Source organism: Panicum virgatum, chromosome 2K (genome assembly GCF_016808335.1).
Source record: "Panicum virgatum strain AP13 chromosome 2K, P.virgatum_v5, whole genome shotgun sequence".
Classification (NCBI taxonomy): domain Eukaryota; kingdom Viridiplantae; phylum Streptophyta; class Magnoliopsida; order Poales; family Poaceae; genus Panicum; species Panicum virgatum.
This window is the reverse complement of record NC_053137.1, coordinates 45233021-45302308: the sequence shown is the minus strand read 5'-3', so window position 1 is coordinate 45302308 and position 69288 is coordinate 45233021. Positions and strand designations below refer to the sequence as shown.

Below are 69288 nucleotides of genomic sequence, written 5' to 3'. Positions count from 1 at the left end.
ATGATTATTATGTATTTCTGGACGAAGTGCACTCTAAAATTTCAGATTTAGAGGAAGATCCAAAGACCTATAAAGAAGCCACTAATTGTGCTCAATCAAAACTATGGGTTGAAGCAATGCGGGAAGAATAAAACTCAATGAGGAAGAATAATGTTTGGAAACTTGTTTATTTACCAAACAACCGCAAACCCATAGGTTGTAAATGGATTTTCAAAAGAAAACTTATTGCAACTGGTCAAGTAGAAAAATATAAGACTAGGCTTGTTGCTAAAGGCTTCACACAAAGAAAAGGTGTTGACTTTGTGGAAACTTTTTCTCCTATTGCAAAATTTACTTCTATTCGTATTATTAGTGCTTTGACAACTTATTATGATCTTGAACTCGATCAAATGATGTCAAAACTGTTTTTCTTAATGGCCATTTGGAGGAGGAAATTTATATGTTAAAGCCGGAAGGTTTTGGAGAAAAAGGAAAAGAAAATATAGTTTGTAAGTTAAATAGATCCATTTATGATCTTAAACAAGCTTCATGCCAATGGTATATTCTTTTTGATAATGCTATCACGTCATATGGGTTCTCAATGACGGAAAATGATCATTGCATATATACTAAAGTTATTGGGAGTAATTTTGTGTTACTGTCTTTATACGTTGATGATATTCTTATTGCTTCTAATGATAAAGTTACATTGGTGGAAGTTAAAGCTTGGTTATCTTCTAAATTTGACATGAAAGATATAGGAGAACCTTCCTATGTTTTGGGAGTGGAAATACATAGAGATCAGAATAAACAATTTTTTGGTTTGTTTCAAAAGACTTACCTTCAAAGTGTTCTAAAACGATTCTCTATGGAACACTGTAAATCTGTTAATGTACCTTTGGTAAAGGGAACTAAACTCAGTGAGGAATTATGTCCATGCACTCCTGAGGAAAAAGAAAGAATGAAAGGCATTCCTTTTTCTTCAGCTTTGGGGTGTCTTATGTATGCTATGTTATTCACACGACTTGACCTTAGCCATGCTATTGGAATTCTAAGTAGATATCAAAAGAATCCTGGGGAAGAGCACTGGAAACAAATTAAGCATGTGTTGCGTTATGTCAAAGGAACCTTGGATTATTCATTGTGTTTTAACGGTCATAATCTTCAGCTGCAGGGTTATACTGATGCTGATTGGCAAGGGGATTTGGATGACCGGAAATCTATGTCAGGTTATATATTCATTTTGGCAGGAGGTGCTATTTCTTGGTGTAGCAGGAAGCAAAATTCAGTTGCTCTTTCATCCATGGAAGCTGAATATATTGCTGCATCTGAAGCAGCAAAGGAAGGAGTATGGCTAAGGTAATTTCTTGCATTATTGAAGGTCGTGGAAAGTGCATCACAACCTGTCACTATTTTTTGTGATAATATGACAGCGATCAAGGTCTCCAAAGATCCAAAGTTTCATAGCAAAAGTAAACACATTGAGAGAAGGTACCATTATTTTCGTGATGTAATAAATAGGCTGAAAACTATTTGTTTGGTTTATTTGCCTAGTACCAGTATGGTTGCAGATCCACTGACTAAGCCATTTAGTCAGGAATTATTTTCTAAGCATGTTAGAGACACGGGACTTCAATTTGTTGATTGAAAAGTTTTAGCCAAGTGGGAGATGTTGGATTTTCTTATACGTGGCTTTCAACATTTATTTTATTTATATTATGGTTATTATCTACCTTAATGTGGAATTATTTATTGATGCGTATGATGGGGAATTATTGATGTGGAATTTAACTCGTGGAATTTATACTCGAGGTGCCGAGGATATTTGTGCTGGAACATAGTAGAGGAATTAATTGAGATCGACTCTACTGGAATATTTATTATGTATGTACATGTTTGACCCGGGTACAGCACGATGGAAAATGCTGAGTTTGTTTGCAGGATCGGCTCTGCAGGCTGTTAGCCCACATGATCAGTTTGGAATTGATCTCATATATATAATTGATCACGGCACATGACTCAGACATGTGTGCTTGGGACTATTATATTTTGGACTCGTAAAATTGGCATGTCTAATCGTGGTTGGTGACATGATTCAGGAGTCACATGGTTTTCTGAAACACAGGTGCAATATATATATATATATATATATATATATATATATATATATATATATATATATATATATATATATATATATATATATATATATATAACACCTGGAAGTGGAGTCTATAAATAGGTCTCTATTTTCCAGTCTCATTATGCATTGTGAGCGGCACCACGAAAAAAATAGAGAAATAGAGGGTAGACTGAACAGTCCACAATTTCCTACGAGGATCGGTTTAGCCTTGCTGGTGCCGGCGGCCCGGGCATGCCGGCTCGTACGGCGGTGCCAGTTGACGACTGAACTGCGTTCATGGGGACGCAACACAACCCACCGCAAGACCGAAAGGGCTCGTCGCTTCTTCCTTGCCCTGGCCCCTGGGCATATTGGTCGGCCACCCACCACTTGGTCCATGCTTGCTTCCGTTCCGAGTCGATGCCACCGGTTGATGGGGACCACAACGCAGTGTGTGATGGCTTGATGTACATGATGAAGACCTAGAAACTAGCTTGATGTTTTGCTTCTCCGGTTAATGGGGTCGGTGGAGTGTTTGATGCGTCCGTGCTTAGCCTGCTGCTTTAGTAGTCTGATCCGATGATGTCAAGCCTTGGTTTAACTCAGTAGACAGAAACCAAACACTCTGCAATTTGCCTGCTATCCTCTCCTCTTGAGTTAGTTTTTGTAAGTAAACGACATGAATGACGTCGATCCTTATTTATCTGGTTGCTCTGTCTCTTCCAGATTATAGCTCACTTTAATTTTATCCGAAGTCGAACATATCCACATTTGGTTAAGTTGTAATAAAATAATTAGCGTCTAAAAAATACTAAATAGATACACTATCACGGCATATTTCATTGTGGATTTACTGAAAGTAATTTGATACTGTAAATATTGATGCTTTTTTTCCCCAAGAAACTGATCGAGAACAAAAATGAACTATGCCAGTGTCATTACAATTTCGCACATCGTAACTCTACCGTATTTGAAGTGCGTCATTTCTTCTCGAGAAACTATGCCAGTGCCATTACAATTTCGCACTCATTCGAAACATGCTATTACGTACCCTTTCGATGACCAAAATGTCTTTATCTTCAACCTCCCACCCCTATCTCTGGCCGTGTTTGGTTAGATTTCATGGAATTTTTTTTCACCTTTGACCACTAATTTAGGGCATTAAATGAAGTCTAATTACAAAACCACCTCCACAACTCCCATGTAAACCGCGAGACGAATCTAATGAGGTCTTTGATCGCGTGATTAGAGGACAGTTACTGTAGCATCAATGTAGCAAATCATTAATTAATTACCGTCATTAGATTCGTCTCGAAAAGTTACATCCGTCCTTGAAAAAATTTTACAAATAGACTACATTTAGTACTCCATGCGGAAGTTCGTTTTTTTTTTAAATCTTGATTTGACACTTAACCAAACGCGGCCTCTTTCTCCCTAATCTCGATCGCCAGAGTGGTTGCCGAGAAGCTGCAGCCCCACTGGCGGCACGGCGCCCAGCCACTGCAGGCATCGTGCGCGCGGGGAGCAGCACCAGCGCGAGCCACGAAGGCCGGCCGGGTTTCCTGAGCGCTGGCCGCAACCACTACCCCTAACTTGTAAAACCCAATCCAACGCGGACAGGCAAGGCCAAGCACCAACCGAGCAATTGCCGCCTCCATCTCGTTCCCATCATCCGTCCTATGAGGACGACCGGCACTAGAGCCTAGGGAGCAGCACGAAGAGAGGCAGCAGCGGGGTGCGATGGAGATGGGCGGGGTGGTGATGGACGCGTGCGGCGGCACAGCGGAGCTACAGCCCAAAATCTCACACAAATAAACAATATTTGAGTTAAAAAAACACTTCTTTTTAAAAAAACCTACTGCAAAGTTTATCTCTTGAGCTCGAACTCTCTTGTCCTAAACTCCATCTTATTCTTAATTTCCCTCTTAAACCCTCGCTTCCTTAGTTCAACAAATCAGCTTCCTTTTCTCTAATCTCTTTACTCTCTCCTAAGCCCCCAAATGCACGTACGTGTGCACCTCTCTCACTCTCTATCTGTGAACAAAAAAAAAAGCCATGGCACAAGGCACAAGGCAGCACAGCACGCCACCACTCCCTTGCACGCACACTCATGCAACACAGCAGAGCAATAAATCTCTCTATTCTCTCTCATGCATGCACACTCAGAGCAAGTATCATAATCCTCTCCAAGCCAGCGGGGAGGAGCCACGTCATCGAAAAAACAGCCACGTTAGGAGAGAGAAATGGCAGCGGGCGGTAATCTTTTCGCCCGGCGTAGAGCAGCAAATCCAGGAATCTATCTCGCCGTGAAAAGCGGATTGCATTCAATGCAAATAGCCAGCGACCGGCTTTTTTTACTATACGAGCATTGATTACAGTGGGCGTTAAGTGACCTGGCAACGCTCATGCGCCGGCAGCCGGCGTTCTTAGAGCAAGTATTATGATCGCTCACAGCCGACTGAGATCCTCCGTGTCAGAGAGAGAAACGAGGAGAGAGAGCGCCGCGGGCGTCTCGCGGAGCGCCCGCTCCCGGTCGGCGGAGAGGCAAATCGCGCTTCCCATTGGCTGAAAGTGTTGCAGTGCATTGAATTCTGGCGGAACCCACCACAGTCGCACGCCACCTCACCGCAGCTCCCAGCCGGCTGCCGGCGAAATTATAGAACCTGCTCTTATAATCCTTGCTCTCACGCACAGGCACAAAGGCAGCGCCAGCTCTCTCATATTCTCTCTCTCACAATCTCTCTCTGTCGGCACTCATCTCCTCCACGCCATCTCCCTCCTCTCTTTCCTGCTCTCCTCCTCATGCAAGCACCAGAGGCCTCCTCCACTGAGCCTGCACCAGCGCCGGCGCATGGGTCCACACGTCAACGGCAGTAACTGCACGTGCAGTACGTCACTAATCTCAATCCTCCTCCTTTTCCCAACCACACGCCACCAGCTACTCCTTTCCTCTCCACCAATCAGCCAACAGCTCCCCTCCTTTCCATGGCAAGCACAACCTGCAGGAGCTCCCTCTCGGTCTCCTATTTCTTTTGCTTCGCCAAAATGTGCAACAGCCGCACCAGCTCTTCCACCGACGCTCCACCACTGCTCTAGTGGAGCAGTACGATGACGACGACCCCAAGCCCGGCGACCACGACGTCCCCCTCCATCTTCGAGCTGCCATGATGTTGCGCTGCTCGGGACGGCACTCCCTCGGAGCAGCACAACCACCAGCTAGCAGCCTCGCTAACGAAGACGGCGGCCATGAGCGCAAAGAGGACGACGCTGACACGGACGCCAACGCCAAGTCACCGACGGCCACGACGAGCAGTACCGCGAGCCGTAGCCCCGACCTCGCCGACGACCCAACCCAAGCTGACGCCGCGACCTGCCGCCCGCTGTCGCCGTTTGCCAGAGCTGCGTCCTCAACGCCGGGTACGACTACATCAAGCTGGACCGCGAGTCCCCACCGCGCCGGCCACGCCTTCACCGTCGACCCACGGTGAGCGCCGTCCCGCTCCCGACGCCCTAGTGCTGCCGACGTGAGCTACGGCCGCCAGGGGCGGAGGGCCTGTTATGGCGGACTATGGCGCTCGCCATACCTTGATTTTTTGACAAGTACCCCAGGTCTTTGACTGTTTTGTCGCCGGCAGCCATGAGAGCTCCGACTCGAACGTTCTGAGCAGAGAAAGAGGGTGCAGGGAGGAAGAAAAACAGTATTGGGCCATGTGAACCGTTATGTGTGCTGAACTGGACAGACGGATGGGCTCTTTTTTGTTTAATGGGCTGGCTCCGTCCATCAATATTCCCCCATCGAGTTCCACACGACGCTGCAACTCAACACGAGTCTCTTCGGAGGCATCCGAAAAAAAACTCAACACGAGGGATTGCCAATCGAAGAAGAAACAACAAGAAACAACGAGGCTGCGCGGGTCTCTGGGCGTCCGGCGGCGTGCAGCGGCGCCGCCACATCTGGCGAGTGTGCGATGGCAGCAAGCTGTGCTTGTTTCCGCGTCTGGCGAGGGCGCAAGCTGCCGAGAGCAGTGCAGACTTGTGCCACGAGCTCACGGCCGCGGCGGCCAGCGATTGAACCAGTGAAAACTGAAGAGGAATTATGGATCGGAATGGAAAAATGCAAGGTCTAATACGAAAGGTACATAAAGTGCAATTTGAATAATTACTTTTCAGTTTTCATTCATTTGTTTTCTTTTTTGCTTTGATGAATTGATGCTACCATTCTAAGTGAGTGGATGTTAGATCATCTCTCTATATGTTCTGTACCTCTAATTAAGCTCCATGCTTGGTCGATCATTACATTTTGAAATGTATTACATACTACTTTTAACTTGAATCTTAATCTTTTGACAATTCAACCTTGCCATACCTCGATTTTTTTTCGTCCTCCGCCACTGACGGCCGCCGATGACCCCTCCGTAGAGCTTAGGACCTCCGTCCCATGTTCTTGTGCAAGAGCCGAACGCCGTCGCCATTCGTTTCCCCGTTGCCGCCTGATGCCATCGCGGCCCGGCTACACCGGAGCTCCGTGAGCGTCACGGCGATGCCGCGGCCTCGGCTATGCCGAGTGCCCGTGCACGCATACGCTCGGCGCAACAGTGCCGGACCCTTTTTTCCTTCTTGGCCACCACTGAGCACACGCAGCCGCCGTGACCTCGGGTTGCCGAGCGCCCGCGTGCGTACGCACCGAGCACCACCCGAGCCGGGAACCAAAAGCCCTACCTCTGCGCCACTCTAACCTAGACGAGCTGCTCTGCCACGATGTCAAGACGACGACGCCGAGCTGAAACCGCTGCCGGGAACAACGATGACGTCAACGACCACGAACACGAGGAAGCCGAGCCTGTCCTTGCAGCACACTGCAGCCACAGACACACAGGTCTGCCACGACCGAGCACGGAACACACCCTGAGTCGAACCAAACATACACCCCCGTTCCATCATTGCCGACGTCGCGACGCGAGCTAGCCGTAGCTGGTCATCGCGAACGCGAACGCACGATTGACCTTGCCAAGCCTACTTGTGGTGCCACGGCCCCTCTACCCCGCGCTCTCGCCGCGGGCGGGCACGTCACGAACCGGCCATGCCGAGCACTGGGCACATGTATGCCGCCGGAGGCCGTCGCGCTTGCCACTGTCCTCGCATGCCCTGGGCACGAGCCAAGTCGCCGAGGACCAGTCGTCGGTGGACACCGCGAGCGCAAGCCAGTACAACCGTTCTTTTTCCGTAAATAATTTAAAGTTACAATTATCCAATCGTGCACGTGACACGCTTTTGTTCGGTAGAACGGACGCCGAGCCGTTCGTCGGACGAAACGTTGCCAACTCGTTGCCACGCGCCAACATCCTGCTAAAGGTGCCCATCGCGGTGCCGTTCCCTTTCGCTGAATGAGTGACAACGCGCGAACCGCCATCACGCACGTCGCGGCACTCTGGCCCCACGATGAGACCGCACATCACTGTTCGACAGCTTTCGGCGCCGCTCCGCACTGTGGCACCATGATTCTTTGCCACCCACGCCGGCTTTGCCGTCTCATCGCGTGTGTGACTACAACGCTGTCCCTCGCTACAGCGTTGTCTCTGTTCTCACACCAGTACCCCGTCACGTCGCTGTCGGCCACTGCCTCCTCTTGGTCTATAAAAGGCGCATTCGCATAGCTCCTTCATCACTCCCAACTCATTTCCAACCAACCTGGCTACCTTCCCAACCCCAGTTTACTCGCCCTATCTTTTCCACCAGAGCAAGGATTTGCTCGTCGCTCTCTCATCTTGACGAGCTCAATGTGCTCTTGGTAAGCACTACATGTTATCTGGCCCGATTCTTCTTCTCAAATTTATCTAAAATCAAGCTCTAACTGTCTTTGTTAATTTTATAAATTAAGAAGTTTAGTTTGTATTTATGGATGCTTTGGTTATTTATTTTGTGCCGCGTAATAGTCGCCGAGAGTTCGCGAACGACGACGACAAGAAGAAACCCGGAGGTTGGTGCCGTGAGATAGGAGATTCGTACCGCAAGCAAAAGCCCGGAGTACGTACCGCGAGCACGAGGACTAGTACCGCGAGCCGAAAATCGAAACGCGTACCGCGAGTTGATCTACCGGTTTGTTATGCGAAGGCAAGTCCAATCTTTTCCCTTTTGATCATATTTATACCAGTTTTTAAACACAATCCGTAGAAGCCTATTTAAAAGTGCATTCAATTGATCATATTTTACTGCTTGCTGTAGTTAAATACCCAATTGAAATGTCATACCTTGCTATTATTTAAATCCTGATTATTACTTGACAACCTAAGATTTTTCTCTAAATATGATTAGCTCTGTTTAGATGAATGCTTTGATAAATAATACTAGCATGCTTAAGATTTATTTATGCAATATTACTCATTGTTATTTATCAAATATAATTATTTACAAATGAGAAAAATGGGATGGTTGTTTTAAAAGGTGTGAGTCGAATTTATAAAGTATAATGAACATGATGATGATGATGGTGATTACCCAGAGATGGGGCGGAATAGGATCCATGTGTGGGACTGTTGGAGATTTGACTCGAGTCTATTTGGTTCGGTCTTGTAGTTATCCGCCTTGTCTCGATTAAGGACTGGTAATTGGTAGGATTCTAGTCAAGTATTACAATGCAACCATACGGCTAAATGGGTACTCGCCTTAGCTTATTAAGTCAGTCAGCCCGAGAGGATGCTACCGCTCGAGTGCTCGAGGAGCTCGTCGGTGTTGGGGTAGCTAACCCGGTCAGATGTATGGAGGCGAGGCGCTCCTACAGTCTGTCGTGTAGCATATTTTGTGTCTGGCTGATGTAATGGTTTTGTCATGTTAGCTTGCTGACACATCTAAGGAATTGTGTATATGCGCGCTAGCTACGCGCTGGCATCAAAGCGAAACATGTCATATGGGTAAAACTATTTGAATAGTCGTGCTCACGGTCAAGAGCGCTTGAACTAGACAGCCGGTTTTAGAGTTTTTAAAATCTTTTTGATAAAATGTAATTTGGGTCTGATTTTGGAAATGTCCAGCAAAAGTGTCGTGGGCTACTGCGCGGACGGAGTGTCCGGTAGCATTAAAAGTTGGACTCACTTTTTTATATATATACTCATAAATATGACTATATTACTCTCTTGCTAAAACGTCTTTACAAAAATTAACCTTGCATGGGTAAAAATCTGCTTTTCGCAAAATAAACCCCAACCACTTCCTTGGACTCTATTATGCATGAACTTTTATCCCTCTCCTAGGGCGGGGTTGGTCTTGCTGAGTACTTTGTACTCACCCTTGTCTGTGTTTACAGATCGCCAGAGAAGTCTACCTGTAGTCATCACGTCCGCACCCGACTTGTCTGTGGCGTGGGACATCACGATGCTAAGTTGCGATGCTGACTGTTTCATCAATGTTGTTTTAGCTTTAATACTAGCTATCTTCCTTTCTATTCTTTTTTTATTTTGGATTGAAATTCATAAACCACTGTCATACGAACGGTAATAATTCATTCTGCCTCCTGAAACTGTAATTGTACCACATATGGCTCCTGTCTGTGTAAGCGAGGGTCGTGACACTCGGCCTGCTCGGCGGCGGATCTAACAGCTGCTGAAGCACGGGCGGGGCAATGCGGTGGCAGGGGGGCTAGTAACACGTGGGCGGCCAAGCAAGCTAGGACGGCCGTGGACACAGCGGAGGTGGCGGTCGCGCCGTTCCTGCTCAGGCCGTGCAGCCCCGGGCATGGCGGGAAGCGATTCACTGCCGCGATTGGGAGATTCGAGAGGTGGCCGGGCCGGGCGCGGTGGAACAGCGGCGCAGCTCGCCGCGGCGGCCCGCACAGCCCGTCGTCGGGGCTTCCGTGCCACGGCGGCCACTCCGATGGGTCAAGATAGGGGTGAGAGAGTTGAAGAATAGGGCATTTTGATCCGAATATTTTTATAAATACATCGAAAGGATACGTAACGGCATGTTTCGAATATATGCGAAATTGTAATGGCACCGTCATAGTTTCTCGAGAAGTAATGTCGCGCGCTTAAAATAAGATAGAGTTACGATGGCACAGATCTAATTAACCCTTAAATTTAGAACTGTACTCCTACCTATGTGTCGATGTGCTTGCCATTGCTGACGTCATGAACTGATGATAAAAAAAAATCGTAAGCATACGTCAAATGGTCGAAGAGGGTTTGGTGGGGGTGCAAGCATGGCACTACGGAAAGGGACGCCACTACGCTAGTCCCAACTGTCGCCCATAGATCCACGCCTCAATGCCACCTGCACTGCACGCCGCCGTTGCTTATTTTTGCTCATGTCACGGCCGTTCTTCAGTACCTGCCAACGTGTCGAACACGCGCAGAACAATAATTGGTAGTACAGAAATCTAAGGTAAGGTAGGATGGGAATTGGGATAGATCGAGGGGGGTGGTGTGGATGTGAATTGTGATGAGCCGCATGGACACAGTGACACAGTGACACTACTGTGGCTGACACCACGGACGAAGTCCTGCCTGGAAGACTGATGAAAACAATGGCCGATGGGGCTGATGAACGGTATGCCAAGAAATTAGCAGCCGGCCATCCTAGCTTCTTAGACTTCGCTTGCTAGTCGATCGGTATCGTCAGGCGACCAACCACGAGCTCCAGTGTGTTCTGATAGACCTGGCAGGCTGGCACCTCTTTGCCAGTTTCGCGTCGCAGCACCCAACAACTCATGCCCTGTGTGTCTCGTTATTTGTACTTGGATGCATGGGTAAGGACGAAACTGACATCTTAACAGTGTTGAGAGTGGCCGTAAAAAAAAATTCAGCGTGTACGCTTTATGATGCGTGTGCGATCTTGGATGGGTTGAGTCGTTTCTAACCACAAATTAAAGCCAGCATCTGTCCCAGACGAAAAGGCTTGAGCCCAGCCAAGATCAGGGCACGCTTGATGCGCTCGAGACGGCGACATTCTTCTGTGACCGCATGAGTGATCGTCATAGATCGGCCATGAAATGAGCAGGCCGTCCAAAGCAAGGCCGACTCAACAACCCCCTCTCCTGGAAGATTGTTACCGGACCAAACCCACATTGCAACCCCTATAAATCCCCTACTCCCTCCCATGGAGTCGTTGCACTCACCTCACGCGCCACACTAACTAGCTAGAAGTAGGCAGCCACAGGACCAAAAGCCGGAACGCTCTCGGCGCGCCACAGACATCTATCCGGTCGTCGACGATGGCCGTCGAGGTCGTCACGTCCGAGCTGGTCCCGCCGAGCGAGCCCACGCCGCGGGGCGCGCTCTGGCTGTCCAACCTCGACCTCGCCGCCCGGAACGGCTACACCCCGACGGTCTACTTCTTCTGCCGCCCCGACGACGGCTTCTGCCGCGGCGGGGCGGGCGGCTTCTTCTCGGCCGACGCCCTGCGCGCGGCGCTGGCCGCCGCGCTGGTCCCGTTCCACCCCTTCGCCGGCCGCCTCGGCGCCGGCCCCGACGGGCGCGCCGAGATCGACTGCAACGCCGAGGGCGCGCTCTTCGTCGTCGCGCGGTCCGCGGCCGCGCTCGACGACGTCGTCGAGGGCTTCGCGCCGTCCGAGGCCATGCGCGACATGTTCGTGCCGGCGTACGCGTCCGCCGGCCCCGGGGCACCCCTGCTCCTGCTCCAGGTTAACTTCTCTCTTTTTGAGCAAAGCGGTTTCGTTTTTTTGGATGGAGTTCGTGCATACGTGCATGGCATAGTTCGAGTGAAACAGTGAAATTGTAACTAATCCGGACAATCACGTACGTGAACTGCGATTAAAAAAACAAAAGAAATGGGCACTTTTAACTGAAAACGAAACTGAAGACGACTGAGACGAAAAAGTTGGTCAAAGTTAAAAAGGAGATGGACTAGCAAACATGGTTCATACGTGTCTTCCCGACAGATCACCTTCTTCCGGTGCGGCGGCGTGGCGCTGGGCACGGCGATGCACCACTTCGTCATCGACGGCCGCAGCGCCTTCAACTTCATCCTTACGTGGGCCGCCATCGCCCGCGGGGACGCCGGCGCCGCCGTGACTCCGTCCCTCGACCGCACGCCCCTCCGGGCGCGCCCGCAGCCGACCGTCCTCTTCGACCACACCCACGAGTACGGCGGCGGCGGTCGCCGGGTGACCTCCGCCCGCGGGGCCAAGGCGGAGTACGCCAGCGCCATCCTCATCGTGAGCGGCGCGCAGGCGGCGGCGCTCCGCGCCCGCGCGGGCGCGGTGTCCACCTTCCGCGCGCTGGCGGCGCACGTGTGGCGGTGCGCGTGCGCGGCGCGCGCGCTGGCGCCCGACGCCGAGTCCCGCCTGTACACGATGGTGGATATGCGCGGCCGCCTGTCGCCGCCGCTGCCGGAGGCCTTCTTCGGCAACGCGGTGGCGCGCGCCTCGGCGTCCGCCCGCGTCGGCGACCTGCTGGGCGGCCCGCTGGGGTTCGGCGCGCGGCGGCTCCGGGCGGCGACGGGGCACGGGGACGCGTACGTGCGGTCGGTGGTGGACTACCTGGAGGCGGCGGACCCGGCGGCGCTGCCGCGCGGCGGGCTGCCCGGCACGGACCTGCGGGTGATCAGCTGGCTGGGGATGCCGTCGTACGACGCCGACTTCGGGTGGGGCGAGCCGGCGCTGCTGGCGCCGGCGCTCATGTACTACCCGGGGTTCGTGTACCTGCTCAACTGCCCGAGGAAAGAGGGCGGCGTCGCGGTGGCCGCCGCGCTGGAGCCCGACCACATGGAGCGCTTCAAGGAGCTCTTCTTCGAGGAGCTGGCCACGCTGGTGTGAGAGCTAGCGTGACACGGACACGGTTCGATTCGTTCATGTGTGTACGTGTATTGCGCATGTTACCACTTGGATTATTATAAGTTGCCACTATGCTAGTAAATGACCATCGCCTGTATATCGTGTACGTGTGCATATTGTAACGTGTACCCATGAAACCGAAGCAGATTGTTTATACGCAGTCATGCAATGTACGCACTATACGAACACGCGCGGCCCAATAAATGTTTGATTTTCCAGTGCGCACAAGGTGAGAAAAGAATCTCGCATGCATGCAGTGCTAAATAAAATCTATTTGTAAAATCTTTTTAGGGATGAGTATAACTTTTCGCGACGAATCTAATGACAGTAATTAATTGATATTTGACTACAGTGATGCTATAGTAACCATCTTTTAATCACGTGGTCAAATGTATCATTAGATTCTTCAGGATTCCTAGCGTAGGGGTTCTGGAGTTGGTTTTGTAAACTGGCTTTATTTAACACCGTAATTAGCGGTCAAAGTTTTCTAGTACTCCCTGGTACAGGGAACCAAACAGGGCAACTCAGTGCGTGCTAGCAGGCCCCTTACGATGCATGCATGCGGAATCCGGCATGGAAGAAGGTGCTCTACTCGTATTATTTGTTCTATATGTAAATTAATTTGTTCCATTCGTACGATTTGCTCCAGGTGTATATATATTTGTTCTGAGAGTTTGTACAATTTGTTCTATAATATTATGGGTTTGTTTGGAACCGTGGTATGCGGAAGCGGGTGCGTATAAGCGGAACAAGACTCTTCTCTTGTTTCTCGCGTTTTGGCCGCTCCCGGTTCATTTGCCCGCTTCTCACATTGAGCGCGGCTGTCCAACATGCGTTCATTGGCGGGATTTTTTATCGCTTTTTCCGCTGAAATGTGTCGCAGACGCTGTCCCAAACAAGGTCTATATAAGTTGTTCGACACGTCCGTGATTTTGTAAATTTTGCTGTGCGAATTTAGCCCAATAACATTTTTTGTCCCACACCCGATAGCATGCACGATCTAAGGAGAATGAACGTGCCCCACTTATGATCCATATTATTTTTTATTTGTTTTATTTTCCTTTCACTTTCCATTTTGTACTCACTTCATTGCTCCAATCATGAAAGTCTATTATTACATAATATTTTTAAATTGCTCCAATAGTTAATTTTATCGTTCCTTTGGTATAGTTCTATTGCTGTAGTAGTAAAAGGGTCATTGCTCATTGTTATATTCGTATGATTGCGAAGGTGAAATTATAATATTTATTTGAATGTTCATTGTAAAAAAACCTATTGTTCCATGGCGCCTTCTGAATTTTCTATCAGCAAAAAGTTATTGATGCCTTTTAGCAATAAATGGTAGACTTTTCTGATATATTTTTCATTTCAATACCCATGAATTGAATTGGTATTCGTATAATATCCATCCATTCTAAGCAAAGCCTAGATACAAGTTCCAGCACTATAAATAGATTTACACTCAACAAATAGATTTACACTCAAAAGTCCAATGCATAATGTGTCTATATCTCTCCAAACGTAAATCTTATAGATAGAATTGTGCGTAAAATATTTGGACGTATTTGCTGTGAGTTAGAGAGTGGGTTAAAATTTTACGGAACCAAAAGGCTCTTTTTGTAAACAGCCCCAAGACTGCCGCGGCGACGTCCAGGTCTCTCGCGCCACCTGGCGGCGAGCAAAGGGTCGAGCGGGGCGGCCGCCGCTTACTGGTGCGAGGAAGAGGAAACGGCGCCTCTGACCTCTGCTTAATTTTCCCGATAACCTCTCGCCCCCCTTGTTTCGGTTTGGGTTTGGCAATCACAAAATCCTTCCCCCTCTTCTCCGCGCCGCTACCAAACCGAACCTCTACCGCAAACCCGCAATGGAGCTGTCCTACCTTCGCCGAGCAGCCGACGATGACGTCGAATCCGGCCGTCTCCGCCGCTTCCCCGACCTTCCGCCGCCGCCGCTGCCGCACAGTAATGCGACTGCACTCTCGCCGTAGCCCTGATGTTACGATTTGTGGGTTTCCATGAAAACAAATAAATTTTTGAGGGCAGAGGATCGTTTCTTTTTTGTTGGGTAAAACTTGCGGTTTCTTACTGTTTTTTTTTTACCACGCGGTTTCTTACTGTTGGTTCAGTTTTATCTTGGTGTTTTTTTCTTTTACGAGATCGCTAGATGTTCGATTCGGCGGTGAGCATTGAGAGATCTGATGGCATCGAAGTATTTGTTCCTGTTCATCTGACGCTTCTCCTGCCTCCGGGAAGCAGGCGACGCCAATGCATCCCTGATCGACGCCGCGCTGGCGATGAGGAGGGAGGAGCTGCTGTGGGAGCTCAACGAGGCGCGCATCCGCCATGGAACGATCTTGCGCGAGCTCGCCGAGACGGAGCACGCCATGGGCTTGACCGCCGCCAGCCACAATCCTGTGCCGGCGCTCCCGTCGTCGCAGGACTACTGGCGTTGCAGGACGCCGTCGGTGCCTGCGTTGGAGGAGGAGCCTCCTCTCCGCACGCCATGCTCAAGCGCCGAGCATCCTCCTCGCGGCTGCAGGGGCCCTGCGGCGGTGAGAGCGCCACCGGTGTACCCGCACGTGGAGTGGTCGCCGTCACCGGTGCCGCAGGCACAGCCGGCCAGTGACGCTGAAAAGCAGCAAGATTTGAGATCACCTGGGGCCAGGATGAATCCATTTGGTCGCAATGTAGAACCGTGTCGATTGCCGGACAAGCAGACTCTGGCAGAAGAGGCCTCTGTCTCTGTGCCACTGGTGGCTAATGCTGAGGCCAGACCTATGCTGCATGAGGTCACACCAGGACACAACGATGCTGCTGGTGGAAGACACAAGGATAGTGTGAAGGATGGCGATGACATGCACCCGTTGTATGAAAGTGGAAACCAGAGCAATGTGCAGAGGAGAACTGCAGAAACCACTCAGGTGGATGAGGTCAATGGAGCAATGCTGCAGCCTGGTCAGTACAGGATGGTAGCTCAGTATAAGGAGCGAGAGTTCATTGCGGTGAGACTACCATTTTCAGTTTTTACATTACGCTTTCCTTATCGTGTTTTCTTCCTAATATTTCTGCAGAACATTGCTAAAGAGAGATTGGTTCATGATTATCTGATGCATGTTTTTGTGATACAGTACACTCTTGAACAATACCAGTCCTCCTTGAACCATGGGATACTCTTGTGATAATATATGCAGGACTAGTATAAAATTGGAAGTTCAGAAAACATACTGTAACATTCGTATTGAGCTATTTAGGCATATATTGAAAGCAGAAGCTGTACTAGTTTTTCTAGTTCACTAGTGAAGTTTGGAATAGATCAGGAGTACAGCCAATGGGGTTTAACTGGAATCTATCAGTCTATACTAGATTGCTTGTTCCCTCCACTTTTTGCGATGCATCAATATTCTTTACTTAACTGTAAACAACTTTTGTTTCATACAGCCAATACCTGAGCAGCGACAGCTGGGCAATGGCGTTGAGCAGCAGCAGGAGTGCAGGTCACCTGGGGCGGGAGCAAGAGCCAAAGCCGAGGAAGCAACATCAGGACACCAACAGGCCTTTGGTGGAGAACATAAGGCCGATGTGGAGGATGGACATGGCGTGCAGCCATTGGGTGAAATCAGGAACCAGAGTAGTGGGCAGAGGAAGGTTGCGCATTCTGCCATGGAGGGTTGGAGCAATAAACCTGCCCGACTGCCTGGTCAGCAGCACAGGCCGGCAAGTCTGGACAATGCAGCTTACAATGAGCAGAAGAAGGTAGAGTTCAGTGAGGTAATAAGCTCATATTTTTCAGCATTTACCATTCAACCCTGATTTATTTTGTCATTTATCCCCTCAGAATTTTGCAAGAGTAATTGAGTAATGAAGACCTCCTGCTTGTTTGTTGTGATTGTTGTACACAACTTTCCTGAACATTATTTATGTCAATGGTTGTAGTTTGACCATGAAAAAAACTCCTGTGTACTAAATTTAGTACGTCCTGAGTCCAGGTAGATTACAGTTCAATATTGCATGTCTGAGAAAAGTTACTAACATACACGTGAGCTAAATTTGCTAATTCACAAGTGAAATTGTTTAAAGAATAACCCAAAACCCTCTAGAGTACATCTTAGATTCTCTTTTGGTTATATGACGTAAAGTTCCTTCAGATGTACAGCAAAATATAATACTATGTGCTCCTTGATCCTTATGCAGATTCCTTGTGCATATGGAAAGTGATGCTGGTAGACTTTATTTCCAGTTCCATCTTGTGGTCAAATCATAAAATTGTGTATGATATATGTACGACTAGTTTAAAATTGGAAGTTTGGAAAACACAAACATTCGTATTGAGCTATTTAGGCACATTGAAAGCAGAAGCAGTACTACTTTTTCTAGTTCACTAGTGAAGTTTGGAATTGATCAGGAGTACAACAAACAGAATTTACCTGGAATCTGTACCAGTCCATACTAGATTGCTTGTTCTCTCGAATTTTTACGATGCATCAGTATTTTTTACTTATGTGTAAACAAATTTTTGTTTCATACAGCCGAAACCTGAGCAGCGACAGCTGGGCAATGGCATTGAGCAGCAGCAGGAGTGCAGGTCACCTGGGGCGGGAGCAAGAGCGCATTTGTTTAACAGCAATGTGAAACTTTGCCTATCACCAAGGAAACGGTCTCCGCTGGAAGATACCTTGGTTCCAGTGGCAGCCAAAGCCGATGAAGCGGCATCAGGACACCAACATGCCTTTGGTGGGGAACCTAAGGCCAATGTGGAGGATGGACATGGCATGCAGCCATTGGGAGAAATCAGGAACCAGAGTAGTGGGCAGAGGAAGGATGCACAGTCTGCCATGGAGGGTCGGAGCGATAAATCCGCTCAACTGCCTGGTCAGGACAGGCTGGTAGGTCTGGAGAACGCAGCTTACACTGAGCAGAAGAAGGCAGAGTTCGGTGAGGTAAGCTCATATTTTTCAGCCTTTACCCTTTAACCCTGATTTATTTTGTCATTTATCCCCTCAGAATTTTGCTAAGACTAATTGATTAATGATGATCTCCTGCTTGTTTGTTGTGATGTGATACACAACTTTCCTTAACATTGTTTATGTCAATGGTTGTAGTTTGACCATGAAAAAACTCCTGTGTACTGAAGTACTTCCTGAGTCAAGGTATATTACAGTTCAATATTCTGAGAAAAGTTACTAACATACGCGTGAGCTAAATTTGCTAATTCACCAGTGAATTTGTTTAAAGAATAACCCCAAACCCTCCAGAGTACATCTTAGATTCTCTTTTGGTTATATAAGTAAAGTTCCTGCAGATGTACAGTTCAATATAAGACTATGTGCTCCTTAGTCCTTATGCAGATTCCTTGTTCATATGGAAAGTGATGCTGGTATTCATCTTGTGATCAAATCATAAAATAAACCCTGATGTTGATTGCATATTTAGATAATTGAAACAAGTGAGACATCAGTGCACGTATCATAAAGACATAGGCTTCTTGTTCTGTCCATGTTTTGTTGTTGTTGAGATGCAGCATTTCTGGGTTACCAATTCCCTGGATTCTAAACGAACTTTCCTCTGAAACAGCCTGCACATGAAGGAACATCCGCCGGGGTGAAGAGAAAGCTGAATGCGGCAAGTACACCAGTCAAGAAGAAGCTCGGGAAACATAGCTGCGCCATCTGCCATGTGAACACGTCCAGTCCGCGCCACCTGGAGGAGCACCTGGCCGGCAGGATGCACCAGTACACCGTCACCGCACTGCAGGCATCGAGGAGCGACGCCACCGCGCCCAGCACGGAACTGACGCCGGATGGCAATGGCAAGGAGAACGCGGCAGGGAGCGGTGGGCCGCAGCAGGGACAGGGAGGGAAGCCGCCGCACCGCCAGGATGCTGCCGGCTCGGGGAAGAAGGCGAGCTGGAAGACGAACCCCGAGCTGTACTGCAAGCTCTGCGACCTGCAGTGCAGCAGCGAGATCATGCTGGCGCACCACCTCGGGGGGAAGAAGCACAGCCAGAGGTGCCCGGACGGGAGCGCCACCTGAGATTAGGGGCCGCGGCTGCAGTTGGTTCGCTGTTCTTGGTTCGCGGGGGAAGAAGCTGTGTGGCAAGACGTAGTTTCTGGGTATCTCTGGCTTGGCTTGCGGCTGCAGGGTTTCTCGGGGGAAGAAGCTGTGTGGCAAGACGTAGTTTCTGGGTATCTCTGGCTTGGCTTGCGGCTGCAGGGTTTCTTTTGCTTTTGCCGTGCATTTTGTGGCTAACGAGGATCTCTAGTGTCTAAAGTAGGTGACGCCGCTAGGTTAACTTAAACCGGGTCCTAGTGCACTTTTAATTTGTTATTTCTCACGTTGGTAACTTTGCGATAGTGTTCTGCTTGTTAAGGACGTTGTGCGTCGTTGTTGATGTCAGGTGCCGCTGATTTGGCAATGGTTTTTTTTTATCGGTGTGGCAATCGGAGTAGCATCTTTGATTTCGACGGCGAGGGGACGGCGGGTAGGTTGTCGCGGCCAGCAGTAGCGCCCGTTGGCAGCGAGTGGCGACTGAATTGCATGCGTTTACGTAGCGTCCTCCTTTTAACCTCCAACACAAAATCTTTTCAAAATGGAGGGTGTTCGATCCAAGTGCTAATATCTGAAACTGCTAGAATTTAAATATTAGTTTATCCAAACGGAAATGCTAATGAGATGGACTAAATTTTAGCTAAGAGTTAAAAAAATTAGCAAGAATTAGATGCTAATACATGCTACGTTTAGCACTCAACTTTAGCTCATTCAAACCGACTTTAACTTACACCCTAACTCTTAAAGACTTAGCTTAAGAAATCAACTTCAATTCTCCGAGTTGGCATCCCGGTTGTCAAGGTTTCTCTTCGGTGAAGGCAAGTAAACGTAGCGATGTGGTCTACCCTCTTTAATTTTTATTATTTAGAAGAGTTAAAGGCCGATCTCTCGATTAGGACTCGCTTCGGGTACCGGCTTACCTCTGAAATGGTCAGGAGACTCCGGTCAACGGCTCTATGCTATATCCGAACGTGGAGGATTACAAAGTACCAACAAAGCTGTCACCACCTGCGGCCTACCTCTAACAACCGTGGGATATAAGGCAAACGAAGGTAACCCTTAGTCCAGACACCACGTCTGCGCTACTGATTACTACTGCAGTCTAACTACGTCTGTATACTCGTAGCAAACTCTATTACCAGATTTTAGTTTGAGGCATATTTCATAAAAAATTAAACACAAGATGCGAGCTAGTTCTAGCAGCAGGTAGAAGAACACAAATAAAATTAGATGGGACATGAACTCACATTCGGGTTGATGTCGCTAGTGTTGCTGCAGCGAAGAATCGACGCCGTGCAGATCAAAGATGAGGCAACGCAATTCGAGCGGTCGCGTAGAAGTGCTGCCCAGAAACCTTATTGCCACTCCTCGTGCAGGCTTCACGACGGCAAGGGCTCGGAGATACCGCTCACCCTCCTCCTCGGTGCACGCTAAGGGAAGAGCAGGCGAGATGCAGCACCTCGACGGCACAGCACTGCAAGAGGTGGAAAATAGCAAAAGATTGAGGGTCCTCCACCTGAATGCTTTCAATCCATTCATATAGGTGTGGCTGCCCTTAAGGAGCCGTTTTATTCTCTTTAACGATGCCCATAAAAGACATTAAAATGCATTCAGGATGACCAGAGCAATTAACTAGGTATTCTGGAATTAATCAGTCATTAATTAGCACTTAATCAGTGCACAACGGTTCAAATGTGAGAGACACAAGTGGCAAGTCAGCTGTCACCCAGACATAAATCCGGACATGGGTTCGGACATCTGATCAACAACCCGGATATTCCGGGTGTACGTCCGGATACTCTGGAGTCAACCACATGTTGCTTTGGAATTCTCCTAAATGAGCCAAATTCCAACAATCCCCCACGCCAATACCAAAGTAAGAAAAGGAAGGAAAGAGAACACTGTGTTGTAGCATTGTTAATATACTAGTCTTTTGGTATGAGTCCCGTACGGGTTGAACTAATACCTAGAGTAACAAGATTAATCTTTCCACAACTGAAGAATGGACTAGGCCTTGAATTCTTAGTCATATGTGGGCAGACTTCAGCTGAAATCACAACTGATACTAGGTTGCCAAAACAACCTCGCCTAACCGAAGCATTAATGGTCTGCTCCCATATCTTTTCATGAGCCTTTATAAGAATGCCCAATTCTCAATAACTGCGACCTACAATTGGGCTCAAATAGGTAAGTCCGTCAATAGCTCTCTTAGCCATTCAGCCTCATTAGTAGCTATTTCAAGTGCTACAAGCTCTGCTTTAGTGGTAGATTTTGTTAATACGGTATGTTTGCGATACCTCCACGAAACTACAACACCAGCAAGCGTAAACACATAGCCACTCGTGGCCTTGGTCTCATCCGCATCTGAGATCCAATTGGAATCACTATATCCCTTCAACACTGGCGGATATCCCGAGTAGTGAATTCCAATCGAGGTTGTGCCTCTCAAATAGCGCAACACTCATTCAAGTGCCTTATAATGATCATCTCCAGGGTTTGAAGTAAACCGATTTAATTTGCTCACGGCATAGGAGATATATGGTCCCGTGGCACCAGCTAAATACATTGGTGACCCAATTATTTGTGAATATCTCAATTGATCTTTTCCCTCACGTTCAAAATTTTTTAAGTTTTATACTTGCATCATATGGCATGGGAGAGACTTTATAGTCCTCAAAGCCAAAACGACTTAGTATCTTCTCTGTATAGTGAGATTGATTCAAGGTAATCCCATCCTCACTTTTGATCAACTTAATATTTAGATCTGCTGGTCCTAAATTTTTCATGTCAAAACACTGAGACAAAAATGACAATCTCTTCGATTATAGCAGTGTTGGTTCCAAATATTAATATGTCATCAACATACAAACACAATATCACTCCCTGATCCCCACCATAACGGTAATACACACACTTATCTGCTTCATTCACGCTGAATCCTGCAGATGTTAAAGTGGTGCCAAATTTTTTGTGCCATTGCTTGGGAGCTTGTTTGAGGCCATACAAGGATTCTATCAATCTGCACACTTTATTCTCTTGCCCAGGAATGTTATAACCATCCGGCTGCTCCGTATATATCTCTTCCTCTAACTCTCCATAAAGGAAAGTCGTCTTCACATCCATTTGATGGACATGTAGAGCATAGGAAGTAGCAAGTGCAAGAAGCACTCTAATGGTGGTAATCCTGGCAACTGGAGAGTAGGTATCAAAGAAATCCTCTCCTTCTTTCAGAGTAAATCCCTTGGCCACAAGCCTAGCCTTATATTTTTTAATAGTACCATCAGGTCTTGATTTCTTTTTAAAGATCCACTTACATCCAATTGGTTTACACCGGCAAGGACGATCAGTAATCTCCCAAGTACCATTTGACATTATGGAGTCCATCTCACTACGGACTGCCTCTTTCCAGTACTCAGCACATGAGATGCATAAGCCTCAGGAAGAGTTTTTGGCACATCATCCACAAAGATAAACAATAAAGTCGTCACCAAAAGATTTCACAATGTTTTGTCTCTTACTCCTTCGAGGAGCATCATCGACTAAATGTTCATCTTCAGACTTCACATCATTTGGTTCAGGTTGAGTATAGTTCTCTAAACTATGCTCATGAGTATGCTTATTCTTGCTCTAAGAAGTGCTACCTACTGCTCTCATAGGAAAAATATCCTCAAAGAAAGAAGCATCTCTAGACACCATAATGGTATTCCCATTTTGCTCAGGAGTATTAGATTTTACTACTAAAAATCAGCATAACCCAGAAACACGCAAATTACTGTTTTGGGGTCCAAGCATTCTCTTTTTTGGCTCAGATAAATCAACCTTAACCAAATAGCCCCAAGTTTTCAAAAAGCTAACATTGGGTTTCCTTTCGTTTCATCCCTCATAGGGAGTGACTGCTTCTCTATTTTTCGTCACAACTCTATTTAGAACGAAATTTGCTGTTAAAATAGCCTCCCCCCACCATTCATAGGGCATACCGGCACTCTCCAACATGGCATTCACCAAGTCTGTTAATATCCAATTTTTCCTCTCAACCACCCCATTAGATTGAGGTGAGTATGGTGGTGTTACTTCATGGATTATACCATGCTCAACACAAAATTGAGAGAAATCATTGGAGATATATTCTCCCCCATGACCATCACGCACTCATTTGTTTTTTCTCTCAAGTTGGTTCTCAACCTCGGCCTTATAAATTTTAAAGTAGTGTAAAGCTTCATCTTTAGTTTTCGACAAATAAATGTAGCAATAACGAGTAGCATCATCAATAAAAGTCATAAAATATCTCTTGCCTCCTCTTGTCAACAATCCATTCATTTCACACAAATCTAAATGAATAAGATCTAATGGTGACAAGTTTCTCTTTTCCTCTAAACTTTTGAAAGGTTTTCGAGGTTGTTTTGCTTGCACACAAGATTGGCACTTTGATCCTTTGATAATATCAAACTTAGGAATTAACTCTAATTTGGACATTCGAGCAATTGTGTCTATGCCAATATGACAAAAACGTGAGTGCCACAAATCAGCCTCACAAAGTTTATTAACCATTGATGCAATCTTAAGATTATACGATAAATCAGAAGTACTCAAGCGGAACAAGCCTCCGCTCATATAGCCTTTGCCAACAAAGTTTCCAAACTTAGACATTATAACTTTATTGGACTCAAACACTAACTTGTAACCATCCTAACATAACAAGGAAACACTAACGAGATTCTTGTTTATTGTTGGAGCATGATGCACGTTCTTCAAAGGGACAATCTTTGCCTGAAGATAGCTTCAGATCGACCATACCAACACCAAGAACAGAAGCAGCTGGTCCGTTTCCCATCAGGATGGAGGAAGTCCGTGCTCCTTGGTAAGAAGAAAATAAAGACATATCAGAACACATATGAACATTAGCACCCGTATCAACCCACCAATCATTGGATTGAATTTCTGAAAAAACAAACTGTAAATTACGATACCCTGGAGATCTGGCCTCGTCATATTAACAGCTTTCTGTTCATTGTCCTTGTTCTTGCGGTGGCGGCAATTTTTTGCAACATGCCCTTTCTTGCCACACACATAACAAGTCTTATTGTCTTTCTCATTCTTCTTCTTCTTGAAGTTAATAGTTTTCTTAGGCTTCCCACTATTCTGCATCTGTATTTTGCCCTTGTTCTTGTTGTTGAATTTCTTCTCAACAATATTTGCACTAACACCATTCTCTGCCGCAACAGAAGTGCTTGGAGAATCTTTCGCTCTTGCCTTTTCCTCGACATCGAGGGCTATAACCAGATCCTCCGTGGAGATATCTTCCCTCTTATGTTTCAAGGTAGTGGCAAAATCCCGCCAAGTAGCAGGGAGTTTGGCAACAATGCCTACTGCCACAAACCTGTCAGGCAAAGCGCAACCCAGACTTGCAATCTCTCCGGCCAGTAGTTGCATCTCATGAGCCTGCATTACTATGGACTTTGCAGCATCAATGCTGTAGTCATAGAAATTCTCACAAGTATACAACAAACAACCAGCTTCAGAGACAACAAATTTGCACTCCATCCCACAACTCTGTGGAGTTAGTGTAATCCATGTATAAATCATACAAGTTATCAGCAAGAAGGGTCAAAATGAAACCAAGAGTAGAATCGCTAGTAGTTTGAAAAGTGTTGGCCTGCTCAACTGTGGGTGGATCACCCACCATAGCCCCAAAGACATTAGCCAAAACTTGACCTTCGTCTGCCATCTACGAAAGTTTTTGCCACTAGTAAACCTCTTAGGTTTCATTGCATCCGATGCACCAGCCATTGCTAGTATAGAATAAACGCAACAATAAAGGTTTCTAGATTGTTGCAAATATGCACATTATTCTATTATCAGATTTTAGTTTGAGGCATATTTCATAAACAATTAAACACAAGATGCGAACTAGTCCTAACAGCAGGTAGAAGAACACAAATAAAATTAGATGCCACAAGAACTCACAATCGGGTTGATGTCTCTAGTGTTGCTGCAGTGAAGAATCGACGCCGTGCAGATCGAAGATGAGGCAACGCATTTCGAGTGGTCGTGCAGAAGCGCTGCCCAGAAACTTTATTGCCGCCCCTCGTGCAGGCTTCAAGACAGCAAGGGCTCGGAGATACCGCTCACCCTCCTCGGTGCACGCCAAGGGAAGAGCTGGCGAGATGCAGCAGCTCGACGACACAGCACAGCGAGATGTGGAAAATAGCAAAAGATGAGTTCTCCACCTGAATGCTTTCAGTCTATTCATATAGATGTGGCTGCCTTCAAGGAGCCATTTTATTCTCTTTAATGATGCCCATAAAAGACATTGAAATGCATTCACGATGATCAGAGCAATTAACTAGGTATTCTGGAATTAACCGGGCATTAATTATCGCTTAATCAGTGCACAACGATTCAAATGTGAGAGACACAAGTGACAAGTCACCATTCACTTGGACATAAATTCGGACATGAGTTCGAACATCCAATCAACAATCCGGATACTCCGGGTACATGTCCTCATACTCTGGAGGCAGCCACATGTTGATTTGGAACTCTCTTAAATGGGCCAAATTCAACAAGCCATTGCCCAACCCTAAAGTTAACCTTTCGGTGGAGTGGCAAACATGAGCTTGACAAGTAGCAACTTTGTAAATACTGAATTTCCCACATTTTTATCGTAGTTTCAAGCAAAAATCCTATTTACAAAAAAACCTTAGAAGTACCATCTGGATGGCATAGTTTCTAAAAAAACACTTTGTACCATCATATCTCCATAGCCGCACCATATTTTTGCTTAATTTCCATAGGGGTTAACATCGAATATTTCAGAATATTTTAAATTTTTTAGTGTAAAATAAAATTACAATTGTCTTGAATTCCTTGCTTTATTGACTGGTCGATGTGATTAGCCTTGGCGGCTAAATAATGATACAGTTTGTACAGATTTATAAGAGCATGTGAAAGCTCACTTGTTTCCCAGAAAGAATGTAAATTTCCTATATGCACTTCGTATATACTATGACCTGAGGGGGCGCGCATTTCCCATGTAAATCGACAAAGATACTATTTAGTTTGTCATGCCATGCCTTTTCAGGGACAGGAACTTCTGCGGTTGCACATCTTGCAAGATGATCATATCATGGTCTCGAATTTGTCAAGCTTCTTCACTCTTTGCATAGATCTGATCAGCAATGCTAAAAATATGCCTGCATATTTTTAGTTTGGATCAGACCAATCAGGAAGAACATGATGCTTATTGTTCTCTTAGAAAAACAGTTGCCACAGATAGCCTAGATTCAGATTGATTCTATTACATGGTATGTTTAAGATCAGTAAGTTCCAACAGCCTATGCACTACTACTATATGGTTAGATTTGAAGAAATAAGGAATGTTGAAAGGTGAGCAAATGTTGTTGAGTACAGAATTTATTTTACGACACAGGAAAGGAAACCTACCTGCACCAATGAAAGAACCGTTTGCAATTATTTGGTTCCCTTGACTGTTCAATGTGACCCCAACATTCAAGAGAGTACCACCCAAGGCTGTATACATGGTGGCCATCTGAAGCACAGTAGCTTTCCGAGCAGCTCGTTCAGACTGCAAATGCCGTTCAGTTCAGAATCAAGCAAAAGGAAAAAAAAAATGTATACTAGTTTGAAGTGCTGTCCAGATTCTGGCCAAAGAACAAGAAAATGAATATTCATTTTCTTGCAATGTATCTCACAGAACTTTGAGAACATGCAAGATATCAATACAAGTCATTAGCATACCTCCAGTACTCTGACCCTGAGTTTCAGATCACCTGACTCGAGTTGTCCTACAAAATCTTCAATTCTCTGTATTCTGTAGGGCATTGATATGGTAGAATCACGAGCCTGTCATATATAGAGATGACCATCGGTGGTAATGTTTAGTGTGCTGGACAATGTACCATATAGTTGAAGGAATGTAAAAAACTAACAAACGTGCCCCAGCAGATCTGTACGCTTACATCATTTGCTTGCTTTCTTATCTCCTGGACTAATTCAGGCCCACCCCGTTGTCTCTGTTTCAAGTCTAACAGTTCCTGAGGGTCAAATATTCAATCAGAATCAACAATCTCTACTTCTGTGAAACATATATATAAGGGAATAAAAACTATATTAGCTGAAATAACAGAAGTGAAGTGCGCACCAAGCATACTTAAAGGGATGATTAACATATTAATAACTTTTTAAGCCGTACCGATCCCTTTTAGAAAGATATAAGACAGCAAGACCAAAAAAAAACACACACACATTGGATGGAAAAGAGTGAGAAAACATGTGTACTTAAACCGAGGGTTATAACAGGAGAGTAACCTGTGCATATGGAGCTGCAACTTTGACAAAGGAAAAATCTGGATCTAATGTATATCCAATCCCTGTCAAATAACATAGTGCCGATTGTAACTGATGACAGAGAACAAATGAATAATTGGAAAACAAAATTGTGTACAATTTAAATGCCTAGACACAGACATGTATTTCCGAGAAATTAAATTAAAACGTTTTGACAATAGCTTGTATGATATATTCAGATATAGGGAGTAAACACCTACAGATAAACTGGCCAGAACATGCTATTGTTTTGTTAACTATTATGTAAGATTTATTACTAGAAAAATTAATGCCTTAGTTCCCATGTTGAGATTCTGTGATCATGAGATAAAATCTGATTGACAACTTAATTTTTCATCAATGAACAAGTATTTTTTTCTATATAAGCTAGAATTTTTTCATTTGTATATACTTCAGAATTGAAACAAACAATTAGCAAAACCAGAAAATCTATGATGAATGTTATGTTCATGATTATTTATACCAAAACATAATGCCACTGCATTCACAATAAGTGATAACTAACATAGCAATGCATGAAAGAGTACTAAAATAATTCCAAGGTGCCAAGATGGAAAACCTTCAAGAGTAGAGAATGCCCTTATAACAAATGTAAATGTGGATGGAAACCGGAAAGGCTGATCCTGTGCTATCGCAAATAAGTCCTAGAAAAAATAAAATGAAGCAAAAAAACTTTTACAGATATTGATTATTAAATATAAGTTAATTATAGAAGAAGTGTATGTGCAACTTCTCCAATTGTAGCCAGAGTCTGTTGCTGATCTGGTGTCTGGCTCAACAGATTGTCCAAGAAAAATTGAATGGACCTCCTAACCTACAAAACCAAAAGTACAGAATATTTATATAATATTTGAACCTTCAGTGACCTTCCTACCCATTAAAATACGAACCGGTGAGAGATCTCCTGTTGGCTGTAGAGCTCCCAGGTCAATTAGAGCTTTCATAACCTGCAAGAAAGAGATCATGAAGACAGAATACGATGTGTGGAGGGTTGAAAATCTTAATTTCCAGAATAGTATCCAAGGTACAAATGCTAAGTTTAAAATAAATATTACTAAAGGATGTTCATAAAGATTAAGCTACCTTGTTTGCGTCCTTCTCATACACAGAATAGAACAGGGAGAGCAATCTCTCTCGAGTGAATGATTTTATTTCACCCATCATTCCAAAATCATAATATATTAAAGAACCATCCTTATCTACAGCAAGGTTTCCAGGATGAGGATCAGCATGGAAAAATCCAGTCTTCAATATCTGGTTTGTACACAGTAAGAACAATGTTAGGTCAAAAGCATCGCATGTCACATTAGAATATTCAATTACGAATTATAAACTAACTTGACATTGATATTAAACACAAAGGGAGAATTTACAAAATATATAAATGTATTCTTGACAAGTATGTTATATTGAGATGTTAAATCCAAAACTAATGGTGTGGGTTTGGGTGTGTGTAACTCAGGGTTTCTACCCTTTTCTTCTTCTTTAATACAAAGATATGCAGCTTTTCTATGTATTCAAGAGGAAAAAATATTAACAGTGTGAAGGGCACGTGACACAACATTAAAGGCATGGAGGTCCAAGCATGTTACAGATGACCTAGCAAGAAACAAATGACTTTTTCAAATCCAATAAACAAAATGTTTTTTGCAGAAAAAAAAACATAACTAAGAGGAAATTTTAGACTGTTGAAAACAATTAACATCACAGACCACAGAATCATTAGAACTTAGATAATAATTCTTACAATTTAAAGCAAGTCCAACATTGAACAATTATTCTGACTAGCCACAGTGACAGATTGAAAAGGCACTGAGGGCATCTAGGACTGGCTCTGCATTAAATTAGCAAAAATGCATCCAAATGTAATTCTATGAGCGTTTCATAAGAGAAGTCTAAACCTAAAACAACAAAATTGAGTTAGAATGAATACAAGCAGCATAGCTAACCAAAATATCAACCTGAATTAGATAAGATTCTATTGCACGTGATGCAATCAGTGAGCGACTATAGCCCCGGCTATCAAGCACACCCAAATTGTTAATTTTGATACCTGTATAGAAAATAAAAAGAAGTTTCAGTGTAAGGGTTGTTGTAACACACTAACAGTACATACCCCAAGTTACAACTGAAAGGATAAACATGCTTTAACGGTCCATACCAGACCTTCATCGTATGTTTTAAATGAAAAGGCGCCTAGAATAAACAAAGTTAGTAGCAACACTTGGGCATGTAGACAATTTATTTTTCATTTTTGGAAACATAGAAATTGATATATTAGCTGACGAGCTGCAAGCCTGCAATTACAACTGAAACTTAATTATGCAATAAGTTGTTAAAAATGGTTGAAGTTAGTCTCATTCTTTTCTACATCACAAAATAATGGAGATTTAATAAAAACTAGGAAAATTGAATTGAAAGTGTCTATACATAATACATGTTCTTTTTCATCCTTTGTTTTTTTTTGTTCCTGCTTAATTTAATGACACATCCAAGGAAAAACAATTCATATTTATCATTTATATGTCCAAATTAAGATAATTTACTTCCAGGGCCGGCCCTGACTTTTTGGTGGGCCGGTGCGGAACAAAAAATGAAGGCCCCATTCATCATAAAAATACAAGATACTCTCTCCATTTAGTTATGAAGCTATATTTCTAAAATAAAAAAAATTCAAAATTCATCGCTATATTAAGCCTTTGCCTCGAGAGTCCGCAAGTAGCTTGTTCGGCATCCCCCAACAGCAACTCCGACACGCATGCGTGTCTTGAGAAGAAGAAAAACTGGATCTGTTGGTTTTCGACATGGACCGCGATAGTTAATAATCACTAGAAACGAGGAGTTTCGCCAAGAAAAGTTGTGGAAACGAGGAGAGGATGGTTAATATGATTAATGGATTGATAAGTATTGAGTTGCATGCACCGACCAGTTCAACCCAAAAGCTTAAGCTGATGGGGAGAGGTGGACAATTCACTTTATATTCCAACACTCCCCCTCACGTGGAGGCTCCCTCAGGCCTCAGATGTGGAATAGGAACGAGCAACAATTATTTTATTTAATTGCACTAACCAGGATTCGAACTCGAGACCTCTGGCTTTGATACCATATTGAGTTGCATGCACCGACCAGTTCAACCCAAAAGCTTAAGCTGATGGGGAGAGGTGGACAATTCACTTTATATTCCAACAATAAGCATACTTGGTGCCTTGGTCACCGTGCCATGTAAAAATATAGCTATCATAACTAAATGGAGGGAGAAATATTGAAAAACTCATTGTCATTAATGAATTGAGTTATGTAGCTGCACGTCCTAAACTATGTAGCTGCATGCACTAAGATTTATTGGCACTTATAACTTGACAAGCCTGTTTGTGTAGCAATATTTGGAGGCCCCCAATTTTCTGTGGCCCGGTGCGGCCGCACCGCCGGCACTACCTCAGGGCCGGCCCTGTTTACTTCATAAATGGTCGCCCAAATAACCGTTCATGCAACAGTACTGAATTACTGATGCTAATTTCTATTACAAGAAATAGTAAGCTCTTACCAGGAACATACTCCAGGGTTAACACCTTTTCAGTTGTGTAGTCCCACATTATAAGCTAAAAAAAACAGTAGGATAACACATCATGTAGGACATTGAAATTAAGGTTAAGAAAATGCAAGGTTCCACTTCAGAGCTCCACCATGACTAAAATTTAAGCATGTTTACAGAAGAAGAAAGGGATAAAAAACATTGATTAGAACCAATCAGTGAACACTTTATATGGATAATTCTGGTCTTTAACTAAGTACATAGTTTTCCACAACTGATGTGGATTATTTTGTAAGTAAATAGATAGCCTTTAATGCTTGGACCAACCACTAATCATCACAAATTAGTGGCTTGCCATCTCAATTCCAGCACTAATATAACATTTTGTAACACTAATTCTTTAGGAGACAAAGAACTATAACCAAAGCATTGCGAGGTCCAGGAAACTTACTGGCACGCGAACCCACTTTACATTTCTGAAATCCCGTCGAAACCTGTCCGCATTCTTTCCTTCGTTGATGTAATTGATTTCTTCGTATAAAATTCTGGAATCGTGGAAATCAGGATAATGAATTTTTTTTAGGTAAACTCAATGTCCAAAGAAACATAAGCTCATAACTAGAAATGTTTCAATCTATTCTCAATTTCGATAACATACATGTTTTACCATATAGGTCAACAAGCATCAAGAGTCATATTCATATATAACACATATTGTAAGATTATGTGGAATGCATGGGATATATTGCATTGAGCCTCTAGGGTTAATATATAGTAGTACATGGCATGGAGGGCAAGTAGCCTCTCATAGAGATAAGGAAGGATATCCTGGGATTACAATCAATCTTAAACTAACCATATCCGGAGTTGCCTAATATACTCTAACATCCCCCTGCAATCACAGCGGTAGCAACACGAACAGACAGACAGGAGAATAATGAAGATAACCCCCCGCAGTCAGAACGCCAATGCGAATGCTTCGACTGGAGTAGCTCATGCAGATGATAGCCCTTTAGTGCCGAAGTAGCCGAGGTCGAGGTGGACGTGGTCAAAGCCGTGGACGAGGCGCGGGTCTGAAGCGTCAATGAAGGCGTACGAGTGCACAAAATCAATCAGCAGCTTCTTGCCGTTGAGTTCAGCAGGACGATGAGCCACGAATGGTGAAGGTAGACGGTTGTAAGGATCACCGGGGTGTCCGACCCTAGAGGGGGAGGGGGTGAATAGGGTCGCTAATCGTTTTTTAACATAGGGCTCAATCTACTTGCATAAAATAAACCTAACACGTCCTATACATGCTAGTTATGACTAAGGTTTATCTTTGCTACTCTCTACTTATCCCAAAATACTTGCAACCTATAGCCAATCCTAAACAAACTAACTAGGAAAGTAAGGCATGCAAGATAGAGTAAATGCGGAAACGTAATATGGTAAGTAAAGAGGTAAGTGCAAGAGGGATGCAAACTCCCGAGTAGACACGGTCATGTAACGTGGTTCGGCACAAACGCCTACGTCCACGGGACACCGAGGCTCTTCCGATCACCGTCTTGCACTACGCCACCAAGGCGATGCCGGCAAGCAAAGGCAAGTGCCCACAAGACACCGAGTTTCGTGCACCGCCACCGTCTCTCTCGGTCACCCGGCCGAAATCCACTACGGAGCTTTTCCACCAAGGAGGGGGTCTCCTCTTCCCCCGCACAAAGTGTCGTTGTCACTCCACACCAAGTCGGAGGGTCACACGACGGATCACAAGGATTGCTTGCCGCAGCAAGACTTCTCTCAAGCTTGCTCTCTCAAGAACTAAGCCTAAACAAGCACTAAGCACTCTCACAAGTGTGCTTAAGCCTATATGATGTACAATGAAGCACTATGGCGGTTGGAGATGATCTTTTGCTCTTGTATACTTTCTTGGTCTCCAGCACTCTCAAATAAGCCGTGGGGTGGCATATATATAGCCCACACACCCCAAACTAGCCGTTGGAAAAAGGCTGACAAAAAGCGCTATCACCGGTTAAACCGATACTCCCGTTTTTGTCATCACCGGTTTAATCAGTGAGTGCATTTTCCAACTAGCCGTTATACTTCAACGGCTACCTCAATCGACCGACGTAATCAACCGATGCAGCGTCGGTTTAACCGGTGAGTGTAGTTGCTGAAAAACTAACTCTCTGGACAACTGCACCGACGTTCACCAATATCTAATCGTCGGTTTAACCGGTGTATAGAATTTTCTCTGTCTTCATCTGTCAATGCACCGACGTATGCAATTTCTTTAGCGTCGGTTCAACCGGTGTAAAACCCTAGCCTGGTGTACTCCAAGTCAATGCACCGACGAGTGTAAAACACCCAACGTCGGTTAATCCGGTGCCAAACCCTAGCCCGCAGGCCTTCTCTGTGATTGCACCGATGAGTTCATTTTGCCCTACGTCGGTTTAACCGGTGATAGCAAAATGCCTCTGTCTTGATTTCTTTGACTTGATTTTCTTCACGGTCTCTTCGATTCTTGTCCTTTGGGCCGAAGAGCTTTCGGGGCGCTGCCCTGAGACCCGCGAGGGGCGGCTCCCCCTCGACCCTCGTCCGCTAACTGGGTAGCGGAACCCCCGTAGGGGCGGCCCTTCGGGCCTAGCTACGCTTATCTTCTCTTTGTCATCACTTGAACCTAAAAGCCTGGGAATGTTCATCTTAACAATCATATTAGTCCAAGTGTTGTGTGTGTCATCAATCGCCTAAACATTATATTGAAATATGGCATGAGAGGCCATTTTCGCTACAACGGTGCAGCTAAAGAGCATGACTAGTCTTCCTTCAGCAACATCAGCGGCGGTGGTTGCGAGCTTGCAGCAACAGCGCAGACTCGGATCGAGTCATTGTGACGAGGACCGGTAGCATGGGTGGCGCCACCACCTGAAGAAGGCGCGACACCAATGGTGGTGGCTTGATCATGAGCGTCAGCACTGCAGCCTGGGAAGGGACAACCTCATCCTTAGGAGTGTCGACGATGATGTGGTGATGAACAGCAGGGCAACGCAATCCAATCTTTGATCGGAACAAAAAAGAAAACACCAGCAGCAAGACGAACCTCCATGTACTTCCTCCGCAGCTCTCACTCACACTCAAGGCAGCCAGTGACAGTGCGGCTGTGCTGGTGACTCGACAACCCCAACGGCGTGGTGGCCCGACAGCCCCAACGGCGCGGTGGCCTGGCAACCCCATGATCTTCCTCCGCAGCTATGCACTCGTGCTCATGGCATGCTGGTAGGAGGAAGGGGCTGGCCTGTTGTGCGGAAGGGGCACGGATCCAGATGCGGTGCTAGAGGGAGTGACAACGCAAAGGCATGGCAGGCCCTACGAAGGCCCCATAGCGATGTGGTGCCTGACGAGGACGACGAGCGGCACTGCCACGGATTGGCCACGGGTGGAGGTACGTCCCTCGGCTGCAGGACCACAATAGCGTAGAGAATCAAAGGGATCCACGCGCATCCTACGAGGGTGCTTCCCCAGGCGGAGATCGATCCCCCCGGGGGCGGCGCGAGAGCAGCGGAAGCCGGATGCCTAGGGTTTGAACTAGACTCGTGATACCATGTAACATTATGTGAAATGCGTGGGATGTATTGCATTGAGCCTTTAGGGTGAATATACAAGAGTAAATGGCTTGGAGGCCAAATAGCCTTTCCTAGAGATAAGAAAGGTTATCCTAGGATTACAATCAATCATAAACTAACCATATCCAAAGTTGCCTAATATACTCTAACACATATAATATATCCAAGAAGACTATCTATGTACTTACTTGGAACATTCCTTGTAAATACCAATCCAGTCCCTTGAAGGGCCTCCAAATGTTTCACTTCTTTGAAAATACTCAGCTACTAGCTTTAAGTTCCCTGCAAGAAACCAAACGGGAAAAGATTCACTATGATTAGATCAGTGAAATCACCAAGATATTAATTTAGTATTTCAAATATAGGGTGGTTCAAATCCTTTATTAAGAAACCATGAGTATGAACATTATTTTTATTATTATTACAATTTTACAAACTGGTGTGCAAAGAAAGTAAAACGTTAAATCTACCTTTTGTTTCGGATAAAAGACAAAACTTCAAATCAGATAGGCTGGAATTAAAAGAATAGCATGCATCAAACATTTACTTGTCTGTTTCTCTAAACCAACAGCTCTCTTTTCAAGGACACCCAGTAACTTGTATATATCTTACTTAGGTCAATGTCAAAAAGTTTTTTGAGCCCCGGTCGCTGAACTTTGACTGCAACTCGTTCACCATTATGGAGCACTGCACGATGTACCTGAATATAAAACACAAAGCAATGTGGAAGTATAAATCAGAAAATGCACCATAAATATCATCTAGGGCATTGAACTTAATAAACTATTCCCAAATAAGCGTCATTAATATCATCAGTTTTGTTTTTTCATAGAACAGAAATGCATCAAGTGAAAACTGTTACCAATGATAAACAAAGGAATGGACAGATACGGTTGTGAAGAGGGGCTAATTGCCTAAAACACACATTTCCTTTTTAAATGCTGCAAGAGGGGCTAAATCATGATGAGCTAGTTTCTTCAGGACTTAAACATATCAGGGAAAGGGAATACCTTTGAGAAAAATAATTGCATGATATGTTTATGGTATACTGGGTATGGAATGGTACCAGGTAGAAAAATGCAGATGCTCATAAAGTTTGGGATTAAACACCTGACCAAGACTTGCTGCCGCTATTGGACGTTCTTCAAATTCTTTGTACACAATATCAATGGAACAACCCATTTCCTTCTCTATGAAAGCTTTTGCTTTGTCAGGAGAGAATGCAGGTACTCTATCCTGCAAAAAAAAAAGAGGATAAATCATGGTTCATATAAATTCCTTTGGTTCTTAGTCAGTCCAATACAAAAACTGTGTCCATCATTGATCATTTTTAATCAATGTTCGATTTATCAGATTAGTTTCAACAAAACCGTAACAAGAAGACAGAAAAGAATGGACAAGCAAATCATGTCAGCATAATAAAAGAACATACTAATCCATCATTAAGAAAAATATACCGATATAGACAAGCAAAGTACCTGCAGTTTTGCAAGCTCGTCGACAAATTCTCTTGGGAATAAATCAGATCGTGTGGATGATAACTGTCCAAGCTTAATAAATGTTGGGCCAAGCTGCAATACTTGCTCTCTTAACCATGAAGCAGTTTTCTGTCTTCGAACTTTCTGCAAGATATAAGCCACACATTAGACCATATGTATAGCACAGACAACGAATACTTTCTTTTCGCAGCCTCAAGTGATGTGAATATTACAATGCTTTCACATCACTATAAACAGAGAGAACAATCATTGGAAACTGGAGGTGGCCGGTCAGCACAGAATATGATTTCCTTTTCTTACTTCTTTGGAATCACAATGCACTGACATGGAATTTTTTTTCTCTTGAAGTAACATGACTCAATTGTTTATCTGTATCTTAAAAGTATACCTGCTTTTCTTCTGAGAATCTACCAGGATAAGCCCATTTTGCATTGTCAAATAGCACACGGACTCGAAAAGAAAGCACAAAAGACCATATATCTATGCTCCTCTGCGCAGAGTTGTAATTATCTTTCGCCCAGCTGAATCCCTCATCAGAAGGCAAAACCTTCAGTTCCTCTTGAAAGGGGTCATTGTTGAATCTCGTGTGCTTCTCTGTCTTAACAAGAGAGGACATCTTGCTGCCTTTCACCAAACTTGTACCATTCACAGTCATCTTCGGTGTACCGTTAATAACAGTTTTGGTTGAGCTATTGACAATGGCCTTTGCAGAACCATTAATTGGTGCCTTGGTTGAGCTGTTGACAGTGCCATTTGGAGAACCATTGACTGTCCCTGATCTTGCAAGGCCACCACCATTGGTCCTCCTCAACTCAGTTGTTGGGACCATCTTTGTTGCCTGGCCATTAGTACCATACTTTGCCCGGAATTTTGGGGTCCTCTTAACCAAGAATTTCTCATTCTTTGATGCCCCATACCTTGGGAGCTTCACACTAGAGATTGATGCTGAGAAACTAAGATCAGGCACCATCATCGCTATGAGTATGACCAATCAGAAGCCCCTGTCCACAGAGCCACCCATTAGCATAAACACAGCATAACAACAAAATAAATGCCGCCTATCTAGCAACTATTACCGCGGCGGCACGACCGCGTTCCGGTGGCAGAGCTCTTCGCCGGCGACAAGAACTGGCCCTACACAATCTACAAGACGGCGCGCACAAAACCATGGGTGGTGTACGCGCAGAAGGCAAGCCGAGCATGGCCGGCGGCATGGAGGGGGCGCCGACCGGCGGCAAGGCATAGAAACGAGCGTTTAAAGTTAGGGAACGTGGTGGAACGTGGAGAGCTTCAGCTTCAGGAGGTTGCTTACAGTCGATTTGAGCCGTTGGGTGGTGGAAACGGTGGCCGGACGATGAAGTTCCACGGTGAGGTCGAGTCCGGGCGGAGTTGGAACTGGCGGCTGGGAGATCTGCGATTCCCGGCGAGATGACGGTCGGAGCTCGAGTTTGAGGGGCCGTGGAGGGGCTAGGGAGGTGGAGAGACCCTGGGTGTGGTGGATTTTAAAACCACGGGGTGGAGCTCGTGGATTTTTGGATCGATGGCGGCTCTGCTTGCTCTGTTCTTGACGTCTGGAGGTTGAAGACGATGCTGAGCGAGAGAGAGGAGAAGGGGAACACGGCAGCTCTAGGGATTAGGGCCGGCGACGACGGCTGCGGATAAAGGCGCTTGGAACGAGGATGGGCGGCGGCGATGCGGACACGCTGCACGCCGCGAGCTCAACCCGTCGGGGGAGGAGTGGAGAGGAGAGGGGAGCAGAAGGAAGACTGATTTTTTTTTTTTGAGGGCAAAAGGAAGACTGAATTGGGTGGAAGGGGAGAACGAGGGAAACAGGTGGAGGTGACTACGCCCTACTCAGGTTCGGGGAAGAAAAAATAAGAATATAAAAGATATGGATATTTATTTTCTGACTGACAAAGAGCGGTTGAATAGTGATTCGCATATTATTTTTGAATATTTAAATATTTTTTGAATATTCAATATGAATTTGGATATTGGGTTCGGATACAATATTAGTAATATTCGTCGTATATCCAATATCGGTTCGGATAATCCAAATAGGTAATTCAGATATTAAATTCAAATAGCTTATAATATATATTTTATAAAAAGTTAATTTAAACTCTTAAAATTATAACTAATTCATTTCAAGTCAGAAAATATATAATAGTAATATGAAAATTCGGATCAATTCGAAGGAGAAATACAATACAACCGTTTTTGTATCCGTATTTGTAATCGAAGCAATCTGAATCGTGTTTGTATCCGAGACTATCCGTGTTCGAATCCGAATCCGATAAACAATATGGAAATAAATACAATGTCGACAATATTCATTCGTATCCAATTCGTTACGTCCCAATGGAGATGCCAGAGACTGAGGAACTGGAGCGGAAAATGAGAGGAGGCACGAGGAGAATTTTATACAATTACAACTATACTAGTGGGGGCTGTTTCAGATAAATCCCTTTACAAATCATTTATTATGCTAACACAGCTAGCCAAGATTTGTCTTACGCCGGTACTACTTAACATGTCATCAAAGATTTGTTTTAAATGTTGATTAAATACACTATATATATACTGCCAAAACACGACTTAATATTGTAGATATTGATGTATTTTTTCATGAATTTGATCTAAGTTAATGAAATATAAATTCGAAAAAGACTAGAATGATATATATAGTTCCACACTAAAGAGAGATAATTTCTCTGAAAACTCGAGCCAGACACCCCTCCCTCGCTATATATATTGGGAGCCCGATGCATCCCTAGGAGCCCGAGCCAACCCCCTCCCCGCGCTCCAGGCTGCATGCGCCGGCCCCTGCACTAGAGGTTGCATGTGCTGGTTCCCCCTCCTATCCTCTAATATAGCACGATTTTTAAGTTATGCCCGTGATAACTCATCAACAACAAAGGACCTGGCTAATAGGCCGATTGTACGGCCTATTCTTTTATGGCATGGGGGTCTTAGGTTTTTGTCAGCTTTCCGTTTAAATTTGGCCGGCTGTACGGCCTATCCTTTTATGGCATCTGGGTCTCAAGTTTTTGTCAGCTTTTTATTTTTGGATGATGCGCCCAGTAAAAATATACAGACCTCAATTTTACTTTCCGATAAGCAAATCTTTGTAAAACAATAAGCAAATTAGAACATATAATACAAATGCATTTTTCATCCCCATCTAAATTCAAAGCCTTAACAAAATTTCAAAACTACCAACATACATGTGATTGCCTAATTGCCTGTACTATTGTACTGACGAAACAAAAAAGATTAGAGCCACAACTACCACTAAGTTGCTCAAGAATTAAAAAATGAGGTTGAGCTACAACTAAAACTGCTACCAATTATCATCGGATGAACTTTTAGGCCACCAAACTCCAAGTTGAAGAACATGTTACGTCGCCGATTCGATGAGGAAACTTGGAGGCAGAAAATAATACATTCTGAACAATGAAGGGACTCTCATCTAAACTATAGAAAACAAATCTTCAAGCCTCCTCTAGAATCTAGAATGAAGCAATAATTGAATCAGTAGAAATAGAAGATGGCAGCTCTGAACAAAAAAATGCTAGATTAAAACACAAAATGCTAAACTAAAAATGAACAGTTTCAAATATCTGTATTCTCTAGACACAACTATATGATATGCAAATGCAATGGTTATAACTAAATTCTGATCTTGCAAGCAATTAATTCTAATTTGCATATAATGATGTGATATTTGTGCATTTGCACTACATCACAAGCAATTCACCAATAGTGACTGCACATTTGCTTCTCTTCATGACCACGCCATGACCTACAATGCTTTTAACAAAAGGAATAAAATGCATAATGAACATGTAAAATCACAAGATGGGAATGGCAAACATCAGATTTTAGACATTGATAGACATCAAAAAATGAATTTAGCATCTAATGATGCTATTGCAGCTGTGGCACAAGCACAACAATTTGTGCTGATGCAGCGGCTCCTACATGTGCATCAACTATCCATACTACAATACTTTATGCTACAACAGTTGCCTCATGATGATCAGCTTCTACAGCTGAGCACGCAAAAGCCGCATGTAACCTTCTACAGAAAAATACCTATTTTAATCCATATTATTGCCTATCAAGAACAATATTATTGCCCAATTCCTACCAATATTATTACCTAGTTATGAAAATACTTCTAGTATTTGATGTATTTGCCTACTGGAAAGTGCTGAAATGCTTCTCATATTTGATGTATTTGCCTACTGAAAAGTAATGAAATGCTTTTAGTAATTGATATAATTCTCTATAGGAAAATCCTGAAAATGCTTGTACTATTTGACAAAAGTACCTACTCCAAAGTACTTAAATGCTTATGATGATGTGAAAAAGAACGAGATAACCATTTCACATTCAGAAACCAAAACTAAAGCTCCATTCTTGAAACCCAAATTAATAACAACATGAATACACCACCCACCCACCCAAGATTAAACCCCCGACAAAAGAAGAGCAAGCCCAAAATCGCCCACCTAGACAAAGATGTCGTCAGGCTGCAGTCAAAAATCAATGGGGGAGTAGCCCCTAGGCTAGGATGCATAGATCCACACCTAGGGGCGGCGGATCCGGCCCTCTCTGACCGTGACCAGTGGTGGGATGGCTGCTGCCTGGAAAGCCAACGCACTCCAACAAGAAGCACGCGTGCCCAGGGGGTCAGGTTGCGAGCAGGGAAGACGACCACAACTCGGGAGCGCGCGGATCCAGGCGGGGGAGGAGCGTCCAGCGACCTAGCGCAGACCGGCACCACGACCAGTGATGGGCTAGCATCCACTGTTGAATCTCTTGATGTAGAAACTGATTTGAATCCATTGTTGTAGAGCCTGATTGAATGCAGATAAAAATTTAGATTGATTATGATGCTAAACAAACTATAAAAAGTTGACATACATGAAATGTCTAAAAAAATAAAGTAGTCGGCCTGTTTAACAGTACATTATTGCCTGACGATTCAGATTTAGTTGCTTTCGGTGCATGTAAAAAAAAATGCTCCGGTGTTGCTGCTGTCTAATTAGGTTTGTTACCTTTTCAGCGCCATATTATTTCCTAATTAAGAACCACATAACTGCCTAAATTAGCCCATATTATAGCCTAATAAATTTTGACTATGTACTCTCAAGATGACTGCACACATAGCATTAACTCCCATATGGTGGTTAGGCTAAGGAACTAGGTTCTGTGTTAAATACCAGTGCTGATAGTTGTATATTATCTTGTACTTTAGGCAACCAATAAAAATAAAAATAAATTCTAAATTAAACATTGCCTAATGAAGTAAACTATTTTGCCTGGTTAAGAACTATATTATTGCCTAATCAAAACCATATTAATGCCTAATGAAGTACATTATTTTGGATAATGTAGAATCATATTTATTTCTAAAGTTCCTGATCATTTTTATTTCCTAACGAAGTAAAATGCCATATACTAAAATGTATCGTTTCCTGTCGAGGGAAAAAAATGAGAGGTTGATATACCACATTACTCAGTTTTCAGTTGATCAAAGAGCAGATTAATAATCAGAAGATGTCAGATGTTTAGTGTCTGAATCTGCGATCACTAGGTAGCAGCTGATTGCAGAGACTCGTCCTCTCTTCAATTTCTTCTTCAACTGAGCTCATCTCTTGGTCAGAGCCAGAAGACGAGCCGCTGCTATCCGCCTCGATCAGTGAAACCCAGCGCTGCAACCATACACTGAAGTTGAACCCCAGCACGGGTTCTTGCTGCACTGGCGCCGCCACCAGGCACACCCTGAACGCCACGACCTCTGCAAAATCAACTGGATGTGAGCGTGAATGTCCCACACCCGGATGAATAACTGCACGCAAACCCTTCCCCCAAAAGTTAGTCGACGAATTTGATGCAGAGAATTTTAGGTGCGTAGGGCGTGAACCCATCAAAAATCTATGCTTCCAGTTCCTCTCCCCCAATGCGGATGCTAATGACCTATGTGGGAGTGAATGAAAAAAAACTGAACTATGAGGGTCAGCTCCTGATCTTAAATACCTATTCTCTACTAAATGTACAAGTCTTGCTGCCTGTACTGGTCAACTAGATCAACCTATCCACCCCAAAAATGCAGGACTAAAGTGAATCGAAAAAATAATAGAATTACAGTAGTTGATTAGCACGTTTGCATGTTTACATGCGAAGTGTGTTATAGAAATGAGCTGGCCCTTGTATTAGAATAGGTGAATACAATAGAGAACTATAAGGGCTATCTCTTGACCTTAATCACCTATTCTCTACTGTATTTACAAGTCCTACTGCCTGCACTTGTTCAACTAGATCAACCTATGGACCTAAAATGCATAACTACCTGGAACTGAAATATGGTAGTTCATTTTTTTTAACGAAAAATATAGTAGTTCATTAGCTTGTTCATTAGCATGAGGAAGTGCTACTGAAAATCAAGCACTGTTGGCTCATTAGCATGGAGGCACATATTTGACGCACACATTCTAATATCTAGCAACTAGGTATAGTACTGTTCCTTGAATTGAAACTGAGTGAAGCAACAAAAAATCCCCCTAATCGCTCATGCATTGTGGAATAATAATGTGAATAAAATGGAAACAAAAACTGGTAAAAAAACCCTGCTAATTGATGTGAAAAACAACCCGGTGTGAACACGGGTGTGTTCCTGACACCCCGATGAACATTTATATGCTAAAAAATCCTCTGCATCTGCACCCACCCAATTCAGAGGATTGATGTGTACCACGATTCACATCATTTAGTGCGTGAGCGTGAAATCCCTCTCCCCTGACCTCCCAAAAACCAGAACAAAATCATGAAAATCCCCTAGAAATCAATGCGACGAGCTCGATGCAGAGTATTTGGGGGTGCACGGGGGAGGAGGGGGGGTATGAACAGACATGTCTGAATCATTAGTCCCTCCTCCAACCATAGTGGATGCCCTTGTCGGATCCCACATGCGCTCGTTGATGACCTCCACCCCAACACAAAGATGCAGTCAAAATCGATGCAGAAACATGGATTGTTTCATGGGTGAGGAGGGGGGATCTCTCACCTGGGCCTAATCTGCGCTGCCCATCCCTATAACGCCGGGGGGGGGGGGGTGCATGATCCGGGAGTGCATGCCGCCGCCACCGGGGATCTGAATGCGAGAGGAGAGAAAGGAACCCTAGAGAGAGGGGGGATGAGAACAAAATGAACAGACTTGAGAGGCTGAGAACGACTCCGAGAGAACCCATGTGGGAGTGGGACTGGTATTTCAGACACACCTGAGCTGCGTGCGCATGGTTCGTTGGAACGGCCGTATGACCCGATAAAAATACGGCCGGCTGTTATAGAGTCATGACCACAAACAAAATACAAGAGTTTTTTTATTGAAAAAACAACCTTACTATCTCTTGCATCCCAAAAATTCCATCCACCAGACATTCTGTTACAACCTGCAAGTTTGGGTCGTCAACGCACGACTGGGAGCAGAGCAGCCGAACTGGGAAAGCGGACCCCGGCGGCTCGCTTTCTCGCTAAGCAAACCGTCGGCGGCGCGGCCTCCCTCCGAGCATCGTCGTCCTCGTCAGCGTCACCAAACGCTCGACCCAACTTTTTCCTCCCACCTGCTGCTATTTGCTTTCTCACGCCCCGGCCCCCACTTGGCCACTTCCTTGTCGCGCGCGCCCTCCGCCTTGGCTCGCGCCCACCGGAATCCCGCGGAACCCATCCCCGTTTCCTCGCCAAAACTGCTCTGCTCCCCCCGGCCGACCCATGCCCATGGAGTTCGCCTGCCGGGGCCGCCCCGCCGCGGACCAGGACGGCGACGGCAGCCGCCGCTGCCCCTACCCCGTCCCTCCGCTGCCGCACGGTACGTGACACTTCTCGCCGCCGCGCGCCATCCCCCTCTCCCCCTCCGCGGCCGAGTCTCTCAGGAAAGAAATACACAGATCTTTTTCGGTTTTTTTTTTTGACGCGAATCTGTAACTGCGTGCACCTTGCGTGTGCTTTTGCCTTTTGGAACTAGAAACCCAATTTTGGAACTGCGGTTGCTAACATCGTTGACAGCTACGGCTTCCTGCCTTCCTAGCTTCTAAAAAATATCCATTCGAAGCTCCGATAGTGATATAGCGAGATAATAGACCATGGCAGCTGGTACCATAACCAAAGTTCTGCGCCTGCTAACAAGACGATATTTAGTGGTCAACATGGCAAGATGTGGAACTGTAGGTAATTTGGGTGCTGCAGTTCTGAACTGTTTATGTGAAGATTCAGCCTGGGTACTGGGCACTTTGAGTACACGATTACTACCACATTAAGACTCTTTTTCGTCAAATAAACATTACTTACTCGTCCTTCACTGACATTATCTAGTGTCCACTGTCCACTCTATTTTTTTTTCGACGAACGTCCAGTCTATTTATTATAGTAAGTAGTGTGATACCCAAATAAAGGGCCGGCATTTTTACGGTGTTCTTGGGGTTTCTATGATCTTAGGGATCTTATGGGGCAAAACTGGTCCTTTCTGTTCATTTCATGCTCTTATTGCTGCTGACATCAATAATTCGACAAGGCAGATGCAGGAGACACCATGCTGGTGATCAGAGACGCGTTGCTGTTGCAGCTCCAGAAGGATCGGCTCCGCCAGGACATCATCATGGCCGAGCTGGCCAATTTAGAGAGTGCCATGGCTCTGCGCTCCGCTGCTCGTACTGCCTCTGTGGAACAGCCTAAGCCATTGTTCTTCACCTTCAATGAGGAGTTCATGCCGCACTTCAGATGGCCAGAACATTGTTCCAATGTGGATGGGGTCGATGACCCGAAGAAAAATGATGTAAAGCATGGGGGTGTGCAGTCGAAGCCTGCCAGTGAAGATCGATTCTGTGTATGCTCGAGGCCCTGTTGTTCCGATGACAAGTCAGAGGAGGAGGATGAAGCATTCGATGAGAAGAAACTCCAGGAATCCAATGAGGTGAGCATCTTATCCTTTATGCATGTTTTTTTACTGTGTATATTCAGCTTTTAGTGGAAATTTTAGTTGGCTTATTTTTCACAATTTCGCTTCCTGATGGGGTAATCAAAATGCATATAACTTAACATCTTTACTAGCCTTTCTTTCATCATTATATTTCTGATACCAATGTTGTAATCAAACTTCATGTCAAACACTATACAGCCCAAGAAGACGTCATCTGCACTGAAATGGGAACTAACAGGAATAACTATACCTGTTAAAAAAACAAAGCTACCCCAGAGCTGGAGTTGTGCAATCTGCCAGGTGGGAACACCGAACACGGAGCACAACATAAAAGAGCATTGTGCAGGGAAGAAGCACCGATCAAATGTAGCATCCTTGGAATCAAGAGACGAGGCCATTAGTCAGAAGGCACAAACAAAAGCAGAATCTTCTTCCTGTGCAAGGCAGAAAACATCCTCAATAAGATGGAGCTGCAGCATATGCCAGGCTAATGGAACCAGTGAAGCAGATCTGAAGGAGCATCTCAGCGGAAGAATACATCAACAAAACATTGAAGCACAATGTCAGGAAGGTGACGGTATGGCAAAGAACACTGAGCCACAGGAAGCGAAGGCAACGAACACTGAACCACTGGAAGCGAAGTGTCACAGGAGCAATGTGCAGCAACCTTTAGAGAAGCCACCTAGTAGCATTTGTCAAGATAACTGTACCACTAATTCAGAATTGGGGAGCCTAGTTTTAGCAAAGATTCAGGCCCTATTGGATGCAATGAATAACATGGCAACGAATTCCGAGTCGCATGAAGCTAAGTTGCCTCCAAACAACGTGACACAAGATGCAGATCTGACTTCAGAATCGAATCGCAGCACTTGTCAAACTGGTTCTGATCACCAGTCATGTTGCTCTGAACCTCAGTCTGCAAGTTCCCGTAGAATCAGGAAACGCCCAAAGAAAAGAGGAGCTGTAAAGGTAGAAGGCCAGGATGCAGAACCGGGTAACATGAATCCAGCGGATAAAATATCTTCAGATGGTTCTTGCAGCAAGAGTACAAGTTCAGAAGAGAAACAGGCAACATATTTTTGCGAGGTCTGCAACTTGGATCTCTACAGCGAGAGCCAGCTTGCAAACCATTGCAATGGGGAGGAACACTTGGAGAAACAGAAATTACTGAACTTTTGTGAGGTCTGCAATTTGCAGTGTAACAGCAGAAAAATGTTCGCTCACCACTGTACTGGGAAGAAGCACCGGAAAAATCTCAATGCAAATAAATAAAATGGAACTATCTTCTGCCTGTTAATAGGGATTTATTTTTCTTCTAGGTGTTAAATGTGAGTTTGTAGAGCAAGATGCCGGCACCACGTGTGGTTTTATGAAATTGATTCAGATCACACTGTGGTGTCTAACAATTTAATCAATCATTTTTTGTGCTGAATGCAACTGTCCTTAACTCCTTATTCTCTATCGCAACCAGTGCTCTTATGTTCCAGTCCTAAAATATTTGCATGATATACAGGATTACCAAACTGTTACTACTTTAGAGAATCATTTTCAAGAAATACTCGTAGGATGCACTTGGGAGCACTTAAATGAGGACAGTAGGAACATCTCTCGGTAATATATCAGTCTTTGCAAGGTTGGTGTATCAGTTTGTACTTCATCAGACGGTGAGCACTGATTGCGAACGAACTACTTTAAGCTTTGGTAGCTAGTGAGTTGAAGTGTTCCACTCCCTGGCTACATCAGCAAATTCTTGGTCCCCATCTGTCTCGAATTCATGGTATGAGGGACACAGGATAAAACATTGAACAAGTATTATTCAAAAAAAAAGAGTAAATTGCATCCGTCATACATCAACTTGTGTGGCTGTATCACTTTAGTCCAACAAATTGTAAAACGCACGAATAGATGCATGAACTTGTCAAAATGGCTCATCTCGATCACAGGTACACCACAAAAGCTTATTTAGGGCACAATCTTTAATGTGGAGAAGAGGGAGGGCCATAATACAAATACGTGTTGGTTGATGGTGGTTTTTGCCATGTGATGATGCTCACGCTCTAGCCAATCTTAGTCAGCAAGAATCTCAAGAATACTCCAATATTTTTGTGTGATTGTTATGGACTAGGCATGAATCTCTAGTACTGTCACTAGTTTTTTTCACAGTTTTTAATGAGAAATTAATATAGTTTGTTGTGACTATAATATTCTTTTCATACTGTCAACAGTGGCCACAAAAAGCAAACAACAGATATATGATCACGCGTAACGTGCAATTGACGGATCGAACTGGACAGATAGATAGCGTGAGCATCATCACATGGCAAAAACCACCATTAGCCAGCGCGTATTTGTATTATGTCCCACCCTCTTCTCCACATTAAAGATTGTAGCCTAAATACGCTTTTGTGGTGTATGTGTGATCGTAGATGCACACTTTTGACAAGTTCATGCATTTATTCGGGTTTTTACAATTTGTTGGACTAAAGTGATACAGTCACACAAGGTGTTGTATAACGAGTGCAATTTACTAAAAAAACATTGAACAAGTGGAATGTCTGGGGCCGGGCGTGCCGTTGCCTCCTTACTCTGTTCGCTTCAATCAGCCAACAGTATTTTTCTCTCACACCAAACCAACACCAGCCAACCAGCCAGCAGTGTTTTTTTCTCACAACAAATCAGCACTAACCACCAGCCACAGCTAGCCGAACAGAGCGGACACATATTTGAAGTATTAAACGTAGACTAATAACAAAACAAATTACAAATTCCGCCTGTAAACTGCGAGACGAAATTATTAAGCCTAATTAATCCATCATTAGTAGATATTTCTGTAGCACTACATTGTCAAATCATGGCACAATTAGACTCAAAAAATTCATCTCGTAATTTATAAGTGAATTGTGCAATTGATTTTTTGTCTATATTTAATACTCCATATATATGTCTAAATATTTGATGTGACGTTTTTTTGGAAAAAAAAATTTTTGGATGTAAACAAGGCCACGTTACCCATCCTCTATCGACTACGGGATGTTACCGAAGGCTCCTCCATCCTGCGAATTTAGGGGCCTCCTCGTTCCTTCTGTACAAGCCAGCGCGGTGCAAGGCCCGCCGTTCGGCCGCTGAGAGAGGAGGAGGAGAGTGGGCCACCGCTGCCGCCAGTTGAGCCCGCGGGGAGGGCTGCAGCTCCGCCTCACCGCGTGCAGTTGCGGCCCAGCTATCCGGCACGGTGGCGCTCGAGGCCGCTGGAGCGCAAGGAGGGCCGCCGCGAGGAGCTGTCCGCCGCCGCGTGGACAAGTCGCCAGTGAGCGAGGAGGACGGAGGAGGGCCGCGACATGGACACAGAGAAAGAGAGAAGGAGGAGAGGAGGAGCCGCAGGGTGGGGAGGAGAAGCAGTTGGCGGAGGGAAATGGGGCGGCGCGGGTGGAAGACGGCGGAGGGAGCAGGAGAGGGGCGCCACGGGTGGGGATGGGAGAGAGAGAGGAGGGAGTGAGGAAACATAAAGAATGAGGTGTGGATCCTATCGCTTGGCAGTTGATATAGAGTGGAATATGGAGGATGACGGTGCAGAAGAACTGAATATAGAGGAGAGAATCTTAGTGACCAGAATGAAATATTTTATTTAGAGAATCCATATAGTATGATGAGTGTGGACAGCTTAAATCTAGAGAAGCTAGTAAATGGAAAACGGAAATCACCCGTCATCGTCAACTTGTCACTGTTCCCTGGATAAAGTCTATTTTTTATCATTCAACTATCGCCTGAGTTTGATTTTGGTGACGTGGCTGACACATGGCAGTGGGGCCCACAATGTCAGGTATTGTTTTTCTTTTTTTCCCTCTTTCTTCCCTTCCTCTACGGCCTCGCCGGAAACCTCGTCGCCGCGGGGAACGTGGCGCCGGACCGCCTAAAGCTCCGGCTGCGCTCATCTCTTCAGCATGGCCACGAGCGCCGCTGCCTCTTCCCGTCACGCTGCTCCCAACCAGCGCGGCCAGCCACCCCTCCACCTGCCGGCACAGGAGGAAGGATAGGGACAACGGCCGGTGACGGCTACGAGATGAGCGGCCCCGAAGCTGCTGGGAACAACGACGAGGAGGACCGGGGCGTGGCGCGGCGACGAATAGAGCTGGAGCAGACAACGATGACGACGAGGGGGGCCAAGACGCGGCGCCGCGCGCGGCCGACTGGAGCGGACCGAGGCGGTGCTGTGATGCCGCACAGGGAGTCAACCCGAGTGCAGACCGTCCGACCATGCCGCCTTCCAACGCCGCCACCATGGACCGCAGGCCCGTCAGACCCCTCCCAGGCCTTGGTCGACGACGATGGCACGCTCGAGGATAGGGACCGCAGGCGGCCCTCGCTCCGTCACTGCCGCAATTTATGCCTCGCCTGCGTCGTAGGCATGGTTTGCGTCGACGTGCACACGAGCCAGTGCCGACGAGCAGGTCACAGCCAAGTTGGGCAGCGCGTAGGCGCGGTCGCGGGAGAGACAAAGAGGAGGGAGAAAAGAAACAGAGAGAGAATAGAGGAAAATGAGCCGACATGTCATCCACCTCAGCGAAACCACCTTTCAAAACAGTCGAATGGTCAAATATAAATGGTTTTGATAGTTTGATGGTCAAATATACCTAATTTTTTTAATTATAAAGATATTCAGTTTTGGAGTTGGGTAACCAAAGTCAAACTTGAACAATACTTTTTTTTATAACAACAAACCTGTATTATACCAACAAGTGACATTACAAAAGACAGCACAGATAGGCCTGTACTAGAAGGGTACAGAAGGGACAGCTGTCCACCCAAACTTGCACAAAGGACCCTACAACAAACAAAAATTATAACACCCAGAGGGCCTTTGATGCCTCTGCTACTCTCCATCCGTTTCCATCGCCGAACTCCATCGTTGGTGTGGCCGCCGGAGACGGAGACGAACAGCAAGTAAACCAGAGTCTGGAGCAACTTCATCGCACAAAGGCTTTGACGTGAGCCGCAACAGGAAAACACCCACGATGCACATCGGCCGGGGACGCACCCCAAGCTACTCCGACCATGGATGAGCACCCAACGCCGGCAAACAGCGAGAACCAGGCGCCAATCCACCCACCATACATCCTTCATCCCATACGCCATCCCCCTGTAAAGCAGCACCAACGCTGGACCCATACCTGGATGGAGCACCGGTGAGCCAACTCCTACATCGGAGCCTCCAACAACTGGACAGAACCTCGCCGCAGCAAGGCAGCCAGCTCCGTCGGACCCCGCCCTCACAGGCCTCTCGCCGGCGCCGGAGATAACGCCGCCGAAATGGGGACAAGACCGGAGGGACTTATTCCACAGCGCCGCCGCCGCCTCCGCCTCGCCGGCGTCGCCCGAACACACAAACCTAGATAAACTAGGACCTACTGTACACCGCCGGACGAGGAGACACGGGTCCCCCGACACATCCGATCCGAGGCCCGGAGGGCCACCGGCGCTCCCGCCGGCAGGACAACGGAATCACCCTCACTCGCTCTTGTCAACTGTAGCACCGAGACTCGAGAGAGTTCGAGAGAAAGTGACTCCCAACTTGAACAATACTTGAATGACTAAAAGTGGATTTTTTTCCTTGTTTCCTTCCGCTCACCCTTTCCCGTTTTCCCGTCCCAAGCTTCCTTTCCTCACGGCCCTCACCGGAACAGGAAAATCCTGTTGTTTCCTCGCGCTGCTCGCCTGCTCCCCCAGCCGGTCGATGGAGTTCGCCCGCAGAGGCCGCGGCGACGAGGGCGTCGACGATGGCCACCGCTTCCTCCACTTCAACCCTCCGCCTCCGCATGGTACGTAGCGTGGCCCCACCTATTCGTAGCACCGCCGTCGATCTCCGCGCTCGTGTTCCTGAGAGTGAACAGGGACAGAAAAGGGGGTTCTTTTTTTCAGTCTCTAGTTCAGATGCAAGCGTTTCTTTTGATTCCGTGCCAACAAGGCAACAATCCAAGAATCTTCACCTATCTTGTACGCCCCTTTAGAAAGTGAAACCCCGATTACCATCGAAGAAGCAGGTTCTTGGGCCTTTGATGTAATCTCTAGCATAGGACGGTTCTGAAGTTTTGCCTACTGGAGTATGTTACATAGCTCAGTTGAACATCGGCATATCCTGTTTGTGTTTTCTTCTTAAAAAATAGCAACTTAATTCGTTTTTAACTGGCATTCCAACCTTTAGCCTTTGCGTAGCTGGAGCACCGTGCTAGTTCAAATTAGATCTACAATTGGGCAGCTGCCGAATCAAGTATGTTTATTTTTCTTAATGGCCTGACGTTGTTGAATGATGTTCATTTGGTGATGTATTGTGTACAGTGTACTGACTATCAAGGATTCGTCGTGCAGTAGATCCAATGCTGGTGATCAGGGATGCGCTGCTGTCACAGCTCCAGAAGGATCGTCTTCGCCAGGAGATCATCCTGGCTGAGCTGGCTAAGATAGAGCACGCTATGGTCCTGCACAACGATTCACGTCATGGTATTTCTACTGATGATGTGGAATGGACAAAGCCAGTTCCCTTCACCTTCAGGGAGGAGTCCATACCACACTGCCGATGGTCCGTCAGTCGAGAAGATTATGCTGATGTGGATGAGACATATGATCCTAAGAAAAAGAATGGGAGGCATGGGAGTGTAGAATTGAAGTCTGGGAAGCCTGCCATGGAATACCATGTTTGTGAATGCTTGAGACCTTGTTGTAATGGTAAGGCAGGTCAGGAGAATGCAAAACTTGAAGAGCAGAAACTACAAGAATCCAGTGAGGTGGGCACTTTATCCGTTCTGTTTTTTACCCTTATCTGTTACCTATTTTGCGTCTATATGACTACATTTGCTTTTAAACTATTATATCTTCAGAGCACTGTTAAGCTGTGATACATCAATGATTTCGTAAGATTTGTATGTGCATATTTTGACTGCAAGTTTACATGCCTTGTTTTTCATAGTTCCACATGGTAATGATCTAATCAAACTGCATATAAGTTAGTAGCAAGTTTACCTTTGTTGGTTTTACCATTCAGTTATCAGTGGTCTAATCAAACTGCTTGCTGCATGTCAAATAAACAGACCATACAGCCCAAGAAAACCTTGCCTTCGGTGAAATGGGAAATGACGGAAATAACAATACCAGTTAAGAAACCACATTGGGAATTGACTTGTGACATTTGCCAGGTGCAAGCAACCAGTGAACACAGTTTTCAAGAGCATTGTGTTGGGCAGAAGCACAGGTCAAATCTAGCAACTGTGGAATTGAGAAACAAGGTCATTAGTCAGAAGGCACAATTAATGGAAGAATCTTCTTCCTTTACTGAGCAGAAAATATCCTCAATAAGATGGAGCTGCAGTACATGCCAGGTCAATGGTTCCAGCGAATCAGACCTGAAGGAGCATGTGAATGGACCAACACACCAACAGAACATTGAAGATCAGCATGTGGAGAGTAAAGGCGTGGCTAAGAAGATTGAGCTGCAGGAAGCAAAGCTTAACAAGAGTAATACACCACAGCATGCGGAGAAGCCACCTCCAGGGTGGAGTTGTAGCATTTGCCAAGCTAACTGTGCTCGTGAATCAGACTTGAGGCACCTTTTAGCTAAAATTGAGGCCCTTCTAGACGAAATCAATAACATGCATTGGAAGCCCAAATCGCAAGAAGCCATGGTGCCTCCAACCATTGTGCCACAACATGCGCAGCAGGCTTCAGGATCGAATTGCAGCATTTCTCATGCTGGTTCTGAATACCAACTGAATATCCAGGCTCTAAATAAGGAAGCCAAGGATATGGAAAAATTACTACCACAAACTGCCAAGAACCAACAGCCACCCTCGGGATGGGATTGTGGTATCTGCCAGGCAAAATGTTACTCTGAATCTCAATTTGTTCATCACTGCAGAGGCAGGAAACACCAAAAGAAGATTGAAGCTCTACAGGGGGAAGGTGAGAATGCGAAATCGAGTAATCCGATGGTGGATGACAAAGTACATTCAAATAGTTCTGACAGCAATAGTTCAACCTTAGAGAAGGTGGAGGAACTGACATCATTGTATTCCTGTGAGGTCGGCAATGAGCAGTGCAACAGCGAGGGTATGCTCGCAGACCATTGTAACAAGGAACACATGGAGGCACAGGAAATGCTGAATTTTTGCGAGATCTGCAGTTCAACAGCGAAAAGTTGATTGCTCACCATCAGAAAAGGCTCGATGCGCATAAACGAAATGCAGTAGCAAATGCAGTAGCGGCTTACTATGTCTGTCAATAGGGAGGCTGTACAGTAGGACGGTGGGCCCACTTATGGAGCTCCTATGCTATGCTGTTGTAACAATTTAACCAAGCTTTTCAAAAAGAAAGAACAATTTAACCACTCATCTCTTTGGACCGACTGCAATCGTCCTTCATTAGCTGAAATGGCTTGGTTAACATGGCACGACTTCATGTACAATGCGATACATATGCCAAAAATGTACACTACATGCAGCTACGGGATGCCATGCCACGATGTTATTTTGCAGTACTTCCATCTGTTCTACAATTTTTGAAAAGAAGTTGAAAAATACACTGATAGTCAAGGATGCAGTACTATTCCAGCACTTTAAACTTGTCCAGAAATAGATACGGTCGATGCTGCACTGCACTGCACATCCATGACAATTAGGGTATTTTTCTTAGAAAAAATAGTGCATTTTCAAACTGTACATAACAACTTGCTTAATTGCAAATATGCCGTGGCTTTGATCTACGGCTATCCGGCTCCAGACCTCCAGCCCTGCTACCTTGCTCTGATTAACAAGCGCGTGGTTTTCATTTTCCTGTACGATCGCGATCGACCGAGGGAAGTGAATGAACGAGGAGAGGAATCGTGGGGAGGTGAGCCGTGCGCGATGTGGGATTGTGGAAACGCGAGCACGCGAAGGGGAAGCGCTGCGAGCCCGCGACGGCCAGCCGCGGCCTTTAAATCCACGCGGCGGCCGGCCCTCCGCCAGCCATTCCCACCGAAACGGCTTCATTCCCTCTGCCTCGCTCTGCTCTTCTTCGTTCCGCTCTCCTCGCCGTCGACCGGCGATCACGATGGAGTTCTCGCGCCGGGGCCCAGCCACCGCCGCGGCCGACGGCGACGCCAGCGACGGCCGCCGCTCCCGCGACCCTCCGTCGCACGGTACGCACACCTTTCGTCGCCATATCTAGTCATCTACCTCTGCTCCGTGGACTTGGCTTTCTTGCATTGTGAGACGACAACAGAAAAAGAATTGATCCATGCAGTTTGGATTCTGTCAGAAACACGCACACTCTTGTGTTTCCATGCCAGCGAATCCGTACCTATGCAACGCCTACCACTCTTGTGTTTCTTGGCTTTATTTTTGCGTACATCTAGTAATGTTATGTTTCGTGCTGACTGACCATGAAGAACTTCACTATGCGTGACTGGTGCAGGAGGGTATTCGACTCTGGTGATTAGGGACGCGTTGCAGGCACAGCTTCAGAAGGATCGCCTTCGCCAGGAGATCATCGAGGCCGAGCTGGCCAAGATAGATCGCGCCCTGAACTTCATCTCGACTGATGGCAAGGCAGGTCAGGAGAGCAAACAGCAAGAGTCGAATGAGGTGAGCACCTTACTGTAATGTTTCTTTTCCTTTGGTCTTTAACTCTTTTATTCCATCTACATTTGTTAACTTCACTTTCACAAGGCTGCTAATTAAGATGTCCTCAAAGATTTGACCTTTTCTGTTTGGTAAACTCTGTGTACACACGGATTTGTTGAGAAAGTTTGCCTTCTTTGTTTTCCATGGATCGTCCATTTTACTGTTCCACATAAACTGCATACTATTGTTCTTAGTGCCAAGGTAGCTTCCCTTGCTTTTTCAATTAACAATGATCTAATCGAAGTGCGTGTTAAACACGCAGACAAACCAGCCCAGGCCACGTTCACAGACATGGAAACTGACGTCAATAACATTACCAGTAAAGCAACCACAGTCACCAGCAGAGAGATGGAGCTGTACCGTCTGCCAGGTGGAAGCAACAAGTGAGCACAACTTACAGCAGCATTTCGCAGGGCAGCAGCACCGGTCAAATGCGGCAAGCTTGGAGTCAAGCAACAATGGTGGAAGTCACCAGACAACGATTCGTGCCCTGCAGCAAGAAGAAAGGAAGGGTATGACAATGAGCTATGGGCACCTAGGACCACCCTCTGCTTGGGGTAAACTACCTTTGAACGGTTCTAGCAGCAACAGCGTCGTTGTGAGCTCGGAGATGGCGCGGCACATGATGTCACTATATTTCTGCAAAGTCTGCAATGTGCAGTGCAGCAATGAGTTTATGTTCGAGGAGCATCGTCGGGGCAAGAAACACAGAGGGAAGGTGTGGAAGCACAAGGTGATGACCTTCTGCAAGGTCTGCAAGGTGCAGTGCAACAGCGAGCAGATGCTCGCCATCCATCTTACTGGGAAGAAGCATCAGAAAAACGCAAGCCTAATGGGGCTGATGATTTGAAGCGTGGAGCTGGTACGATGGATGTGTCCGTGATTTGAAACATGCTATGGATTTTTCTGCTCATTTCGTGGAATGTCTGCAACTTTATCTTGTGTCCGTGATTTGAAACATGCTATGGATTTTTCTGCTCATTTCGTGGAATGTCTGCAACTTTATCTTTTGTCACTAGTAGAGATGCATGTGGCACAGGCACATGTTTAAAGAACAATTATTTAAAAATAATTTGATTGCATCAAGAATTCTAAATTTAATTTATTTATTAGTATATCATACTAACCCAATCTAATCTAAAACCGTCGAATCGACGGACTCGTACGAGGTTGCAGACACTATTTTGAGAAGACTTGAACCGCCTCTCATATAATGATACAAGTACTTCATTATAGATTTTTGCCTCCTTTAGAATCCAAGTGTGGTGCATAGGAAAACTTCTTTCGCTCCTCATCTCGAGCGCCAAGCAAATTCGGCAAAAATTTGATTCCATCACACAACATAGGGTTCGTATGTACTATATACTAATTCTATCATCTGCAACAAAAAAATAATATATATATATAACATAATTAATGATATTATTGAAATCAGATTCCCATAGATCTCCTGCAGCATTGCTTAGGAAGGTCGAACTGCGTGGTCAGATGCCGCCAAACATCCTAAATGCATATATGGGTTAAAAATAAATACTCTAGCGGACGGAGTTGCGCGTACCTGGGCCCCTTCACGGCGTGGCAGCACGCCCGGTAACCAACATGTCGACCGCCGCTGCTGCAGCCATATCTTCGCCCCCTGTGCTCTCAGATTACGCACCAACCACCCTGAAGAAAAAAAACAAATGCAGCCTTCCCAGCCACTGCTGGATCAGTATCACGGCCACCGGAGTGCCGAAGATGAGGAAGATGGAGAAGCAAAGTTGCTCATTCACTCACCCACCAGCCAGACATCGAGGTTGGAATTGGAGCGATGAGTCCACCAGCGATGGAGAGGAGCACACATCGATTCGCTGGCTGGCTTGATGTAGGCGGGTGAGGCGATCAATAAAAAGGAAAGGTGGACGATCGATGCAAGCGTGATTGACGACCAGAATGATCATGGAGTAGGATGGATGTACGCAAGATTTCAATCGGCAACATTGGGTGGGCATGCGAACGTGAGAGATCACATCAAGCAATAGATAAAAGTAATTAGTGCATGAATAGAAAGGTAATCAGCGCTGTATAAATAGAAATATCGGCCAAAGCTAGATGCCCGAGAAACATAACTATGGGATCAATTTACTTTCCAAAAAAATAGGTGGATTTACATGTATCAAAGGAAAGTTAAGTACGGTGGATCATTTATTGCTCCCAACAAACATGTGTGTGATTCCATGTTACAATGGAAAGTAAATTTCGGATATGATGTGATTTCATTATTATGCGTGTGATTTCATATGAGATCAATAGGTGGGTACGGTGGGTACATAGGAGAGCTATGGTGAGATGAAGCGTCCCCTCATAAGAGAGAACTTAAATGTGATGCAAACATCAGTCCCAGGAGGCTGATGCCACATTTATTACATCAGATGGTTCATTACCGTACAAACCTCCGAGGAGGACACTCGATACAGATGATAATAACTAGTAACCAAGCTACAATATAACACCAGACCGCAACCCACATGGGGTCTAGCTCGGGCTCAGAGTACTGCATCAGCGAAAACATCCTGAACAGGGCCGGTTCCATAGGCAAGGTTGGGTGTAGAACGATAACCCTACTCGGCGTCGTCTGGTACGAAGTCTGGGTCTTCTTCTGTAAAAAGTAAGAATGGGGTGAGTACAAACGTACTCAGCAAGTCCAACCACACCCACGGAGGGGGTTATATCTGAATAATATGCATGGGTAAATCACGGGTAAGGTTACGGTTTAATTTACAGAAAAGCTAAATTTTATGCAGGGGTTTATTTAGCAGAAAAACATTTCAGAAACCAGTTTTTGTATTGAGTAACACGGAGTTCAAGTTTTAAACTGCTACCAGACTCCCCGTCTGTCGTAGCACACGACACAACTGTCGGATACATTTTCAAAATAACTCACGCTAACCCATCCCAAAGAAACACTAGTTATGTGACCACACCGTAACTCGCCCAGTACCGTGGGCACGGCTATTCGAATAGCTTTTATCTCTGCAGAGGTGTGCAACTTTACCCACAAGCGGGTACCACAACACGAGCACCGAAGTGTCGGTGTAGATCCCGACATAGCCATTACCCACCTTAGTTAAACCTGACCAGCCATCATGGGATGCACCAAGGGGTCATCGGCCGTTCTCTTAGGTATAACCGGGTATAAGTCACTCGGGGCTTATCCCTTTTCCTTAGTCACCCGTTGCTCTCAGCTCTCCTGATGGCTATCAAATTAACTAGTGGGATTTATGCTAAGCCGTTGCCCATTCAACGGTCGAGTGGTTTGCACGAGAGTGGAGTTAGGTGAGATGACACACCAACTCGGTCCTTAGATACGACAAGATGGATATCTCCCTTCCTTGCCCTGCCACATTGGCTACGAGCACACCAAACGGCAAATCCGTAGAAATGCCATCCATCCCGTCTAAACTTTCTTTACGAAAACACCACATTTATCCCATCCCACATATGCACACATTTTCTTTATAAAAATAAATCATATTATGAGTAAGGTCCTAAGCATTCTAATATCGATTAACGTCCAAACAAAATTAGACATTAATCTAGGTGGTCAAGGAATGGTCATCACAAATCAAGGGGTGGCTATCCAACCGTGTTTTCATGCAAGCAAAATATATGCAATTTTATAAAGCAGGCTATTGGGTCGCGTTTATAAAAACTAGGACAGAAACATGCATCAAAGGATGGGATTGAACTTGCCGTCTTCAAAGCCTTCTGGGATGTCCTGTCCTTCGGGCTCGGGGTCGCGGAATGGGTCCTCGTTCACCTGCTCACTGTACTGCTCATTGACGGGCTCTCCTTCGTTCACCCCGTGGTCTACAGCGTACACAAACAAGCACACAATCAATACACAGAAAATAAAGATCTATCGTTGGGCTCGGATCGGGAACACATAAGATATGGAGTACGGAGTAATATTTTCGAGTGGTTTCCTAATGGCATGGTCGAAACTAGGTTATGAGAGGCGTGGCAGAGTTTCGGGTTGATCAGAGTTCATTTGGCGCATGAAATGATAAGTTATATAAAGGGTTAGGGTTCAGGGGCCTGATTGTAATTAAATTTAAGAAGGCAGGGGCTTGGTTTGTATTTTAGAAATTATTTGGGTTATTCTAAAAGAGTTAGGGGTTTATTTGTAATTATATTTATATTGGTGGAGGGTTTATTTCGAAATACATTAAAGAGAAGGGTTTTAGTTGCAAACATGTTAAAAGGTGGAAGGACTTTTGAGCAAATAGAGGAAGGGCCAGGGGGTTATGGGCAAAATGCCCTGTCTTCTCCCTCCCCCGTGCTAGGAAACAGGGGAGGGGCCGGCGCTCGTCGGCGGCGCCAAATCCGGCGGCACTGAGACTCGGGGGGCGGTCGAGGTGAGGGGGAAAAGGGTCAGGGAGGCCAGCGGGGCTGATTCCCGGCCGCAGCTCAGGCGGGGTGGTCCAGGGCGGCCTGGCCATGACGGCGGGCGGCGGTGGCCGGCGGCAGCTGTGGACCGGCGTCCCAGAGGCGAGGCAGCGGCCCTGGAGGTGGGGAAGGGCACCGGGTAACTCCGTGGAGTCGATTACCCCACTCACCTTGGGTAGGGGAGACGCGCAGAGGCGGGGCGACGGGAAAGGGCGGCGACGGCCTCTGGAGCTTGGCGTGGCGGTGCTGCAGGGCTAGGAGAGGGGAGCTCGGGGAGGTGGTTGAGCTTGTGGAGCTCGGGGGTGCCCTTCGGCCCCTTTTTATTCGCGGCCAAGGCGGTGGGGATGAGAGCGGGGCGGTGGCCGGCGGGGCAAGCTCTGGGCAGCATTAATGGTGTGGGGGCGGCGAGGTTCACCTCGATGATGCGACGGCACGGCGCTGTGCGGCACTGGCATGGCGTCAACGGTGAGCGGTGGCGAGGCGACGCGACGCCTCGGGCAGGCGGCGCTGTGCTGCGTCAACGGCGACAGTGGGCGGGGTGAGCGCTGGCGAGGTGACACGACGCCTCGGCCAAGCGGCGACCGCCGCAGGCGGTGCTGTGCCGGGGTCGCCGGCGCTGTGCGCCCAGGGCGACGGCGTGTGCGTGCGGGTTGGTGATGCGGCCGGCGACGTGACGCGTCGAGCGGCGGGGCGGTGCACGAGGGGTGCTGGGCGAGCGGGACCGGCGGCGTGGTGCGGCCGGCACGGGCGCCCACGAGCGCGGCCAGGCGGCCGTGGCGTGGCGTGGGCACGCGCACCGCTCGGGTCGTCGTGGCGTGGTGCGTGCGCACGTGTGGTCGCGCGGGGCGGGGCGGCGCACGGGGCCGGTGGCGAGCCCGAGCGCGTGTGCGTGCGTGCGTGCTCGTGCGACATCGCGGCGGCGCTGGAGCGGGCCGAGCAGGAGGCGAGAGAGTGGAGGGGGGCCGGCTAAGCGGAGCGGAGCGGCCGAGCAGGGAGGGGTGGCGCGGTCGGCCGCGCGATAGAGGGGAGCGGCCGTGGTGGCGCTCGGGAGGAGGAACCGGTCGCGGCGTGCTCGGGAAGGAGAGAGAGAGAGAAAGGAGTGCCGAGCGCACGGGGAAGGAGAGAGGAGAGGAAGGAGAGAGGAAAAGAAAAGAAAGGAAGAAAAGAAAAGGAAAATGGGAGAGAGAAAGAAGAGAGAGGGAGAGAGATTGGCGCCGGATCCGCGGCGCGCGGTCGGCCACGCGCAGCGCCGATCACGCGTGCGCGGTCGGGTGCGTGCGCGGCCGGTTGTGTGCACGGGTCAAGGGCGAACAGGATGATGGATTCGGGTGTCGGGGTCAGGTCTTTTCAGGGATCAGGAGATCGGGCGGAAAAACTCTGAGCTCAACGATGAACACTTGGTCTCGAAACTAAATATCGCACGATTTAATTTAGTGGATTTTTGGGATGTTACAAACCTACCCCACTTAAAATGAATCTCGTCCTCGAGATTCGACTGGCTCCTAAACAGGTGGGGAAACTCCTTCTTCAGAGCGTCTTCGCGTTCCCACGTAGCTTCTTCTACTCCGTGTCTGCTCCACTGGACTCTGCAAATCCGTACTTCGGAATTTCTTGTTCTCCTGGTTACAGTATCCAGAATCTTGACCGGTATCTCCTGATATCGCAAGTCTAGCTGCAGATCTATTGTTTCTACTGGCACATGTTCTGCCTCGGGTACCCTCAAACACCTTCTTAATTGCGACACGTGGAACACTGGGTGTATATCCGACATTTCTTCTGGTAGTTCTAGTCGGTACGCTACTGTTCCGACTTTCTTCAGAACTTGGTATGGTCCAATGTATCGGGGAGCCAACTTTCCTTGTACCTGAAATCTTCGGGTTCCTCGAATGGGTGACACCTTGAGATACACGAAATCTTCGGGGTTGAAATTTATTTCCCGTCTTTTCTTGTCCGCATAGCTCTTTTGTCGAGACTGGACTGCCTTCAGCTTTTCTCTAATCTCCGCAACTCTTTCTTCTACTTCTTTTATGAGTGCGGGCCCGACTAGGGCACGTTCGCCAACTTCTGACCACATCAGCGGTGTTCTACACTTCCTCCCGTAGAGTGCTTCAAACGGTGACATGCCCAAGCTTGCTTGATACCCGTTGTTGTATGAGAACTCGGCGTAGGGTAGACTCTGCTCCCAATCTTTGCCATAGGTGAGGACACACGCTCTTAGCATATCTTCCATAATCTGGTTTACCCTTTCTGTCTGGCCATATGTCTGCGGGTGATAAGCGGAGCTAAAATCCAACTTGGTGCCCATGGCTTTATGCAGACTTTTCCAAAATCTAGAGGTGAACTGGGTCCCTCTATCAGAAACAATTCGGCTGGGCACACCGTGCAATTTCACAATGTTTTCCACATAGAGCTTGGCTAGCTTCTCTCCGCCGTAGTTGGTCCGTACGGGTATGAAATGAGCTGATTTAGTAAATCGATCCACTATTACGCATATGGAGTCGTGCCCTTTCTGGGTTCTGGGCAAACCTACTACAAAATCCATCCCTATCTCATCCCATTTCCAAACCGGAATGGGCAAGGGTTGCAACAAACCTGCCGGCTTCTGGTGTTCGGCTTTGATCCTTTGGCAAGTATCACAACGGGCGACAAATCGTGCAATGTCCGCCTTCATTCCATCCCACCAATATTTTTGTCTTAGGTCCATATACATTTTGGTGGATCCTGGGTGAATGGAGTAGGCCGAGTTATGGGCTTCGTCCATGATTATCTATCTGAAGTCTCCCTTCTGGGGCACACAAATCCTATCTTTATACCATAACGTCCCCTTATTATCCACTCTAAAGTCTGGTGCCTTATTTTCTCCGGTCTGCCTCCGTATCTCCGTCAGCCTCTTGTCCAATCTTTGTGCCTTTCTAATTCTGTCCTCTAGTGTGGATTGAACGTTCAGCACTTGGCTGGAACCGCGAGGGACAATGTGTACATTTAATCGTGCCACTTCCTCTCGCAGATGATCATTCTTGGGTCCATAGGATTTCCGACTTAGGGCATCGGCTACTACGTTTGCTTTCCCCGAGTGGTAATGGATTTCCAAGTTATAATCCTTAACCAATTCCAGCCATCTTCTCTGCCTTAGGATTAGATCTGGCTGGGTGAAGATGTATTTCAGGCTCTTATGGTCCGTATAGATTTCGCACTTATTCCCGATCAAATAATGCCTCCAAATTTTAAGGGCGTGCACTACGGCTGCGAGTTCCAAATCATGAGTTGGATAATTTTGCTCATGAGACCTGAGTTGGCGGGAAGCATATTCAACGACTTTCCCGTCTTGCATCAGTACGCAACCCAATCCTTGTCGGGATGCATCACAATAGATGACAAAATCCCGATGAATATCTGGTAGGGTCAGTACTGGAGCGGTAGTCAATCTTCGCTTCAACTCCTGGAAACTCCTTTCGCATGACTCTGTCTAGGTGAATTTCTTCTCTTTCTTGAGCAGCTCTGTCATAGGTCGGGCTATCTTGGAAAATCCTTCAATGAACCTTCGGTAATACCCAGCTAACCCAAGAAAACTTCTGATCTCACTGACGTTGGTCGGTTGCTGCCAGTTGGACACTGCTTCAACTTTCTCGGGGTCCACTGCTACTCCTTCTGCGGTCAGAATATGACCAAGGAAGGTTACTTTCTCTAGCCAGAACTCACACTTGCTAAATTTGGCGTATAGCCTATGTACTCTCAGTTTTTCCAAAACTACCCTCAGGTGCTGCTCGTGCTCCTGAATACTCTTCGAGTAAATAAGTATATCGTCGATGAAGACTACGACAAACTTATCTAACTCGTCCATAAACACTTTGTTCATGAGGTTCATGAAATAGGTAGGTGCATTTGTCAGCCCAAAAGACATTACTGTAAACTCAAACTGCCCGTATCGGGTGACAAAGGCTGTCTTCGGGATATCGCTTTCCCTAATCTTGAGCTGAAAATATCCAGACCTTAGATCGATCTTGGAGAAGTACTTGGCTCCTTTTAACTGATCAAAAAGATCATCGATCCAGGGGAGGGGGTACTTGTTCTTGATAGTGACTTCGTTAAGTGCCCGGTAATCAACACACAACCTCATACTTCCGTCCTTCTTCTTAACAAATAGAACCGGGGCTCCCCAAGGAGACGAACTTGGCCTGATGAAGCAAATTCATTGCAGTTCTTTCAGTTGCTTCTTCAATTCAGCTAACTCCGAGGCTGCCATCCTATAGGGTCTCTTGGCTATAGGGGCGGTTCCAGGGACAAGGTCGATAACAAACTCTACATCCCTATCCGGTAGCATACCAGGAAGTTCTTCAGGGAAGACGTCTGGGTACTCATTCACTACTAGGACTTCTTCCAAGGTTTTGGCTTCCATGCTAAACACCATTGGGTTTGATCCACTTTCCCGGGTATGGCAGGTCACTCGTGTTCCTTCTGGATTTGTTAGGTGTACCACTTTGTCAGTACAGCCTATGAGACCATTATGTCGGCTTAACCAATCCATTCCAAGGATCACGTCTATCCCTTCTGACTTAAGTACTACTAGGTCTGCTAGAAATTCTACCCCACTTAAATTGATCCTTACCCGTAGACAACCCAGTTGACACCTGATGTCACCTCCGGGTGTCTGGGTTAATAGGGGTGTTTTTAGTAGTACTGTAGGTATTTTATGTTTCTCCACAAAGCTTGAGGATATGAATGAGTGTGATGCTCCAGAATCAAACAGTACTGTTGCGAGGGTTGAGCTGACTAGGTACTCACCGAGCACTACGCCCTGAGCTCCTTGAGCTTCCTGCGCGTCGATGTGGTTGACGCGGGCTCGTCCAAAAGACTGCTTGGGACTGCCTCTGCTGGTTGTTGTTGTTGTTGCTGTTGCCGCGGAGGGGCACTCGGTTGGCACCGGTCAGCACTGGCTTGGGTCCGCTCACTGTGTTGGAGAAAGCTGAAGTAGCGGGCTTGTTCTTGGCATAGGGGCAGTCGGCGATGAAATGTCCCGTCTCTCGGCAGTTGAAGCAGGCCCTCACATTGCTGTTGTTGGTGGTGACCTGGCTTGCATTACTCTGCGGGGTCCTCATGGTGTTCTGGCTTCTGAGCTGGGTGTTAGGGGCCCGTGGTCCTGTCACTTGAGACTGAGTTCTGTACTGCATTGGGGCTTGGGACCTTGGTGCATTGTAGCTGAAGCTCCTGGCCTTCTGGAAACGATCCTGCTGGCGTGACTTGCTCTCCAGGAACTTGCGCTTGTTATCCTTTCTTTCATCAATGTTGGCCTTCTCTGTGAGGATTGCCTTGTTCATCAAGGTGTTAAAATCAGGATAGATCTGAGGAGTGAGCAGGGTCCTGAGTTCTGGGTTTAGTCCCTTCTTGAACATATCCTGCTTTTTCTCGTCGTCGTTCACTTCTTCTGGCGCATAGCGAGCCAGCTCCATAAATTGGTGAGTATACTCTTCCACCGACATACTCCCCTGCTGAAGTGCGCGGAATTCATCTGCCTTGCGCTTCATGGTGGCCGAGGGGATGTGATAACGGCGGAACTCCCTCACGAATTCATTCCAAGTGATGGTGGAGGCATCTCTGGCAGCAGCGCAATAATTTTCCCACCAGGCTAAGGCAGACCCGGTGAGTTGATGTGCTGCCAGCAGAACTTTATCTCGATCCTGGCACTCGAACGGCTCAAGCTTCCTCTGGATCACACGTAGCCAATCATCCGCATCCAAAGGGTTGCTGGATCCAGCATAGGTGGGTGGCTTGGTCCTCAGAAAAGCTATCAGCTTGTCATTCATGGTTTGTCCTCGTGGCTGCCTGTTGACAAGGGCATTGGCCAGTGTTTCTAGGATGAGGGTCTGATTGTGAATTATTTGTGCCAGGTCCCCGAGGGGTGGTGGTGGTGGCAGTGGCATTTCTTGATTTTTCTCCTCGGTTCTGGCTCACTTCTTGTTCATCCCGGGGAGGGTTCTGTTCATCCGGCTGCACTCCCATATCAGCGACTGGAGGGTTCCGAATGCGGGAGGCCCTCGTAATGCTTCGGGAAGCCATCTGCAGATCGAGTGGATTGAGACTAAGATTAGGTGATATTTAAGTTGTTTAATTCGTATTTTTGAAAAGGCAGTATCTATTTACTGCCGGTAAGCGCACACAACCAACAAGCACGCAACATCACAAACAACAAGCACAAACAATTTTATTACTGCAAGGGTGATACAACACGGGGCAAGGCCAAACGCGTACTACACGTCCGGGTACACAATTTCAAAAGAAAAAGGGGCACATATCTTCTTCGGACCACACGACTTCATCCCTTGACGGTCGCTAGCACTTTAGGCAAACTCATCGGCTTGAGTGGGTTCTTCCCTTGGAAGGGAACTCACGCCTTCCGGGGGAATGAGCGGTCCTTGCTCGCCGTCCTCTAGATCTCCGTTTTCCCGGGGTTGCGCAGTGGCTTCTCTTGCGGCGGCGGCTGTAGACCTTCCAGGGTTCTCGGGTGGGGCTTGTGGGTTTCCAAAGAGCGGTCCCCATCCTATAATGGGCGTTCCGAGCAGAACATGGTCTTCTCCTATTGCCGGGACTGGGGTTCCACTCCTAGCCCACTCCTGCATATGCTGGTCCCGGGCTTGCCTGAGGCTCTCCTGAGCAACTGCTTCACTGCTGACCGCGGCTGCGGCTCTTGCCTCAGCTTGGACTGCTCGTATCTGTTGCAGTCTTACCGCAAGTTCTGCTTGCTCGGCGCGATGGGTCTGCTCTCTTAGCAAGTTGGCTTGCTCGTCAAAGAGCTGATCCAAGGAGGCTTGGTAGGTAGCCACTTGGTACAGGAGGCCTTCTTCATGGCGGCGCCGTTCCAGGCTCCTCATTCGAGCTTCCCAAACTGGGGTTCTGATGGCCGGCGGAAAGAACCTCATTGGTGTGGGGGCGAGGTGTCTTTCGAAAATCCGGCACAGGTAACGGAGTGCTTTCCTGGCGGCTAAGGGATAGGTGTCCTGGTGCCTAAACCCTATAGCGGTCACTCGCCATGACTGGATGTCGGGGTAGCGGTCACTTCTGGCGATGACTAGGATCACCCTGCAGCGGAGAGTGCCATGATACTCGTACTCTCTGCTATAGTACCTTGGACGTTCCGTGACGCCAAGGCTTTCCAGGGCGTAGATCAAGAGGCTGGGGAAGCCAGGTGCAGCTTGGCAGTCGCCCTAGGGTCCATCCTTCCTCAGCCATCTGAAAACAAAGATAGGGTGAAAAACTTGCACAAATATTTGAGGTACACAAAGGGGGGGTAGATGATATTTATTATGGTAACATGGCGGGATACAGTCTTTATGGGTACACGATTATTAGAGCAGAGGTTCTAGCTTAGGGGCTACTCCTATCATGGGGATTCTTCCTCGATCCTAAGGGAGTGCTTCTTCAGTGGGAGGTACCGATCCACCATGCCGTCTTCGGTCTGAGTACCTTTATACCAGTGGTCTCTGGTCTCCTTTTGGTCGATTTATCCCATGGTGGGTTCTCTTCGAGTTCTTCCTTTTGGTCTCGAGTGCCTATGTCCCAATGGTGACTTGGGTCTCACCTATTCTCTCTGCGTCTTCTTTTCCTTCTTTTCCACCTATTCCTCTGCGAGCCTCGTACTCTCGCATTCGGGCTTGGAGGACGGCTAGGGAATTCTTGGCGTGGGTGACTCTTGCCCGTTGTTCTTCTAGTTTCGCTTCTTTTTCCTCCATTTGGACTTGGAGAGCGGCTAGGGAATACTCGGCGTGTACGGTTCTTGTCCGTTGTTCATCCAGCTCTTGGGTTGCCTTCTCTGCTCTGTGGACTTGTTGCTTCAGTTGGTGCCGCTTGTTAGCGGTAAGAGCTCATCCAGGCCAGTGAGATAGATGGATAGGTGAGAGACCGTGTCTTCTAGGTCTTCTTCTTCTCTTCCAAGTCCTCTCATCCGGGCAATCCATGTGCGTCCTCTTCCTTCAGTCGGCGGGAAAAATCCCATAGGAGTCCGCTGAAGGTGATGCCTGTAGATCACGCGTAGACGTCACAGGGCTTTGCGGGCAGCTTTTCGATAGGTGTCCGGAAAGTGAAAACCAGTGGTGGAGATGAACCAAGGGTCCACATCTGGGTAGCGGGTGCTTCTTGCCACGAAGATCATCAGGTCACACCGAAGAGTGCCCTTGGAGTCGTACTCCCGGTAGAGAAACTCTGGTGGGTCCACAACTCCGATGCGTTCCAGGCTGAGTATCAACAACTTAGGAAGGCCGGGCTCTGCGTAACAGATTCCGCCGATCCATCCATTGTCAGCCATCTGGAACAGGGCAAGAACCAGTGGTGAGTGTTTGTGTGAAGAAGGGTTAAGGAAAGAATAAACCTAGTGTCGAAAGGCCTAAAACAAGGTTTCTCTCCTAGGGTCACGTCCTACGGCCAACCTAGCAGAAAAATATTTCAGAAACCAGTTTTTGTATTGAGTAACACGGAGTTCAAGTTTTAAACTACTACCGGACTCCCCGTCCGTCGACCGTCGTAGCACACGGCACAACTGCCGGATACATTTTCAAAACAACTCACGCTAACCCATCCCAAAGAAACACTAGTTATGTGACCACACCGTAACTCGCCCAGTACCGTGGGCACGGCTATTTGAATAGCTTTTATCTCTGCAGAGGTGTGCAACTTTACCCACAGCGGGTACCACAACACGAGCACCGAAGTGTCGGTGTAGATCCCGACATAGCCATTACCCACCTTAGTTAAACCTGACCTGCCATCACGGGATGCACCAAGGGGTCATCGACCGTTCTCTTAGGTATAACCGGGTATAAGTCACTCGGGGCTTATCCCTTTTCCTTAGTCACCCGTTGCTCTCAGCTCTCCTGATGGCTATCAAATTAACTAGTGGGATTTATGCTAAGCCGTTGCCCATTCAACGGTCGAGTGGTTTGCACGAGAGTGGAGTTAGGTGAGATGACACACCAACTCGGTCCTTAGATACGACAAGATGGATATCTCCCTTCCTTGCCCTGCCACGTTGGCACGAGCACACCAAACGGCAAATCCGTAGAAATGCCATCCATCCCGTCTAAACTTTCTTTACGAAAACACCACATTTATCCCATCCCACATATGCACACATTTTCTTTATAAAAATAAATCATATTATGAGTAAGGTCCTAAGCATTCTAATATCGATTAACGTCCAAACAAAATTAGACATTAATCTAGGTGGTCAAGAAATGGTCATCACAAATCAAGGGGTGGCTATCCAACCGTGTTTTCATGCAAGCAAAACATATGCAATTTTATAAAGGAGGCTATTGGGTTGCGTTTATAAAAACTAGGACAGAAACATGCATCAAAGGATGGGATTGAACTTGCCGTCTTCAAAGCCTTCTGGGATGTCCTGTCCTTCGGGCTCGGGGTCGCGGAACGGGTCCTCGTTCACCTGCTCACTGTACTGCTCGTTGATGGGCTCTCCTTCATTCACCCCGTGGTCTACAGCGTACACAAACAAGCACACAATCAATACACAGAAAATAAAGATCTATCGTTGGGCTCGGATTGGGAACACATAAGATATGGAGTACGGAGTAATATTTTCGAGTGGTTTCCTAATGGCATGGTCAAAACTAGGTTATGAGAGGCGTGGCAGAGTTTCGGGTTGATCAGAGTTCATTTGGCGCATGAAATGATAAGTTATATAAAGGGTTAGGGTTCAGGGGCCTGATTGTAATTAAATTTAAGAAGGCAGGGGCTTGGTTTGTATTTTAGAAATTATTTGGGTTATTCTAAAAGAGTCAGGGGTTTATTTGTAATTATATTTATATTGGAGGAGGGTTTATTTTGAAATACATTAAAGAGAAGGGTTTTAGTTGCAAACATGTTAAAAGGTGGAAGGACTTTTGAGCAAATAGAGGAAGGGCCATGGGGTTATGGGCAAAATGCCCTGTCTTCTCCCTCCCCCGCGCTGGGAAACAGGGGAGGGGCCGGCGGTCGGCGGCGGCGCCAAATCCGGCGGCCCTGAGCCTCGGGGGGCGGTCGAGGTGAGGGGGAAAAGGGTCAGGGAGGCCAGCGGGGCTGATTCCCGGCCGCAGCTCAGGCGGGGTGGTCCAGGGCGGCCTGGCCACGACGGCGGGCGGCGGCGGCCGGCGGCAGCTGCGGACCGGCTTCCCAGAGGCGAGGCAGCGGCCCTGGAGGTGGGGAAGGGCACCGGGGAACTCCGTGGGGTCGATTACCCCGCTCACCTTGGGTAGGGGAGACGCGCAGAGGCGGGGCGACGGGAAAGGGCGGCGGCGGCCTCTGGAGCTTGGCGTGGCGGTG

General features: G+C 46.5%; 6 protein-coding genes and 1 long non-coding RNA gene across 15 annotated transcripts; 5 read left to right on the top strand and 2 right to left on the bottom strand.

The window, feature by feature from the left end:
- The first annotated feature begins 4808 nt into the window (after positions 1-4808).
- LOC120695676 (hydroxycinnamoyltransferase 4-like) lies at positions 4809-13102 on the top strand. Of its 2 annotated transcripts, none has more exons than XM_039978897.1 (3): positions 4809-5585; positions 8035-11732; positions 11991-13102. In XM_039978897.1, the coding sequence occupies exons 2-3, from the start codon at positions 11304-11306 to the stop codon at positions 12864-12866; spliced, it is 1305 nt and encodes a 434-aa protein (XP_039834831.1). In that variant the 5' UTR covers positions 4809-5585; positions 8035-11303; the 3' UTR covers positions 12867-13102. The 2 variants fall into 2 exon arrangements, with proteins under 2 accessions (XP_039834831.1, XP_039834833.1); XM_039978899.1 differs by lacking the exon at positions 4809-5585 and adding an exon at positions 6243-7889.
- Positions 13103-14564: 1462 nt separating this feature from the next.
- LOC120695672 lies at positions 14565-19271 on the top strand. The gene is made up of 5 exons (XM_039978892.1): positions 14565-14845; positions 15140-15885; positions 16322-16651; positions 17410-17820; positions 18455-19271. The coding sequence occupies exons 1-5, from the start codon at positions 14749-14751 to the stop codon at positions 18911-18913; spliced, it is 2043 nt and encodes a 680-aa protein (XP_039834826.1). The 5' UTR covers positions 14565-14748; the 3' UTR covers positions 18914-19271.
- A 4155-nt stretch (positions 19272-23426) lies between these two features.
- Positions 23427-37736, bottom strand: LOC120695671 (protein ACTIVITY OF BC1 COMPLEX KINASE 7, chloroplastic-like). 3 transcript variants are annotated; one of them, XM_039978890.1, is made up of 19 exons: positions 37238-37716; positions 37002-37068; positions 36314-36926; positions 35905-36048; positions 35537-35662; positions 35039-35126; positions 34615-34708; positions 31279-31372; positions 30840-30894; positions 29257-29348; positions 28379-28549; positions 28186-28242; positions 28026-28109; positions 27855-27939; positions 27257-27318; positions 26908-26982; positions 26687-26791; positions 26372-26513; positions 25729-26121 (listed from the first exon to the last, which is right to left on the bottom strand). In XM_039978890.1, exons 3-19 carry the CDS (start codon positions 36896-36898, stop codon positions 26048-26050), a joined length of 2133 nt encoding a protein of 710 aa, XP_039834824.1. In that variant the 5' UTR covers positions 36899-36926; positions 37002-37068; positions 37238-37716; the 3' UTR covers positions 25729-26047. The 3 variants fall into 3 exon arrangements, 2 of the variants coding, with proteins under 2 accessions (XP_039834823.1, XP_039834824.1); XR_005683786.1 differs by lacking the exon at positions 37002-37068 and adding exons at positions 23427-23782; positions 23896-24375 and having other exon boundaries at positions 24893-26121; positions 29257-31372; positions 37238-37736; XM_039978889.1 differs by lacking the exon at positions 37002-37068 and having other exon boundaries at positions 25722-26121; positions 37238-37721.
- Positions 37737-39021: 1285 nt separating this feature from the next.
- On the bottom strand, positions 39022-43435 carry LOC120695675. 4 transcript variants are annotated; one of them, XR_005683788.1, is made up of 3 exons: positions 43001-43253; positions 40443-41734; positions 39022-39437 (listed from the first exon to the last, which is right to left on the bottom strand). It is a non-coding gene; the product is annotated as an uncharacterized LOC120695675 (long non-coding RNA). The 4 variants fall into 4 exon arrangements; XR_005683790.1 differs by lacking the exon at positions 43001-43253 and adding an exon at positions 42846-42990 and having other exon boundaries at positions 39022-41734; XR_005683789.1 differs by lacking the exon at positions 43001-43253 and adding an exon at positions 42665-42838 and having other exon boundaries at positions 39022-41734.
- A 135-nt stretch (positions 43436-43570) lies between these two features.
- On the top strand, positions 43571-46362 carry LOC120695674. Its single transcript, XM_039978896.1, has 3 exons — positions 43571-43801; positions 44508-44902; positions 45107-46362. Exons 1-3 carry the CDS (start codon positions 43705-43707, stop codon positions 46178-46180), a joined length of 1566 nt encoding a protein of 521 aa, XP_039834830.1. The 5' UTR covers positions 43571-43704; the 3' UTR covers positions 46181-46362.
- A 4006-nt stretch (positions 46363-50368) lies between these two features.
- LOC120695673 lies at positions 50369-53283 on the top strand. 3 transcript variants are annotated; one of them, XM_039978895.1, is made up of 4 exons: positions 50369-50721; positions 51105-51170; positions 51269-51684; positions 51988-53283. In XM_039978895.1, the coding sequence occupies exons 3-4, from the start codon at positions 51277-51279 to the stop codon at positions 53092-53094; spliced, it is 1515 nt and encodes a 504-aa protein (XP_039834829.1). In that variant the 5' UTR covers positions 50369-50721; positions 51105-51170; positions 51269-51276; the 3' UTR covers positions 53095-53283. The 3 variants fall into 3 exon arrangements, with proteins under 3 accessions (XP_039834829.1, XP_039834827.1, XP_039834828.1); XM_039978893.1 differs by lacking the exon at positions 51105-51170; XM_039978894.1 differs by lacking the exon at positions 51105-51170 and having other exon boundaries at positions 51239-51684.
- A 700-nt stretch (positions 53284-53983) lies between these two features.
- LOC120695350 (zinc finger protein 385B-like) lies at positions 53984-55493 on the top strand. The gene is made up of 3 exons (XM_039978624.1): positions 53984-54026; positions 54347-54516; positions 54818-55493. Exons 1-3 carry the CDS (start codon positions 53984-53986, stop codon positions 55403-55405), a joined length of 801 nt encoding a protein of 266 aa, XP_039834558.1. The 3' UTR covers positions 55406-55493.
- Positions 55494-69288: the final 13795 nt, after the last annotated feature.

Coding starts and splice junctions, on each gene's coding strand:
- LOC120695676 (XM_039978897.1), top strand. CDS start 11,304: ATGGCCGTCGAGGTCGTCACGTCCGAGCTGGTCCCGCCGAGCGAGCCC. Junction 11,733..11,990: donor CACCCCTGCTCCTGCTCCAG/GTTAACTTCTCT, acceptor TCTTCCCGACAG/ATCACCTTCTTCCGGTGCGG.
- LOC120695672 (XM_039978892.1), top strand. CDS start 14,749: ATGGAGCTGTCCTACCTTCGCCGAGCAGCCGACGATGACGTCGAATCC. Junction 15,886..16,321: donor AGGAGCGAGAGTTCATTGCG/GTGAGACTACCA, acceptor TGTTTCATACAG/CCAATACCTGAGCAGCGACA. Junction 17,821..18,454: donor AGAAGGCAGAGTTCGGTGAG/GTAAGCTCATAT, acceptor CCTCTGAAACAG/CCTGCACATGAAGGAACATC.
- LOC120695671 (XM_039978889.1), bottom strand. CDS start 36,898: ATGATGGTGCCTGATCTTAGTTTCTCAGCATCAATCTCTAGTGTGAAG. Junction 36,049..36,313: donor GATTCTCAGAAGAAAAGCAG/GTATACTTTTAA, acceptor TATATCTTGCAG/AAAGTTCGAAGACAGAAAAC. Junction 27,319..27,854: donor GGCATTCTCTACTCTTGAAG/GTTTTCCATCTT, acceptor GTTATTTGACAG/GGATTGGATATACATTAGAT.
- LOC120695674 (XM_039978896.1), top strand. CDS start 43,705: ATGCCCATGGAGTTCGCCTGCCGGGGCCGCCCCGCCGCGGACCAGGAC. Junction 43,802..44,507: donor CGTCCCTCCGCTGCCGCACG/GTACGTGACACT, acceptor TCGACAAGGCAG/ATGCAGGAGACACCATGCTG. Junction 44,903..45,106: donor AACTCCAGGAATCCAATGAG/GTGAGCATCTTA, acceptor AACACTATACAG/CCCAAGAAGACGTCATCTGC.
- LOC120695673 (XM_039978893.1), top strand. CDS start 50,490: ATGACTAAAAGTGGATTTTTTTCCTTGTTTCCTTCCGCTCACCCTTTC. Junction 50,722..51,268: donor CAACCCTCCGCCTCCGCATG/GTACGTAGCGTG, acceptor TTCGTCGTGCAG/TAGATCCAATGCTGGTGATC. Junction 51,685..51,987: donor AACTACAAGAATCCAGTGAG/GTGGGCACTTTA, acceptor TCAAATAAACAG/ACCATACAGCCCAAGAAAAC.
- LOC120695350 (XM_039978624.1), top strand. CDS start 53,984: ATGGAGTTCTCGCGCCGGGGCCCAGCCACCGCCGCGGCCGACG. Junction 54,027..54,346: donor AGCCACCGCCGCGGCCGACG/GCGACGCCAGCG, acceptor TGACTGGTGCAG/GAGGGTATTCGACTCTGGTG. Junction 54,517..54,817: donor AACAGCAAGAGTCGAATGAG/GTGAGCACCTTA, acceptor TTAAACACGCAG/ACAAACCAGCCCAGGCCACG.